This window comes from Lathyrus oleraceus, chromosome 6 (genome assembly GCF_024323335.1).
Source record: "Lathyrus oleraceus cultivar Zhongwan6 chromosome 6, CAAS_Psat_ZW6_1.0, whole genome shotgun sequence".
NCBI lineage: Eukaryota > Viridiplantae > Streptophyta > Magnoliopsida > Fabales > Fabaceae > Lathyrus > Lathyrus oleraceus.
In genome coordinates, this window is record NC_066584.1 from 139,551,732 (window position 1) to 139,623,820 (window position 72,089).

General features: G+C 36.9%; 3 protein-coding genes and 1 non-coding gene across 4 annotated transcripts; 1 reads left to right on the forward strand and 3 right to left on the reverse strand.

Moving 5' to 3' along the window:
• Positions 1 to 5,222: 5,222 nt before the first annotated feature.
• On the forward strand, positions 5,223 to 5,329 carry LOC127098797 (small nucleolar RNA R71). Its single transcript, XR_007793492.1, has one exon. It is a non-coding gene; the product is annotated as a small nucleolar RNA R71 (small nucleolar RNA).
• Positions 5,330 to 10,928: 5,599 nt separating this feature from the next.
• On the reverse strand, positions 10,929 to 19,850 carry LOC127094430 (uncharacterized). Its single transcript, XM_051033266.1, has 8 exons — positions 19,808 to 19,850; positions 19,137 to 19,357; positions 19,012 to 19,071; positions 13,330 to 13,896; positions 13,188 to 13,197; positions 12,271 to 12,442; positions 11,471 to 11,534; positions 10,929 to 10,979 (listed from the first exon to the last, which is right to left on the reverse strand). Exons 1-8 carry the CDS (start codon positions 19,848 to 19,850, stop codon positions 10,929 to 10,931), a joined length of 1,188 nt encoding a protein of 395 aa, XP_050889223.1.
• Positions 19,851 to 21,219: 1,369 nt separating this feature from the next.
• Positions 21,220 to 21,849, reverse strand: LOC127094431 (uncharacterized). The gene has a single exon (XM_051033268.1). It carries the CDS (start codon positions 21,847 to 21,849, stop codon positions 21,220 to 21,222), a length of 630 nt encoding a protein of 209 aa, XP_050889225.1.
• Positions 21,850 to 54,191: 32,342 nt separating this feature from the next.
• On the reverse strand, positions 54,192 to 56,167 carry LOC127094432 (uncharacterized). The gene is made up of 2 exons (XM_051033269.1): positions 54,778 to 56,167; positions 54,192 to 54,505 (listed from the first exon to the last, which is right to left on the reverse strand). The coding sequence occupies exons 1-2, from the start codon at positions 56,165 to 56,167 to the stop codon at positions 54,192 to 54,194; spliced, it is 1,704 nt and encodes a 567-aa protein (XP_050889226.1).
• Between the last annotated feature and the right edge of the window lie 15,922 nt (positions 56,168 to 72,089).

Sequence of the window (72,089 nt, forward strand, 5' to 3'; positions counted from 1 at the left end):
CATAGGGCGCTGGTAGAGAACTATGTAACGCTCCCTCTAGGCGTCATCTCTGAAAACCACGTGCATGTCATTAAAGTTCTGCATCCTGCAAAGGTTAGGGAAAAGGATCCTGAAAACACAAACATCGCAAATGATATTAGTCCTGACGAGAATATGATTAAAAATAAAATAAAGTAAATAAATGCAGAAAAAAGTAAAATAAGATAAGAAAACCGTGGGTTCCTCCCAAGTAGCGCTTGTTTAACGTCGTTAGCTTGACGATCGGGACTTATACATTTGTCGTAGGAATTGGTGGATCTATCAGAGTGTGGCTGGAGTAGTCTGTTTTAATGTCTCCTCCTTCATAGAGCTTCAGTCTTTGCCCATTTACAATGAATGGACTACAGGTTTCGTTCTTGATTTCTACAGCTCCAGATCTCAAAATCTTAGATACTTTAAAAGGGCCAGTCCATCTTGAACGCAACTTCCCAGGGAAAAGTCGTAACCTAGAATTGAACAGGAGAACATGGTCGCCTATATTGAAATCTTTTTTCACAAGTCTTTTGTCATGCCAAGCTTTGGTTCTCTCTTTGCATATTATGGCATTCTCGTAGGCAGATTGCCCGAGTTCTTCCAGTTTGTGGATGTCGAGGATATGTTTTTCACCAGCGGTCAGGTAATCCAAATTCAAAGTCTTAATGGCCCAATAGGCCTTATGCTCTAATTCAAAAGGTAAATGACAGGATTTTCCATAGACTAGTTGGTAGGGAGTTAATCCTATAGGGGTTTTTGAAAGTGGTTATGTAGGCCCATAATGCTTCTTGGAGCTTCTGAGACCAGTCTTTTCTAGATATAGAAACAGTTTTTTCTAGAATTTGTTTTATCTCCCTATTGGATACTTCTACTTGGCCACTAGTCTGTGGGTGGTATGGTGTTGCTATTCTATGCCTAACTCCATATTTGCTTAAAAGTTTATCAAATATTCTCGACATGAAGTGCGATCCTCCATCGCTTATGACTAAACGGGGTGTTCCAAATCTAGGGAATATATAGTTTTTAAATAACTTGATCACCACTCTAGTGTCGTTTGTGGGTGCAACTATAGCTTCAATCCACTTAGGCACGTAGTCCACAACTACTAAGATATACTTGTTTCCTAAGGATGATGGGAAAGGTCCCATGAAATCTATACCCCAAACGTCGAAGAGTTCTACTTCTTGAATGTTTCTTAGAGGCATTTCGTCACATCTTGAAATATTTCCCGTGCGTTGGCATCTATCACATTTGACAATGCAAGCATGGACATCGCGCCACATGGTAGGCCAGAACAGGCCAGCTTGAAGAATCTTGGCGTATGTCTTAGAGGTCCTCGCATGTCCACCATAGGGTGCACGACTTGAAATATTTCCCGCGCGTTGGCATCTATCACATTTGACAATGCAAGCATGGACATTGTGCCACATGATAGGCCAGAACAGGCCAGCTTGAAGAATCTTGGCATATGTCTTAGAGGTCCTCGCATGTCCACCATAGGGTGCAGAGTGACAATGCTCAATTATACTTTTACCTCCTCTTCTGGAACGCAACGGCGAAAAATGCCGTCTTTACCCCTTTTGAAAAGGAGCGGTTCGTCCCAATAAAAATTTCTCACATCGTTAAAGAACTTCTTCTTCCGGTGGTAGTCAAGATCAGGGGGTATGATATCAGCAGCTAGATAACTAACAAAGTCTGCATACCATGGCACGTTACTTACATCTAAGGATTTTTGGAAGTGTTCTGAGGGCCTAGGCTATCGTCTTAGATGGCTTCTAGTTTAGCTATCAGTCTATCATAGGCAAAATCATCATTTATGGGTACGAAGTCTGGTTTCAGGTGTTCTAGCCTAGAAAGGTGACCAGCTACTACATTTTCAGTGCCTTTTTTATCTCGGATATCTAAATCAAACTCTTGTAGTAACAGAATCCATCGGAGTAACCTGGGCTTGGCGTCTTGTTTACTTAATAGGTAACGAATGGCAGCATGATTAGTGTAAACTATAATTTTGGCTCCTACTAGATAAGATCTGAATTTGTCTATAGCAAAAATAACAGCTAGTAGTTCCTTTTCAGTTGTTGCGTAGTTAAGTTGGGCGGCGTCTAGGGTTCTACTGGTATGATAAACCACATGTAATTTTTTATCTTTATTTTGTCCTAGAACGGCTCCAACGGCATAATCACTAGCGTCACACATTATCTCAAAAGGTTCTGACCAATCAGGGGGTTGCATAATGGGTGCTGAAATCAACGCTTGCTTTAAAAGATTAAATATTTCATTACATTTTTCATCGAAAATGAAATCAGCATCTTTCCTTAAAAGGCCAGTTAAAGGTTTAGTTATTTTAGAGAAGTCTTTGATAAAATGCCGGTAGAACCCAGCATGTCCAAGGAAACTTCGGACTTCTCTGATAGTTTTGGATGGTTTTAGATTTTGTATGACTTCTATCTTAGCTCTATCTACCTCAATACCTTTTTCGGAAACTATATATCCTAAAACAATCCCTTCGGTAACCATGAAATGACACTTTTCTTAGTTTAGCACAAGGTTCACCTCCACACATTTCTCCAGGATTTTCTCAAGGTTAGCAAGACAACTTTGGAAATAAAATCCGCAAACCGAGAAATCATCCATGAATACTTCCATGATACTATCTAGATAATCTGCAAAGATTGACATCATGCAACGTTGGAAAGTAGTTGGGGCATTATAGAGTCCGAATGGCATTCGTCTGTAGGAAAAAGTTCCATAAGGGCATGTAAAGGTAGTTTTCTCTTGATCTTCGGGGTGGATAGGTATTTGGAAGAATCCAGAGTATCCATCTAGATAGCACAAGTAAGAGTGTCTGGCTAGACACTCCAACATCTGGTCTATAAATGGTAAAGGGAAATGATCCTTCCTGGTTGCTTTATTTAACTTTTTGTAGTCTATGCACATCCAACGTCCTCCTTCTATCCATTTTGCTACATGTTCACCTTTATCATTTTGCACTACTGTGATGCCTCCCTTTTTAGGTACTACATGCACAGGGCTCACCCACTTACTATCCGAGATCTGATAGATTATACCTTACTCAAGTAAGTTAAGAACTTCTCTTTTAACAACATCACTCATTATAGGATTTATTCTTCTCTGATATTCTCTAGAGGGCTTTGAATCTTCTTCGAGCAAAATCCGATGCATGCATACGGATGGGCTTATACCTTTCAGATAAGAGATATTATATCCTAAGGCTGAGGGATATCTTCGTAAAACATCTAAGAGTTGGTCTGTTTCCTCTTGGCTCAAGGTAGCACTGACTATAACTGGACGGTTCATCTCTTCATCAAGAAACTCGTATCTCAGGTTCTTAGGCAGTTCCTTAAATTCTAAGGTTGGTTTCTTAGGGCATGGCATAGGATCTGGGGTAAGGGATAAACATTCGTTAAGGTTATCATCGATGTAGGGCTTCCTAAAGTTATCATCTTCCAGTATGAAAGTTAATGGCAACTTAATTGTTTTTATGATTTCTTCTTGTTCTATTTCCCTAACGCATTCATCAATGATATCTATGGCATAACATGCATCTCCCATCATAGGTGCCATAAGAAATTTTGAAAGTATAAATTCTATCTTCTCGTCACCTACCTCAAAGGTCAACTTTCCTCTCTTGACATCTATTATGGCTCCTGTAGTTGATAAGAATGGTCTACCTAGAAGGATTGGTATATCATCATCCTCTTTAATGTCCATGACAACAAAATCAGTAGGGATAAATAAATGACCTATCCTAACAGGGACATCTTCTAATATGCCTATCGGATATTTAACAGATCTATCAGCTAATTGAAGTGACATCTTAGTAGGTTGTAATTCTCCTAAGTTTAACCTCTCACAAACTACTAAAGGTATTAAGCTCACACTAGCTACTAAGTCTAGAAAAGCTTTTTCGATGACATGACTTCCCAAAATACAAGGAATGGAGAAATTTCCAGGATCTTTATCTTTTTTGGCTAACTTATTCTCGGAAATAGAACTGCATTCCAAGGGCTTCGGATCGTCAAGTCTACGTTTATTGGTAAGGATGTCTTTGAGAAACTTTGCATAAGAAGGTATTTGGGTGATGGCTTTTGTGAAAGGGATTTCTACGTGAAGTTTTTCTATAACCTTAATGAATTTCTGATACTGGTTTTTGATCTGGGTCTATTTGAGTCTTTGTGGATATGGTATCAATGGTTTGTATGGCGGGGGTGGTACATAAGTTTTGTCTTTAGGTTCTTCTCCTTTTTCTTGACCTTCCTGTTTTTCAGATTCCTCTGGTTCCTTCACTTCGTCAGTGGGTTCGGTATATTCCTTAGAAGTTTTGGGTTCACTCAATATTAGGTTAAATGGCTCATCATAAGCGGTCCCACTTTGTAGGGTAACGACATTGGCTTGTCCTCTCGGATTCTGTTGAGGTTGTCCAGGGAACTGTCCTTCAGGTGCAGTCCGGGGGGCTTGGTTTAAGGCTACTTGAGAGATCTGGATTTCAAGCATCTTAGTGTGAGTAACTATTTGGTCAACCTTGGTTCCTAACTGGGTAATCAGTTCGTTAACGTGAATGTTCTGGTTCATGAACTCTTTGTTTTGTTGGGTTTGAGCAGTGATAAAATTTTCCACAATTTTCTCAAGGCTCGGTTTTGGTGGCACAGGTTGCATAGGTTGATTTGGTCTTGGGGCTTGGTAACCTGGTTGTCTCGGAGGTAAAGGTATTTTGGATAGGGTTATTGTTCTTATAGGATAAGTTCGGGTGATTCCTCCATCCAGGGTTGTAGGTATTAGAATATGGGTTCCCTTGGGCATAGTTCACTTGTTCAGAGTTGGTTTTGTTTAAGAGACTGCATTCTGCAGATTGGTGTCCTTTGGTTCCACATATCTCACAATCCGACGAAACTACAGCTGCAGTATTCGAGTTTATACACATATGCTCAACCTTGAGGGCCAACGCATCCATTTTAGTTTGCATCATGTCTATAGAGCTTAACTCATGTATTCCTCCTTGGTCTTCCTTCTTCTCAACTTTCGCTCGTTCAACTCCCCATGATTGATGGTTTTGAGCCATATCTTTAATGAGGGCACTAGCTTCAGGGTAAGGTTTGTTCATCAGTGCGCCGCCTGCACCAGCGTCGATGGTCATCTTAGTGTTATAGTGAAGTCCATTATAGAAGGTGTGAATGATTAACCAATTTTCTAAACCATGATGTGGGCATGCTCTTAATAGCTCTTTATATCTTTCCCAAGCTTCGAACAACGATTCTCCTTGATTCTGGGTAAATCTAGTTATTTGGGTTCGAAGAACGGCGGTCTTACTTGGGGGAAAGTATCTAGCAAGGAATACTTTTCTAAGGTTTTCCCAAGTTGTTATGGAATTGGGTGGAAGGGAATCTAACCATGATAGGGCTTTATCTCTGAGGGAGAAAGGGAATAATCTTAAACGGATCGCCTCAGGAGAAGCTCCATTGGTTTTAAAAGTGTCTGCTAATTGGAGAAATATTTTTAAATGTTGGTTTGGGTTCTCAGTAGCAAGACCTACAAATTGTCTCTGTTGCACTAGTTGCAACAGGGAAGGTTTAAGTTCGAAATTATTAGTTGGGATGGTTGGGTTTACTATACTAGAACTAGGTTTTTCATTGGATGGTTGGGCAAAATCCTTAAGAGGTCTTTGATTTTGATCTTCGGCCATAGCTATCCTAATTCTATGGAAAAATAAACCTGCGTGAGTGTAACATTCCGGTCCCGCCAGAGGATCTACTAAGCTTCCGATGCTACAGGTCCTTCGCATTGACCGTCAGGTAACAACCTAAGTCTAAAAGATATAACAACAGGGTATGAAATTTGACGAAATTGGTCCCCGGCAACGACGCCAAAAACTTGATGCGTGTTTTTCACAAGTATACGAACGTGTCAGAGTAATATAAAAGATTGTCGAATCCACAGAGACCAAATGTCAATCTATCATTATCTATTGTTACGGTGTTTATCTAAGGTAATCGAAATAGGGTTTTTAAGAGTGCACAATGAAAAATAAAGTATTAAATTAAATTCAATTGATAAAGATAGGTTCGAATGTAATTCACATAATCAATTAATAATCCAAGTACTTGCTAATAGAATTACTTATGGGCAGTTTTTCCTACTTTGAAAAGACCCAATTTAACAGGAACTGTCGCTTTCGCGTATTCAGAACCGAGTTGTACTCCCTAATCAAACCCTCTTATTGTCACTTATAAAAAGGTGGGCATTGCGTTAGAGTAGTAAACCTATTTTTAAGAAATATAGTGTCTTGACTAAGTTGAAAATTATTTTGACCTGGATTTCTTAACCAAAAGAGGTTCTCATGAACCAGACTTTAAACTTATAAACGCGTCCGAAAATAGTTTTAAAATCACTTTTCTTTTTAAGTTAAAAACTCCTGATGAACTAAACAAAGCGCTTTCGCTGTATTTGAAATAGTTAAAAATAACTAAGTTTAAACAGACGTTGGACAACTTTCGATCTTACCCAACGAAAATTAAGTGCGGGAAAACTCAAGTTGAAAGTCAAAATAGCCCTTAAGTGTTTCTACGAACAATAGTATGGATTATTGGTTTAATTACGATCCTTACATTCTAACCTTTATAGGTTTAGCTAAACATGGTAAAGTAAAAATGCATTTTAATTTTTATCATAAAAACGGATAAAAAAAGGTAATAAGTGTGAGTGCGAAAAGTAAATAAAAGTAGTGTGGTGCAAGAAATAAATAAAAGTAGTGCGGTGCAAGAAATAAAGGAAAGTAGTGCAGTGCGAGGAATGAACAAAGTAAAGTGCGAGTGCGGGAAAGTAAACAAAATAAAGGCAGTGCGGGAAAGTAAACAAAATAAAGACAGTGCGGGAAAATAAAGTAGATAAAGGCAGTGCGGGAAAATAAACAAAATAAAGGCAATGCGGGAAAATAAAGTAGACAAAGGTAAAGCAATAAAACTTGCTCCTATTGGAGGGTCGAATAAAGTGCGGAACATAAATGAAAATGGCGGCAGGATTAAACTTCCTTCCAAAGTGCTCCAGACTCGATTACAGACTCGATTACACAGTGTGGCAACACTCCGATGTGAAGCGATTACCACTTTTACACAATACTGATATATGCATAGTTGTAACTAAGTTTGGATGCCTAAACAAATGAAATCAAGGTTCTATTTTTAGGCAAGAAAAGAACATGAAGATTATAAGGATGCCCATAAGTTTGAAAATGGGCGGGAACCATTTTGTTCTTGTGGCGCCCGCCACAACATCATGGCGCCCGCCACAAGAGGAAATTTGTAGCCCCAAGTGGAGATCGCGGGGGACGTGACAGTTGAGGAGAAGTTGAAATTGGGGCACGTCATGGCTGGACCCATGGCGCCAGCCACAGTGGGAGCCACAAGTGTAAAATGGTGATTTTTTTGCTTTTTAGCTCATTTTCGCTCCTTTTCTCGATCGGGGCTCCGATTAGACTGGAAACCTGAAAACAAAGAAAAACATAGTAATAACATAACAAAATAACAATAAAACAACTAAAATGCATGCGAAATCGGAGTCGAAAATACGGTGAATTTCAGTGTCATCAAATTCCACTTCGAGCCAAATTTGCTAAAAAAACATTCTCTCCAACTTTGTTTCAAGGTCCAAGACCTAATTCATTGAGGAAGAGGTTCAATTTTGCCAATGGCCAAGCTGGTCCAACATGCCCACCATGCCCTAAAATCATGTCATGACCACTATTTTGACACATTTCCATTTACAAACCACAAACACTTTTGACCTGGTTCTTTTGTCATTAAATCAATATCATGGCAAGGAATAAATTTCCCAAAATTGAGACAAAATGCATGAGCCAATTTTATTTGGCCTTGGTTCAAACATGAGTGGTCATCCTGATGTGCAAGACAAACAAAGTCAAGACAGATTTTGCAATTCAATGCACCAAGTCCTCAAACTCTTCCCTTCTGATCCAAGTGGTCCACAAACACTTTGAAAATGGTATTGTGGTAGTATTTGAAGTCAACTTGAACATGGAAAACTCACAAATCAGAAAATTCGACCCCATGTGCAAATTTTGATTTTTCCCAAAATGGCAAAAATCAAATCCTATAGCAGACCATTTCATTGCCTTTGGTTGTTCCAAATCCATGCTAGGGACCAAACCCAACTTTTCTATGGTTCAAACAATCTCAGAATGTAGCCATTTCATTGTTCCCTGATCGTAAAAATAACAAGTGTACTATTTTGCCTTTTGTAGTAATAAAGGGGAACTTCCCCGAATGTTGATCTTAATGACTACGTGTTAATATCGAGTTCAAATAATTGTTCAATTAAACAAAAACTAGGTTGGAGTTTTAGATTCAAACTTATAAAAATAAGGGCAAATAAAATAAATAATACTGTAAAACAAGGGTTTCAAGGAAAAAGGAACATGCTAGGGAAGGTGTATAATTTGTCCTTGTAACAACTCTGAGTCACTATTGCATCAATAACTATCAATTAATTACTACAAGTTCTCAAGGATATTTTCTCTCAATGCCTTGGTGAGAAAACCTTTAAGCATTCAACCCTAATCTCTATGTCCATAGAAATTACCGGTGAAATTAAGCATTATTATATCAAGAATCATCTGGTTCATACAGGGTATTCCTAGTCCTAGGTGATATCTACTGCAGAGTAATCTTATGAAAACCTCATCAATGGAGATCAATCCTAATCGATAATCATACATCAATCTCAATTGTTCAGAAATAGAAAGCATTACACACATCAAAAGATTACGGTAACTATGCAAAATAATATTGTTATTGCAATCACAAACTCAAAGTCATTACATATATAAATTAGGGACACCCCCATAGCATTGGGGGTCTAGCTACTCATATTGTTCAAAACAAATTCAATATAAAAATTAGACATTACAAGTAATTGGATGACTTGGATCTTCAATTGCTTTCGCTCATGAAAATCTTCCGCTCTCTGAATTCCTTGATCTCTCCAATTCTCGACCGTATGACAATTCTTCATGCTCTATTCACTCCTGGCCAAAAAGTTCTCCAATTCCTCATAGAAAATCTTCTAAATAGTGAAAATCCCTTAGCATTGGTTGGAAATCCCTAGAATGCCATTTCTACTCAAGTCTTGAGAAAAAAACACAAAAGCTGGAATAATTAGTGCATGGGCCAACACGACCCGTGTCAGTTGACACAAGTGGCCATCTTGCACCATTGTTTGTCTGTTGCTCTTGTTTCTAGTTCAGGTTAGCTGACACGGCCCGTGTCAGTTAACACAGGTGACTGTGTCACACCCCTGGTTGTCATCTTCTCCTACTTCCATCTCAGGTAAGCTGACATGGCCCTTGTCAGCTGACACAGGTGGCCGTGTTGCTCCATTGTCTTGGCCATCATCCTGCTGCGACTCGTGTCAGGTGACACGGGTGGCCATGGAAAGCCTCCTGTAACTTGGCACTTTACTTCCTGAAATTCCATATTTATCTACTTTATTGCACTGGGTCATTTGGGTCTCCTACTTGGACCTAAAGAGAATCAAAACAGACAACCAAACCATAAAATCCCGAAAAGAAGAAATAAAACTCAAAAATGATAAAAACACGCAATTAACTTACCGAAATTAAAACTGACTCAAAAGGTAGCATAAGACGAACAAAGTACTCCATAATCCTTGGCTTCTTGTCGAATAAGTGATAAAAATACAGTAAAAATGGTGACCGATCACAATCTCAAACTTAGCTCATTTCTTGTCCTTAAGTAATGTTCTAAGCGACAGAGTGTGTCACCCTCAAAATAAATGAAAATTTCTTACCAGAATACTGCAGAGATCTTTCTCCACACGCCCTCACTCTTTCTTTCATAGTCCCTGCTTTCCATAATTGATTTTTCGCCGCACTTCCACATAGACTTACTGCTTCACCTGTCAACTTATTTCACACTCTCACCGATTCTCTCCGGGTTAAAGTGTTTACACTCAAATTTCAGAATATGCAATATCGACTCATATATTTGAATAGCTTTTCATTTCATATCACTTACACACAACACACACTTTTTTAGGCCTTTTTGGGTTGTAACATGGCTTGGGTTACAGTGGGGTAAAACACATACAAAAGGAAAAACAAATGGTTTTGGGTTCAGAGTTAATGTCATTATTCTTTTCACTGTGTTTATTCTAACATGTCATTTACATTTTTCTTTCTTTTTCAGTTTCGTTACTCAGTTCTTTTTTTGTCTTTGATTTTTCTTATACCCAACTGAGTGTTTCTCATTCGGTGAGTGTTTTCTTCGTTCCATCAAATTTCTCTTTTCTTTTGTTTCCTTTTTTTATGGTCATTTATCTTTTTAAAAAATCGCACTCACCTTCCTTTTAGTTTTTTATGGGGCTACCCCAAACTTAGAATTGAACACAGCTTAAAGAACATAACATTTTCTCTGAACAGGGTAAGGAAGTGTTTGGATCGCAGGTTACATTCATTTTGTGATATATACAAACAAAGGATATATGCTAAAATGGGGTTAACAAGGGATAATATTAAAGGGATGGCTAGAAAGTATCAGGGATTATAACTCAAACAAAGTGCCTCAATGTGTGTATACATGTAGCGATATTCCAAGAGAACTTATGCAAACTCAGAGTGATAAAGCTATACCTAAAATACCGCTCATGATGAAAAATGTGTTTGGATTTCATGCGCTCACCATGCTAGGTAAAGCTTGATAGAATCCAAAGTACCTCTAGTATGGTGCGGCTTCTTACTCAGGTCGGGATGCACATGGATCCTATGTTAGTTAAGCTTGAGATAGATGTGTCTGATCTTTTTCTTCAGCAGTATCATCTTTTGGGAGGATCATTCAATAACAAGCAACGGTAAATGGGTGATCATTTCATCCACTACCACCAATGGTCATCACCGAACTAACAACAACACCAAGAACCTGAAATACATGCAACAAATGACACCCAACAGTAGCAGACAAACCAATGTAAAATAGTAAACAAAAAGGTAAATAACAAAAAGAACATAAAAAAAAAAGCATAATTAAACCTCCCCCACGCATGAAGTAAACATTGGCCTCAATGTTTTAGAACAAAATAGAAGAGAGTGACTCACAGTGCCCTACTAAAGAGGCTGGGGCAGAAAGTGCAATATCAATTGTCGCATCATCATGTTCATCTCATACAAAATAGCCCCTTGCCAAGCCTGCTTTATTCCTTATCTCGATTGCTCGGTTCTAAGGTCATCGAGCTCAGTTTGTAGCCATGCCCACTGGTCTTAATTCATGGACGATGACCCGACACCCTGTTGGGTTGGATCTTGGTGAGGGGGTATAAACTGCTCCTGATGATGATCTTCTTCATTCATAGGTTCACCTGTAACCATATTGTCAACATCGTAGCCTTCCTATTCATTAGGGTTAACACTCACATATAACCAGTTAGCACAATCAACAATACTTACTCTGTCAGGATTAGGTAATTCAATGATAAACCTTTTATGGATCACCATAGAGTAATAATCACGAGAAGTAGAAATCATACCTTGTTGAATGAGAGTTAACATATCAATTTTGGTCTTACCTGCCACAGGGGTCTCCTCAAGCAAAACCGCATGATAACCAAAATGTTCAGCAATCTGGGTAATCATGCCCCCCAACAAATATACCACCGGAGTCTTCCTGGCCAACTCCCCCCAAATAGTCAGTTGCAAAGGCAACGACATTGATAGATTGATTCTATGCTATAGAGTTCATGAAAAATAACTCCCTTTGAGTTGCCATGCCTGTACTATCACCTCGTCCAAATAGAGTATATGCCAGACCTTTTTGGGCATAACAGAAATAAGGGTTTTCGATGCCCAAGGCCTTTTCACCTTTTGAGGTGTAAGAAGTCCTCTTTGTAATAGCAGTCCAAAAATCATGCGGAACAAACCCTTCAGGGACCACTCCAGGTCCTTAAAGTAGGAGTCGGAGAATACCAGCCAACTCCTCGACAGATAACACATGATCATTATAAAAAATACGGAATTTGAGAGTACCATAGTAGTACCTCGTAGTGTCAATCCACCTTTTCTCCAATTGGAACTCAATTGTACTTAAAAATTCAAGTGTGATGTGCTCATAAGTAGGCGCCTCGAGACACATGAATTCCAATATTCCCAACACATGAAACATCCGATCAATTTAAAATTTTGATCCTAAGTCATTAAGGGTTTGTTCACACATGTACCTTATGGGATTCAACTTACGCTTTCTATGAATGGAGTACTGTTGCTCTTGCTCCGGGTTATCGAAGATAATTTTATATGGGTTTGATGTATGACTACTCCTCTTTCGTGGCCTTGAAGTCTCAGCCATTTGTTGCTTACCTTGAACAATCCTCTTCGGGGGCATTTTTATACCTGCAAAAAAATTAAGAGAAATTCGAAAATGAAATTAAGAAAAACGGACACCGTGAATGTGATGAGGATGAAAAATGGTGAAGGTTTTGTGAATGGAGTTTTTGATTTGGGGTGGATAAGATAGTAAAGGTGGAAGCTTTTTGTGGAGGTTTTAGGTTTATGAGAGAGAGAGGTGGTGAAGAAGATGAGGTTTGTGAGAGATAATGATAGGAAATCAGATTTTGGAGTACGGTTAGTAGGTATAATGAATGGTGAATGGGTTTTAATGAGGGGTGGGGTCCACAAGAGAATCTTAAAAAATTTCAAATTTTCAAATCCACTGACCTAACACGGGCCGTGTCAAGTACCACAGTCGACTGTGCCAGGATTCTGTCACGCCCACTTTGATAGGTTTGCTTCAGTTCTCCTGACACGGGCCGTGTCAAGCACCACGACCGACCGTGTCAGGCAACTGTCATGTCCACCTTAACAGCTTTGCTTCAGTTATCCTGACACGAACCGTGTCAAGCACCACGACCGACTTTGTTAGGATCATGCAATTTCCATTTTGAAAGCATACTTCAGTGATCCTGACACGGGTCATGTCAAAGGCCACAGGTGGCTGGTTTATCTTCAAAAAAATAATTCCTCTCTCTTTTTTTCCAGATTTTGTCTTTCCTCCCGGTACAACTTCCTTCACGAATGCTTGTGCAAATTCCACATTTACTTGAGTGTCTTTGCCTTTTAAGCAAGGCATTGTGCATACCTGAACAAACCTAAAACACCAAACAAAAACAACGAAAATAATTATAAATAAAACGTGTGGGTTGCCTCCCACAAAGCGCTTCGTTTAACATCGCATGGCTCGACAGTCGTCCATCTTATTTGGTAAGACGAACATCATCTACCAGACCACTCTCTTGTCCTTGGTAGTACGGTTTTAATCGATGTCCATTCACCTTAAAAGTGTCCTCGTCTGCTGGACTTTCGAGCTCGATTGCTCCATGTAGGAATACTTTATGAATCACAAAAGGTCCAGACCATCTTGACCTCAGCTTTCCAAGAAACAACTTCAACCTGGAATTAAACAACAAAACCAATTGTCCCTCCCAAAATTCTTTCTTCTGAATTCTTTGGTCATTCCCTTTTTTTGTTTTCTCTTTGTATATTTTGGCATTTTTATAAGCCTGATTTCTAAACTCTTCTAACTCATGTGGTTGAAGAATCCGGGATTCACCAGCTTTTGAAAGATCATAGTTCAGGAATTTGGAGGCCCCAAATGCTTTGTGCTCTAGTTCGAGCGGTAAATTACATGCTTTACCGTAAACCAATTGATAAGGGGATATACCTATTGGGCTTTTGAATGTTGTTTTATACGCCCACAGTGCATCCTCCAACTTTATTGCCCAATCCTTTCGAGAAGCACTGATAGTCTTTTCCAGAATCTGCTTTATCTGCCTGTTAGATACTTCAACCTGTCCAGTCGTATGAGGATGATAAGGTGTGGCAATCTTGTGCTTCACTGTAAGACCCTAATTTTGACCCTAAGATCCCTCATGGCATCATATCATTGCTCATTGCATTGCCTCAAGGATCATAGCATGTGTGGCTCCTTAACCCTAGGGTTGGGACTTGTGTGAGTTGGTTTGAGACCACCAAGCATGCTTGAATTGTATATTATTGCTTTTCTTATTTTGTTTACTAATCAAAAGCAAAAAAATATGTCACTAACTTGTTTTGTTTTGAAGCTCAAGCAATCATGAGATCCCATGCTCCTAGGAGGCTGCTAAGCTCAATAAAATGGCTAGATGAAGATGAGAAAAAGCATGACAATGGTCCACAAAGTTCCTAATCATCATATATGTCTCCCAAGTATCTCAATTTTTCAATTTGATCAAGATAAACCAAAGGGCTTGAGGATTGTTTCCCAAGGAAACCCTAATTCATTTATGCATCAACTTGTGCCTTGCTCATGAAGCAACCTCAACCTATGATCAAATTCAGTCAAGGTAAGTTCTTTCATTCACTATTTTATGCATTTATGAGCCTATTTGAGTATCCTCAATCATTCATTCATCAAGATTTGAATTTTGGCTTTGAGAAGTTGACCAGTCAAGTCATCTGACTAATTTGAGATCCACTGAGACCTAACTTTTGATGTGTTTGTCAAATGAAGATGACCCCAAGAGAATAAATGTTCTTAAGAACCATATGAACAACTTTCATGTTCATCAAAAATCCATTTTAAACTTGTAAGGTCATCATTCATTTCAAAACATTATAGGTCATTTTGACTGAAACCCTAATTTTGGGTCAACTTCCCAAAGACCTAACTTCCTCATTTTTTATGATTTTGATGTGAGACAAATTGAATTGGAAATATTAAAATGTCAACTTCAATTTTTATGTTGGACAAAATTTCATAATCCTAAAAGAAACACATGTGATAATACAAAACATTATAGGTCACTTTGGACCAAAATCATTGAATCTTGAAAAAGTCCAACTTCAAGTGCCCATAACTTTCTCATAAAAACTCCAAATGATGCAAAATTTAAGTCCAAATAGATCATATTGAAAATATCTACAACTTTTATGTTAGAGGTTTTTCCATTTGAGGCTTTCATCATTGAAACAGAAGGGCTTGAAGTTGGTCACTTTTGGCAAATTTTTCAAAGACATGTTTTGTACATCAAACTTCATGGCCAGTTTTCACAAATTTCCAAACTCCAAATGGATTTTTGGCCAACATAGATTTTCTTCCTTATGTCAAGACCTTTCCAACCATTACTCACATGCTTATGTTTGGATTTTCTATATGTGACTTTCGAAGAGGGGAACATTTGTGACCAATTATGAAATTCACATTGAATCTTCATGCACAAGCAAACACAAGGAAAATTGCACGTCCATTTCCATTTGGTATGATATCAACTTGCATTTCCAATTGATTTTGGGCCTCACATGCTCCTGTACAGGCCCATGCATGGAGGACCCAATGATCATGCACACAAGTTCTTCACCTTAATGCTTGGATCTCAGCTATAAATAAGAGCCTTGCCTCATTCAAATTTCAACCTCAAGGCAACCTGAAACTCTACAGAAGTGAAAACCCAGCCATTACCAAAGGAATTCTGATTTTTCTTTTCTCAATTCAAGCTTGAATTTCAACAAAATCAGTTGATCTTCAAGACTTATTCCTTAGCCTTGCATTCATACCACATCTCAAGAGCAAATTGGAAGCAAAAGATTGAGTGGATCGTGCTGCACAAAGCTGCTCTTCGAAGGTAGATGTTCAAACTGTTTTGATCTACATCTCATCATACAATGTAAATTGCTTGTGTTCATTTGGTTTTCTGAAGTCCTCGTGCAAGAGGCAAGCCAGTGGTGGCTTTGATTTCATGTTTTAGAACATTTCAATTTGAACACCTTGAAATTCAAGTTGAGATTTCTCATTATATAGAGATCTTGAGGATAATCCAAGGTTATAGGGGTGATGTACATTACCCCAGCTTCATTTTGGTATAAGGCACGTGCATTTTGGTTGAGGTTTAAAAACCTGTAATTGGTGGTCGGAATCAGTTGGTCCACCGGAGAAGACGGTGGTTTCCACCACCGTCCCCACCACCGTCCCCACGTGGAATCACCTGGCTCCTTGGATTTGGCTCATATGATCTAATCTTGGCCTTTGATTCACATGACTTATTTTAATTCAGTTTGCTTCGCGCTTGACTCTTGCCTACCATGGAAGCGCACCTCTGAGCCATTGGATTTGTCCATGTCAATTAATGAAGTGGGTCATGCGCTTCCTGATTTTTCATATTTTTCTAATTTCTGTTTTATTTTCTTTTATTCCATTCATTTTCAAAAATTCATAACTATTTATTTGGAATCACAAAAATATGAGACCAATTGCAAAAAATTTCTTGAAAAATCTAGTTTCATAATCTGATTTTAATCATTTTTGTGATTCCATTTAATATTTTTTGTGAATTATTTTGTTTTAAATAGTTTTTAATTCATTTTTAATACTTTTTGATATCCAAAAATTCAAAAAAAAAAAAATTCTTAACACATATGGATCATGATAAGTCTATGAAAAATATTCTCATCAATTTCTTAATTGATTTGAGATTTATTTGAGATTTTAGTTCATTTGTGTTATTTTTCTTTGTTTTTAATTGTTTTAAAATAGTTTCTGTTTTCAAAAAATGTTGAGAAAATTTGTCAAACCTTGCTTGACCATGTTAGACTTATGATAATTCAATTGGACTTATCCAAGTTGATTTGAATTGAATTTGAAGTTTGACCTTATTTTGTTCATTTTATTTTATGCATTTATTTTAATTTCAAAAAATATGTTTGACTTTGTTGACCTCTAATCTTCATTTCTCTTCTGTTTACCATTGGTTGATGTTGATTTCATTCACATTTAATCATTGTGTTCTGTTTATGTCATTTGAATTCTCATTTTGTTCATTTCATCTTCATCTCTTTTCTCCTTCTTTTTCTTTTGGCCAATGAGTTAATGATTTGTGGTTAGTCTTGACATATGAGAGGCTTAACCTTCTTTGATCCAAATCAAACTCAACTTGATCAAAGATCAAGTGAGTTGCTTTGTGTCCAAGATAGGTTGCTTCTCGGTCAAGCAAAAAACCTAAAATCCATATAAGGCCTTCCTTCTTTTCTTTTGGCATGGCAAGTTGTAGGAGCTTGGCTTACTAGTCATGATCCCTAACTTGTGTTTGTTTGCCTATAATTTTATTGACCGGCCTCAGATAGGTGTGACTACTACATTAGTCCACTTACGATTGCTTAACATAGCGCTAAATTGTCTTATGACACACTCACATTAACTACTAATTACTAACTTTAATTCAAGCATTTAATTCTTGCAATTTACTTTCTTGCTCATTTATTCATATTGCCTTTTAGCTTTTCTCACTTGAGCTCATACTTTATGTTTATGCCATTTTCCTTTTGCTCATTTGAGCATATTATTGTATATAAATATATTGTTGCTTTGTGTTTGTTTTATGATTGTTTGTGTGAACCCAATGCAAAAAGGAGAAAGGACTTAGAATTAGGACCTTACCTATGCTTAAAGGAGTTCAAGAGGAACTAGGCATCATGCCTTTAGAGTGCTAAATTGATTGAAGAGTAACTAGGCCTCATGCCTTTAGAATGCTAAATCTTGAAAGTTGACTTCAAAGGACCCCTATTCTAAACTCATTCTTTGTCCATTTCGCTTATTGTGATGTGAACCTTTTGATTGTTTGTTCTTGTGTGATAGGGATTCCAAACTTGAGATAGTAAGAATGACCATTGTCATGAATAGACAAGTTAAGAGAAACAAGCCAAATGGAGATCCTATGAGCTTGATTGAATATTTGTTTGATTGCTTGAGTTATTTGCTAAGTCCAAAGGAAAGGAGCATCTTGAATCATCTTTATGATCTCAAGAAAAGGAACTCCAAGGGTTTTATCTCTTCTCTTATCTTTGCATGTTTAGGACTAGCCCTTCTCTTCTTCTCTCCACTCTAACCCAAGCCAAACTCATTTTGTGCAAACATTGACATTGTTTTCAAATTAGAAACCTAGGCCTTATGCCTTTGATTTATCAAACTTTTTTCATTAATACTCCTTGTGAATGAATCTTAAGTCATCTTTGACCTCACTTTGTGAATACTTCTAATTAGTAAATACAACTCACTTCAAGTGATTTTTGTGGTTCCAATGGCCACCTTTGTTAAAACCTTTTTTCATAAAACATTAGTCATTAGGTTTGAGTTATCATAGTGGTTGATGTAAACCTCACCTTATCCTTAGTGATTGGACTATAAGTCTTCCATACTTATTATAGGGTGGATCCCTCACTAGTATGTTGAAGCTCTCCTCACATGGTGGATTGTTGGTTTAGGTTAAGTTTTCTCCCTTTGATAACAAACGACCTTAAGGCTTTTGACCAAATCAATTCACCAATCTTTTTTGAGATTTTTACCCCAAACTACGAGGTTTTGATCCTACCTTTGTGATGGTACGTAGGCAATCGGTTTATCCATTCAAACAACAAAATTGTAAATATGTATATTCTTTTCTCATCTCCCCAATATTGTTTGCACAAATGTTTTCACAAATACCAACCTACAATACATCTTTGCAAAAAGGGCTCCCTTAGAGTATTAAGGATGTTTTGGGTGCTTAAAACCTTCCCATTGCATAACCAACCCCCTTACCCAGATCTCTGATATTTTTATTAGTTTTTGATTTGACATATAATCAACAGTGACCAAAATGAAATGCTTTACAAACAAAGGTGGAATGGGTCCCATGAAGTCTATTCCCCATACATCAAACAACTCTACCTCCAACATGGCATTCTGAGGCATCTGATTTCTCTTCAAAATATTACCCATCCTCTGACATCTGTCACATTACTTCAATATGCTTTGAGCACCCTTGAATAGTGTAGGGCAATACAACCTATACTGGAGGACTTTTGTTGCTGTTCTATCACCACTAAAGTGTCCTCCATATTATGAGTCATAACATGCTTTGAGGATGTCCCTTTGTTCTTCCTCCAGAACATACCTTCGAATTAACCCGTCTATTACCTTTTTGTACAAGAACGGATCGTCCCATAAGTAAAACCTACAATCATGCAAAAACTTTTTATTTTTCTTAGAATCGAAATCGTCAGGTATTATTCCACATACTAAATAATTCGCATAGTCTGTGAACCATGGAACACCTGTAACGGCTAGGATTTGTTCTTCGATGAACTCATCCTTGATTGGGTGTGTCTCCTCTATTTCTTCTATCAGGGAAATCCAGAATAAGTGATCGGCAACAATATTTTCACAATCTTTTTTGTCTCTGATTTCCAGATCAAACTCTTGCAGAAGTAGAATCCATCTCAGCAACCTTGGTTTAGATTCTGGTTTAGCAAAAAGATATTTCAAAGCAGCATGGTCAATATAAACAATTACCTTTGATCCTAACAGGTAAGACCTGAATTTGTCAAAAGCATATACAACCGCAAGCAACTCTTTTTGAGTGGTTGCATAATTCATTTGGGTAGGATTCAAGATGTGACTTGCATAATAAATCACATGCAAGAGCTTTTCCTTTCTTTGTCCTAGCACTGCCCCTACTACAGTATCACTTGCATCACACATGATCTCAAAAGAGAGAGACCAATTAGGGGCAATCACTAAAGGAGAAGACACCAACTCCCTCTTCAAGATTTCAAAAGCTTCACTGCACTTTTTGTCAAAAAGAAAAGGTGTTTCTTTCAAGAGAAAGCTCATTAACAGTTTGGGGATCTTAGAAAAGTCTCTGATGAACCTGGGGTAAAAATCCGCACGTACCAAGAAGCTTCTTATACCTTTTTCATTCATGAGTGGTGGTAAATTAGCTACCTCCTCCATTTTTGCTTTGTCTACTTCTATGCCTTTATTGTAAGTTTGTGTTCCAACACTATGCCCTCACGTACCATAAAATGGAACTTCTCCCAATTTATGATCAAATTTGTTTTCTAGCATATTTATAGCATAAGAGACAAGTTAGTCAAACATTTATCAAAAGAAGAACCGAAAACAGAAAAGTCATCCATAAACACTTCCATATGTTTTTCAAGCATGTCATCGAATATGGATGTCATACACCTCTAAAATGTGGCAGGTGCATTGCACAACCCAAATGGAATTCTCCTCTATGTAAAATACCATAAGGACATGTGAAAGCAGCCTTCTCTTGATCTTCAAGGGCCACTACAATCTGATTGTACCCCGAGTATCAGTCAAGGAAACAATAGTAATCATGACTGGCCAGCCTTTCCAACATTTGATCAATGAATGGCAAAGGGAAGTTGTCCTTTCTTGTTGCAATATTCAACCTTCTTTAATCAATGCACTCTCCAACCTGTAACAGTTCTTGTTGGGATCAACTCATTTTTCTCATTTTTGATCATAATAGTTCCCCCCTTTTTAGGTACCACATGCACTGGACTAACCTATGAGCTATCAGATATAGGGTAAATCAGCCTCGCATCCAACAACTTTACCACCTCTTTGCGAACCACTTCTTTCATAGATGGATTAACTCTTCGTTGTGGTTGAACCACCGGCTTATGATCATCTTCCATCAAAATCTTGTGCATGCAAACTGCCGGGCTAATACCTTTCAAATCCCCAATCGCCCATCCCATAACACTCTTGTACTTATTGAGTACTTGGATGAGTTCTTCTACTTGAAAACTTTTTAAATCGAAATTGATAATGGCAGAGCACTTCTTGTCAGCATCAAGAAACACATACTTCAGATTCTCGGGTAGTTGTTTCAATTCTGCCCCCTTTTTAGGCTCTTGGTTATTTTATAATGATTGGGTTGGTCTTAAATCTTCCTACCGATGTGTTTTAGATTTAGTCCTCGAAAGTTGTGCTTCCATCATGGCTAGCACTTCTGACTCTCTCTCATCTTCATTACTTTCAAAAATTGACAAGCTCAAAACATGTTCTAAAGGTAACTGAGGTGTTTTCATTTCAATTCCTTGAGAAATCACTTGATATATTACCTCTACAGTGTGACTCATGCCCACATCATCTTTGTATTGCATAGTATTCCAAACATCAATTTTCAATTCTCCATCGTAGACTTTGAGGGTCATTGTTCCTTCCTCTATGTCTATCATACACCGTTCTGTTTCTAAAAATGGTCTGCCCAACATGAGAGGGATTTCCTAATCTTCCGACATCTCAAGAATGAAAAAGTCAACCGGAAACACAAATTTATTTATCTTTACCAGAACATCCTCCACAATTCAATAAGGTCGCATATCCTAGTGTCTTGAACGGTGCCAAGGCCCAATGTTTTATAAATGGACAACAACATCAAACTCACACTAGCTCCCAAATCAATCAGAGCCTTCTTGAATTTTCTATCATCGATAGTGCAAGTAATAGTAACAGAACCCCTGTCTTTCTTTTTCACAGGAATTTTCATCCCTTTGAGAATAGCACTGCAAGTGTCAGTGAGGATTATTGGGTCTACATTTGTGGAGTGCTTTTTGGAGATGATTTCTTTCATGAATTTGGCATATATTAGCATTTTCTCCAGAGCTTCAGAAAATGGAACGTTTATCTTAAGTTTCTTAAACATCTCTAAAAGCTTCTCAAAATTCTTCCCATGTTGGCATTTCTTCTTTTGTCTCGGAGGATAAGGAAGTTTAATGATTGGCTTGATAGCTTTTTCCTTCACCTTTATAGGCATTATCATAACATCATCCTCTGTTTTCATCGGTTCTTTGATTTCTAACTCGACTTCCAACAACCTATCTTCTTCTACAATGTTTTCTTCTAGTTTCTCAGTAGACTTACCACTTCTGGTCACAACAACATTAACATTATTATGCTCACGAGGATTTGTCATTGTACCACTAGGCAAGGTACCTGGAGCTTGATAATTTGAGGCCAATTGTTGTGCTATCTGACCCATCTGAAGTTCAAATTTTTTTATAGAGGCGGTGGTGTTTTTCTGATTGTTTCTAGTCTCTTCTTGGAACGGAATATTATGAGTGCCCATTTTTTCAATGGAAATCTCCCAGTCTTATTTCTTTGAAGCTTGTTGTTTCTGCTGTTGTTGATATTGACCTTGACCCTGTTGTGGAACATTCCCTCTCTGATATTTCTAGGAGAAGTTTGGATGATTCTTCCAACCTGGATTGTAAGTGTTGGATTAGGGATTATTCTGCTTCAAAAATTTTATCTCTTCAATTTGTTAAGGGGTTGCAAAGCAATACCGGTGTGGTGAGGTCCATTACAAATTTCACAAGTGATGGTCTGAGCAGGTTGAACTTGAGCTACCTGTTGAGTACCTATATTCATAGCTTTCAACTTCTTTTCCACTTCAGCAGCTATTGTATCTTCCAACCGGATTTCATTAGTTTCTAACTTCAGATCAATAACTCCCTCAGGTTTGCTCGTACACCTATCATACAACTCCAGATGCTCATTTGCAGTTATCGCTGCAATGATCTTTTTAATACCGGTGGTTGTTGAGAAATTGGTTAAGCCACTGGCTGTTGTATCAATCAACTGTTTTGTGTTAATTTTGAGACCATTGACAAACATTTGCATTTGTTCAGTCTGATCCATATTATGAGTTGTGCAAGCTACCAGGAACCTTTTGAATCTATTGTAGGCATCTCCCAAAGACTCACCCTCCTTCTATTTGAAGTTCAGGATTTCATACCTTTTTCTCATAAATACCGATGCTGGAAAATACTCATTTAAGAAAGTTGTTTCCATCTCTTTCCGTGATGTAATACTTCCGGATGGGAGAGAATATAACCATTCTTCCACCTCTTTAGCTAAAGTGAACTGGAACATTCTTAACTTCTTTGCTTCATCAGTATAACCATCAATTTTCAAAGTGGTACTCATGGTCAGAAATCTCTACAAGTGCTTGTTTGCATTTTTATTCACCTTTCCGGTGAAAGGTTTTCTTTCAAGTTGATTGATTGTGCTAGGATGTAGTTGAAAATTAGTCACATTCACCGGTTGGTTGACAATTATTAATCTACCACCCAATGCATTTGCACCTCCATAATCACCAAGGAGTCTTTTCGAAGGTGGAGGTGGAATTGGAGGAACTTCAGCCATAGTTTTTCTTTTTGAATCTGAATCTGAGTGATTAGAGGGAATTTCTTCTTTGGAATTTAGTCTAGCGTGTCTGAGTCTTTGGTGAAGGGTGCTCTCGATTTCTACGTCAAAAAGAAATTCAGCCGAGGGATCTCCTCGCATAAACAAATTAGACAGATTAGTGAATGAAATTATATAAATGACAGAAAAATAATTTTATTGCAGAGCAACAAAATTTAAACTGAACTAAAATCAAACTCTATATTTTGTCAGTCCCCGACAATGGTGCCAAAAACTTGATCGGAAAAATAGCAAGTGTACTATTTTTCCTTTTGTAGTAATAAAGGGGAACTTGCCCGAATTTCGATATCAAGGACTACATGTTAATATCGAGTTCAAATAATTGTTCAATTAAACAAAAAATAGTGTTCGGGTTTTAGATTCAAACTTATAAAAATAAGAGCAAATAAAATAAATAATACTATAAAACAAGGGTTTCAGGGAAAAACGAACATGCCAGGGAAGGTGTATAATTTGTCCCTGTAACAACTCTGAGTCACTATTGCATCAACAAATATCAATTAATTACTACCAGTTCTCAAGGGTATTTTCTCTCAATGCCTTGGTGAGAAAACCTTTAATCATTCAACCCTAATCTTTATGTTCATAAAAAATTATCGGTGAAATTAAGCCTTATTATATCAAGAATCATCTGGTTCATACAGGTTATCCCTAGTCTGAGGTGATATCTACTGCAGAGTAATCTTATGAAAACCTCATCAATGGAGATCAAGTCTAATCGATAATCTGACATCAATCTCAATTGTTCAAAAAGAGAAAGGATTACACACATCAAAAGATTACGGTAATTATGAAAAATAATATTGTTATTGCAATCGCAAACTCAAACTCATTACATATATAAATTAGGGACACCCCCTAGCATTAGGGGGTTTAGCTACTCATATTGTTCAAAACAGATTCAAGATAAAAATTAGACATTACAAGTAATTGGATGACTTGGATCTTCAATTGCTTCCGCTCATGAAAATCTTCCGCTCTCCGAATTCCTTGATCTCTCTGATTCTCGATCGTATGATAATTCTTCATGCTCTATTCACTCCTGGCCAAAAAGTCCTCCAATTCCTTGTAGAAACTCCTCTAAATAGTGAAAATCCCTTAGCATTGATTGGAAATCCCCAAAATTCCCTTTCTGCTAAAGTCTTGAGAAAAAAACACAAAAGTTGAAATAATTAGCGCATGGGCCAACACAGCCCATGTCAACTGACACGGGTGGCCGTGTTGCGCCACTATTTATATCTGCTCTTGTTTCCAACTCAGGTACGCTAACACGGGTGGCCATGTCACGCCTCTGGTTGTCATCTTTTCTTGCTTCCATCTCAGGTAGGCTGACATGGCTCGTGTCAGCTGATATAGGTGGCCCTATTGCTCCATTATCTTGGCCATCATCCTGTGACGACCCATGTCAGGTGAAACGGGTGGCCGTGGCAGGCCTCATATAACTTGGCATTTTCCATCCCGAAACTCCATATTTCTCTACTTTCTTACACTTAGTCATTTGGGTTTCCTACTTGGACCTGGAGAGAATCAAAACAGACAACCGAAGCATGAAATCCCGAAAACACGAAATAAAACTCAAAAATGATAAAACACCCAATTAACTTTAAAAAAATTAAAACTGACTCGAAAGGTAGCATAATACGAACAAAGTACTCCAAAGTCCTTGGCTTCTTGTCGAATAAGTGATGAAAATACAATAAAAATAGTGAGCGATCATTCCCCAAGTCAACACCAAGCATGCTTCAAGTCACATGCAAATCTAAAGCAAACCTCCACAATCTCCCTCCAAAACCATCCACACACCTTCCTTATAAATAGGTGAAGGTATTCCCCTTCAGAACCACGCTGAAAAAAGCCTCAAACTTATTCTAAACATCTGTGTTGAACCTCCATTAACAGAGTATTATGTTTTCATTTCCACAACCCTTCAACCCCACACAATTATCCATAAACCTTCACCAAACATCATTCAAGCTTTCCAAACATCTAACTCCCTTTTCCCAAGTCTCACCTAAGTTGAGCCATACCATCCGAAAACTTCCCTGAGCTACTTATGATATGGTAGATTTCTCCACCCCCATCATCCAAACAAGTTTCAATTTCCCTCAAAATCACTCACTGATCATTTCCCCTAAACTTGTAGCTTTGATTGTCCCTTATTCACCATTTAATTTTTAAATTAGGTAAAGTCACTCTTTTTGGTTCGTGAGAAAGAACTCCACACTCAGAGCCAATCAATGGCTCATGAGTGTGAAGGATAGTTTGTTTATGTTTATGCATTGAGATTCCATGAAAAAATCCGGTTGATTTTGCTTATTTCCAGCTTTTGATTTTCAAAAATCTCGAGGTTGAAGACAACCCCGAGTCGTTACCTCGCGCGAATTTCAAGTTCAAACAAAAGCCATGTCGTGTCCTGATTAGGCCTTCGGCGCGCGCATTTCATGTTTTCACTTGTTTCATTATTTATTCATTCCGGTCTGTTTCATAACACAACTGGGCCTTTGGCCTAGTGGATGAAGGGGTTAATCCCCCCTGGCCCCAAGGTCAGGGGTTCAACCCCCAGCGTGTGCATCCTGTTCATTTTATTTTATCTTTGTTGAATTTTATTTATTTATTTTCCCTATTTATTTCCATTTTGATTTTATTTTTTAACCCTTTTATTTTTATTATTGTGCAAATATGTTGAACATAAACCCCCTTTATTTTTGTGTCTAGAATTTATTGGTGACTTGTTTTATTTCATTTAAATTATTTTTGATGGACTTTTGAGTTCTTGAACTTATGGACTCATGAAATCTATTTAATTCATGACATGTTTGGGTTAGGGTTGATTAAAACCTTCCATGCTTCAAACCTACGATTGGATGATCAAGTGTTCATCCATGGTACTTTGAAGCATGGATAGGTTTCCCCTACTTCAAATAACTTGGTCATTTGACTTGTGGATGAAGTGTTATTTTGTTAACTTAGATTCATTTGATACATTGTTGTTTCATGTGGTTTATACTAACTCACTAACACCTTATACTCTTTTGTATACATTAACCCCTTACTAACTTGTTAATATTTTGACTTGTCCGTATAACTTGTTAACTTAATCAATCATTAATCTTTCAACTTCGGGTTTTATAGTCTTCCTTTTGTCAATCTATTGACAGATGGACTTGAGGCTGAATAACTTTCTTTGTTACAAATCTATGGTAAGATTATACATTGATCATCTCCCATACTTTGCATCAATGATAAGTCATCCCTTGATGGGCCATATTTTGAATCTATTGACCTAAGGATAGATAATCCTCAAATGTTGGTCCATTTGTTCATAATACCAAGATAACTTGACTTTACTAAATTTTGGTCATAACTAACATTTTGCTATTGTCATTGTTATTATCCATTGTTATTTACTTTTATGTCATTTACATTCAAGTACTCATCATTATCATTATCATTGTATAAACTTCATCGTGCATGTTTATTATCTTGTTTTTACTTTATTGTTATCATACTCATAAAATCAACAAAAACATGATAAAATTATAAGACTAAAAAAATATTTCATTGAACTTAATCAACTTGGACTTAGAGGATCCCATTTAGGACCATTGCTTGGAGGCTTTTCCATTACTTTCTTGTGACACTTTGTTTCAAACACTTGGGTTTCATTTTAACTTACATTCCGGTTGTAAGAATGGCATCATGGCACCACCTTAGGGGGACATGTTTGTAAGACCATAATCCTTTGTTTAGCATATGTCACTTTTCAACACACAAGACTTTCTCTTGGGCTACCTTGCAATGAGACCCTTTATTTTCCTTGTTGCTTACTTCGCATTCATGTTGAATAACCAAATTTTCTTAATCAAATAAACAAACCCTTGATTCAACGTCAAGTGGATTTTTCCTAATCAAACTTAAAACACTTAATAACTACGATTAGTATTGCGCGCCATGAGCCTTAAGTGGTGGAGAATGAGTGAGAATAGAGCATTCCTACCCTCACTCTGATTATTTTGGAGGCAAGACGATTGGCTTGTTATCTAGAATGTTCACCTCCTCCCTTAGACTTTAGTGCAATCTAATCACAAAATCTTTTCATAAACCCTTGTTTAAGGTAAAATAAACACAACCCATCAAACCTAATTTTGGTGCCTTAGGGTACCCATCCCGAAAACCCTTTTCTCAAAGGTAAAATCAACCAACACACAAACATTTTCTACTCCAAACTATGGAGCTCTGATTCCTCAACCTTGAATAAGTGATACGTAGGCACAAGTGCCATAATCCTTGGCGAGCACCATAATAATAAAAACAAAAACTCCTCTCTTTCACACATTCTTTCTTTTGAAAATAAAATAATAACGAGATAAATCCCCATGTATGTAAACAACCCAAATGGTTCCCATGGAATATCATGAACGTGAGGGGTGATAATATCTTCCCCTTGCGTAGCCGACTCCTGAACCCTAATCTCGGTTGCAAGACCGACTCTTTATCCTTTTCTAGTGCTTCCCGTGCGCTTATCTTTTGAGGGTTTTATCTACTATTCCCCTTGCCTCTTTGATAGAGGCACACAAATAAAATTTGGCGGCGACTCTTATGATATTGCCTTCTCCCATATATGGAGGCAGTTCCTTTTTTCAGTTTGCTCGCTATCGAAACCCCCATGGCGACAAACCCCAAATAACCACCCAAAAACCTTCACCAACCTCCACTTGAACTTTCCAAGGCCCTAACTTGTCCACCCTGAGCCTCATTTGAGCTGAGCTCTGTCATCAGAATGCCTATCTGAGTTTGATTCTGATCAGGTAGTTTCACTCACCCCCATCTCTTAAACAAGTTACTAATCACCTCGAAATGTTCTTTTGATCATTAACCCTAAGCTTTCAGCTGCGATTGTTCCATTTCCAACATTTAATTTTTAAACTAGGTTAAGTTTGTTCATCTGGTTCTTAGAGAAATACTCCACACTCGGAGTCAATCAATGGCTCATGAGTGTGGAGGATGATTTGTTTTCATGTTTGATTTTTGAATGTTGGAAGGTTGAAGACGACTGTTTGCGTGTTTTTTCAAATTCAAAAATATTTGATGTCGTGTCCTGATTGGTTGGCCAACACACGCTTTCCTTTTTATTTCTATTTATTTTTTTATTATGTTCAAGGCATTTACTTTCACCACTGAGCGCTTGGCCCAGTAGGAGAGGGGGTTAATCCCCATATGATCCCAAGGTCAGGGGTTCAACCACCAGCGTATGCAAATGTTTGTTTCATTTTTCGTTTCACTTGTATTTTAATTATTTTCACCCTATTTTATTTCCAACTTTGAATTATTTTTTACCCCCATTTATTTTATCATTCTGAAAATATTTAAACATGGATCCCCATTATTTTTGTCTCTAGAATTTATTAGTGCCTTGTTTCAAATCATTTGAATATTTTTTTATGGGCTTATGAAGTCTTGAATCCATGGGCTAATGAGATCTACTTTAGTCATGATATTTGTTGGTTTAGGGTTGATTGAACCTCCCATACTTCAAACCTACTAATGGATGATCAAGTGTTCATCCATGTTACTTTGAAGGACAAATAGGTTGCCCTTATTCTAACCAACTTGGGTAATTTTGCTTGTGGATGAAGCCTTACTTGTACATATGCTAACTTGTAATTTCATCTAATCAATTATCATTTCTTTTGATTATAATAAACCACTAACCTCTTATACTTACTTGTTTATATCATACACTAACTCTTATTATCTTGTTAATAGTATACCTTGATCTTATAACTTGCTGAACTTAATAACTTAATCAATCATTAAGCTTTCAATCTTGAGTTTTGCATAGTTTTCCTTTTGTCAATCTATTGATAGATGGACTTGAGGTTATATAACTTTTATTGGTACAAATCTATGGTAAGTTGATCCCCTGATAATCTTCCATACTTTGCATCAGTGATAAGTTATCCTCTGATGCACCATATTTTGAATCTATTGACCTAAGGGTAGATAATCCTTATATGTAGTTACATTGTTCATAATACCAACTTAACCTAACTTTACTAACTTTGACTACCACTAGGATTTTTTTATTGTTATTGTCATTGTTATTTTTTATTTACTTTTATGTCATTTACATTCAAGTACTTGTCATCATCATCATTGTATAAACTTCATCATGCATGTTTATTATTTGTCTTTACTTTATTGTTATCATACATTTAAAAATAACAAAAACATGATAAAAATTATAAGGCCAAAAATAAATCACTCCACTTAATCAACTTGGACTTAGAGGATCTTATCTTAGGACCTTTTCTTGGAGGCTTTTTCCTTATCTCTGTGATACTTGGTTCAACTTTGGGTTTCATCTGTACCTACATTCCGGTTGTAAGAGTGGCATCATGGAACCACCTTAGGGGGGCATGTTTGTAAGACCATTATCCTTTGTTTAGCTTAGGTCATTTTCTACACACACAAGATTTTCTCTTGGGCTATCTTACAATGAGAGCCTTTACTTTTTTTGCTGGTTACTTTGCATACATGTTACATTACCCAATTTCATAATCAAATAAATAAATCATTGATCCAACGTCAAGTGGCATTTTCATAATCAAATTCAAAATACTTAAAAACTACGATTAGTATTGTACTCCACGAGCCTTAAGTGGTGGAGAATGAGTAAGAATTGAGCATTCTTACCCTTACTCTGATTATTTTGGACGCAAGACCCTTGGCTTGTTGTCTAGAATATTCACCTCCGTCCATAGACTTTACTGCAATCTAATCATAAATTCTTTTTCATAAACCCTTATTCAAGGTAAAAATAATTCAACCCATCAAACCCTTAATTTTTGTGCCTTAGGGCACCCCTCGGAAAACCATTTTCTCAAAGGTAAAATCAACCAACACACAAACATTTTCTACTTTGAACTACGGAACTCTGATTCCTCATACTTGATGAGTGATACATAGGCATAAGGGCCATAATCCTTGGAGAGCACAATAAAACAAAAATTCCTAGAGTCCAATCATTTCTTTTATACTTACACCCCTTTTGAAAATAAAACAATAAATGTGATAAATACCTGCATATGTAAACAACCCAAATGGTTCCCATGGAGTACCATGGATGTGAGGAATGCTAATACCTTCCTCTTGTGTAACCAACTTTCGAACCCAAACCTCGGTTGCGAGACCAATTCCTTATTCTCTTTCTGCTCTTCCCGCGCGCGTCTCTTTTCTGAGGGTTTTATCGATAATTTCCCCCCACCTCTCCGATAGAGGCATATAGATAAAATTCGGTTTCGACTCTTCTATCTTGTCATTCTCTCTCTTCAAAGGAAAGACATTTCTTTTAGTCCCTATTTCGTTATCTGAGCGGTAGCGACACTGGCTAACCAAGAACCTAGGATATTTATATCAGCTTATCTCCAACCTTAACAAGCTTTTAACACCGGGCTAAGCTTGAACCAAATGAAGTCTTTTGAATGGGTTGAGCCTTCAAACCGAATTGGGGACTTAGTAACTAAATCCCTAAAACCAATATTTTAACGAGTTTAGATTTTAACCCAAATAAACAATCCCTAAATGAATGAATTATTCAACCAAAACGACATTCTTGAAAGCGCTACGTCTATACTTTAGTGAGGAAAAGTAAAATAAATATTTATATAGAGAGAATGATAATTGATGAATGAAATCTCACATTTATGGATATGAAAATATATGGGTATGGACCTCTATTTATAGTATAGAGGTTGGTACAAAAGGGAAATATTTTATGGCCAAAATTAATGAGTCAATCAATTGGCATTATGCAACAATCGATTGGCTAACCTAAAATTAATCGATTATAAAAATTTAAAAGGAAAGAGAAGATATAAAACCATTTCCCATTTTTAAGATGTTTACCTAATTGTGTACGGCATATTTTAGCACCATCATAATGGATTAGGTAAAACTCCTAATCTATTGGCAAGAACAAAAATTTGGCCATAGACTTTTCGACAACTCCCAACTCATATGGCATGACTTCAAGCAATTTTTATAAGTATTTTAGTGGAAAAAATCTAGATTAAAATCTTTTATATGTGTGTGTGTGTGTGTGTGTGTGATTAGCCATATAACTCTACGATAAAGACTTTATGCTTTTACAATGTTATTCACTCTAGCGTATTAGGGGGAGCTTTTACATACATCAAGTTTTGTCAAATGATTCAATATTTTAAATGATTCATTGAGCCTTACTTTGAGATAAGACTTGATTTATATTCAATTTTATGCCATTTTCAAATAATCCAACTTAATAAGCCTTATTGATCTGGTTGTATCCTTAAGCGCTTTATGCTTGGCTTTGGTTGTTATAATCAAAGACTAGTTAACATCATAAAAAAAACATAGTCATCTCTAAGAAAGCTTCATTAACAAATAACCTTCAAAACATGGTTCTGTAAGAACAAAGTTGGTTCTACAATATATCTCTAAGATTTTGATGATAACAAAGGATGAAACAAAATGGTACTCTAACGAGATTTTTTCATAGTATGCAGGACTCTGATCAAACATCGGATAGAAAATTACATCAGATAGAAATATTCAATTATCAGATGCTACTCAGAAAGAATGTGTCCAGAAGACTCTGATTCTGATCAATGCAGATACCCAGTGTAACATAAAGAAATCAGACTCTGATAAAAGAACACTGAATCCAGACTCTGAATCTGAAGAAGTCTAGAGCATTGAGAAACTCTGATACAGTTAGACATACTTATCCTCTGAAGGCAAACTCTGATCTATCAAGACTCTGATGTAGACTCACCAGCTCAGAATGTGTAACCGAAAAGAAATATGTATTTGGAAAGAAACTATTTCAAGAAGGAAATAATGAGGCTCTCAAAACTCTTTTAGAAAGAAACAAGGAGAGTAATGACATTAAACATTCTTCAATGACCAAGTTCCTGTCATCACTCCAACGGTCCTTCACAACGACTATATAAAGGACGGAATACTTCACAAGAGAACACACCTGAGACACACAAGAAATCTCATTCATCCTCTCTCATTTTTTCACGAGTTGCTGATCTTACGTGAAAAGCTATTATTCTTATAATTCTGTAATATTTGCTTTTTGTTAGAAGAACTTTACATTACAATTTATACTCTTGCTTGAACTACTTCCTCAAGTGACTTTGCGCAGTCTGAATACTTGAGAGGGCTGAGAGATTATTCTCTTAAATGTTTGGTTGTGTAATCTTTCAAGATTAGTGGATTAAGTCCTTTTTGAAGGCGAAATCACCTTGGCCGGGTGGACTGAAGTAGCTTTGAATTTCAAGCGAACCAGTATAAAATTCTGTGTCATTTCCTTTTTATTCTGTGTGTGTCTGATTTCTAAAAAAGTTTTTATTTCCAAAACAATTCAAACCCCCTTTCTTGTTTTTTCTCAACCTTCAGGTTCCACATTGTTCCCCTATTTGATGATGACAACACATCTCTAAGGTAGGTGGTAAAAGAAATAACAAATAAATATTTAAAGTGATTAAACTCCCCGCAATTAAATAGAGAGTATACTCTACTCCCTATGAGATTATACTTCTCCCTTTTTGTTGAATTCAAATAGATGGGTAAAAATGCATGGAGAAAATTTAAATATGCAAACATAGGAAAATAATTATTCAGGAAACGAAAACATAACTCTTTTAATAACTAAAAATGCTTGAAATTCAAAGTACAAAAGGAAACATGCAAAATTGAAATATTGCAGAAAGCAGAAAAGAACACACTTAGACACCTAGGTGATACTACTCTATATCAAAATCATTATCGAAGAACAGGTCTCTTGGTTGTTGTGTTTGGTCTGGAATAAAGTGTTGGGTTATGACGTCGAACTTGTCATTGGACATATTTATTTTCCCAAATATGACCTTGAGTAATTCTTTGGTTCATGGTTGTTTAGGAATAAAGTAGTCAAGATCGTCTCTCTCTATGAGTAGTTCTTAATCATTGTTTTTCTCTTATTCTCATTTGAAGTAGGTTTTTCAATCTCTTTTCCATTGATGATCTCAAATCTCATTGTTGCTAAAACTAATTTCCCTATTTTTCTTATATGTTATTTATACTCTTCATCTTCAAAGTTGAATTAGGTGCATTTCAGAATCTTTGTGATCACATTACCATATGGCTGACATACTCTTTCTTTCTCGCTTTCCATGATGTAATTGATTACTTGTTTTGTCTAGTTCTCCTTGATTTTGTTCTCTATTGACCATACAACTTCAACATCAAATTGAGTTATGATCCCAAAGTCGGAGTTTCTTGGAAAAAGTATACGATTGGTTGTGTGATTAATCATATGAGTATTAGGGAGAATGTAACCAGCAATGAATAGGTTTGGTATTGAGGATGATGGATTCCCCATTAGAGGGGATGCAACCAACTTAAGATTGAAGTTGAATCCTTGGTCTACATCATTATTTTTTTGTTAAAATCATTTCTGGTGGATGGACGCATTTTAGGATCCTTTCATCTAAAGATGGATCTTATTCCCATCACCTTATACCCATTTGAAAAATGGAGAGGTACCTATATATACTAGATCCATCCTTTTTTAATATCTTCAACCCAATAACTTGTCAATATTCCAACCATCTTCATTAACGCAATCATTCACCGTCATCTCACAACAACACACATGGCCATCTTCTTCCATATTCATTCTTCAATAACACCTATTTTTCAAAACAACACAAATCACAATCTTCTTCCATATACATTCCTTTAACAAGCATCATCTTCATCAACCTTCCTTTAACAACACGAGCATTCTTCTTCCACCATTTTCAATACACATCATCACATCTTCATTAACAACACACACCATTTTTATTCAACCATGCAACACAACGTCACCTCCACCTTCTTCAACTTCAACAACAAAAACGTGGTTTTAAATGCGGTTGCGGTAATGGATAAGATTGTGGTTGTGACTACTGCAGTTGTGACTATTGTGCTTGTGGCGATGCGGATTGTAGTAGTTGCAGCAAAAATTTATATTTTATGAACTTCAAATATTAGACTTTATTATTTATTTTATGTTTCACATGTCTTCAATTTTCTTTAAAAATTTTCATATATATATATTATATATATATATATATATATATATATATATATATATATATATATAATATATATATATATAGATATATATATATATATATATATATATATATATATATATATATATATATATATATATATATATATATATATATATATATATATATATATATATATATATATATATATATATATATTATATATATATATATATATATATATATATATATATATATATATATATATATATAATCTTTTATAACATATCTTAAATCTATGATATAAATAGGAAGGAAGATAGACCAAGTAATTTTTGCAAGCATTACATAATTTCGTGTGGCCTTAAGCAGTTCGATACGGGTTGATGTGGCCGTTATGGTGTTATGATGGACCTTTGTAGCGTTATGATGCAGTTTTTATTGTAATTTGTGATCACAATGTAATTGTGGCCTGATGCAGATGCAGACACTACCGCAACCGTAATATTATGGCTACATCACGTGATGTGGTCCGCAATTTAAAGCCATGAACACAACAACCTCTTCTTCTTCACCACCTTCATCAACAACACAACACCATAACCATAAAAAAACACCGGCATAACCATTTTATTCACCACACAACATATATTCATAACAACATTTGTTCACTTGACTTCATCCTTTTTCAAACACCATAACAAAAACTCCAAGAATCCAACAACAAAATAAAGAAGAAAGAAGAAGAAGAAGCTATGATTTTGTGTAAGTTTGGTTATGCTTTTGTTTTAGAAATAAAAAGTTGTTTCTATGTTTTGGAAAAGTGAAAATGTGTAACATGAAAAGCAGAATGAGGTGTCGCATATCGAAAAATACGATTCCTCGCGATGGTCGCAGAAAAATTATGTTCGAACAGAGTCGCCACCGAACTTTATTTATCCCAATGAAGGAATAGGAAAATATCGATAAAACCTTTAGGAAATAGAATAATGATCGTCGCAACCATATTCGGGTTCGGGAGTTGATTACGCAATGGGAAGGTATTAGCACCTTTCACGTCCGTTGTACTCAACAGGAACCTTTTAGTTCTGATTTGAGATTGAATGTTAGTTAATGTTGTTTGTTATATTTGGGTTATAAATATATTGAAAATAGAAATTGATGGGAACCTCAGAAAGGGAAAAGGGGAAGTTTTTTATTAGTGTGCTCGCGAAGATACAACAATCTCCTGTCTACGTATCCTTATGGTGTAATAAGGAAATCAGAGAATTCGTAGTTCGGGGAGCTACGGTTGGTTGGTGTTTTTTATGAACATTTGTGTAGATCACGTTCTAAAAGCTAAACGCTAGCTTGTCTACTCTCGGTGGAGGCTTAAGAACTAGTTTGTTGTGCGCATTAGAAAGGATTAACAGTGCTCTTTCTGAAAAGAGTTTTGATCACACGAGGGTGACAAGTTGGATTAATATGTTTGATGTTTTGTTTGATTGGTTTTGATCGCACGAGGGCAAGAAAAGATAGATTTGATGTGTTGAGATATTTTTGGTTGGATGACGATTACTCGGATAGTTGAGTAAGACAACTCGTATCCTAACAGTCGGGAAAGGGAACAGAAGACTCTAGACCACTTTATTTTTCATCTTTAATTATCACTACGCCAAAAACTGGAATAGACAGCGCACCTTAGAGGGCGCTTTATTACAAAAGCGCACTCTAAAGTGAAGAGAAAAAATAAGGAGCGAACAACTGGAATAGACAGCGCACTTTAGAGGGCGCTTTTGTAACAAAGCGCCCTCTAAAGTGAAGCGAAAAAATAATGAGGAAATGGAGGGACACCAATAGAGGGCGCGTTTATGAAAGCGCCCTCTAAGGGTACCCTTAGAGGGCGCTTTTAAAAAAGCGCTCTCTAAGTCCATGTACATTTCCAGTTTATAAGGCGCTTTTGGAAAGCCTTAGAGAGCGCTTTTAGAAGCGCCCTCTTAGGCCCCCTTTAGAGGGCGCTTTTTTTACACAAGCGCCCTCTAAGGTCCCCTTTAGTAAACATTAAAATTATAACATATACTGCATGTCTCTTTATTTTCCCTCGCTATATGCTATTTCGTTTACGTAACTGGGTTTTCTCTTTACTGCGATTACTCTCTACTGCGATTACTCTCGTCCTCCGTTCGTTCTCCCTCCCTCACCGTCGTCGTCGCCGTCGCCTTTTTCTGCTGCTGCGTTCACGTTCACTGAGTTATCTGCGTCCACCGTCGCTGTTCACTTTCTTCTCCATCGTTACCGTCACCTTGAAGTATGCGGAGATTATTTCAGCCGAAGAATGGGATAACTTTGTTGCCAAACGAAGAAACGAAAAATTCCATGTAATGTCTATTAATTATGGTATTATACAATTGTTAAGTTACTTGGTTCTGATATGCCTTAAACTTTTTTATCCAGGGAGTAAGCGACAAAAATCGGAAAAGGGCATCAAAACCCGCGTATCCGTACAAAAAAGGGCGTACGGGATATGCACGGTTACAACAAAGAATTGTGAGTATATTCAAATGCTATGAGCTTATACATTGTCACAATATGTTATAATTGATGATCTTATAATCTGATTCAATATGTAGCTAGCCGAGGAGAAAAGTGACGCAACATCTCTTCCGGAGCACGTATTGTGGAAGGCTGCTCGGGTTGGGAAGGATGGGGTTGTCGTTGAAGCGGTTCAAAATGTTTATGACGAATGTGTAAGTATATATAACATTATTTCTTTAATTATATCGAAAATTTTGTTAGATATATAATTCATTTTTAATCTCCTCTAATAATATTTCAGGAGACTTTATCCCAAACCTTACCTTCAACCGAGGTCCAGGATTGTAGGAGCCTACTTAGTCAAGTACTAAATGTTCCTGAGTATTCCGGTCGTGTGAGGGGTAAGGGTTTTGGTGTGACTCCGTCGTCATTTTATAAAAAACCAAAAACAAAAAATCCTACCAACAAAGAGGTGATGGAGACCTTGGCAGAGTTAAGGGCACAAGTACTCGAACTGCAAAAGGAGAATGCAAGGTATAAAGAGGAAAGGCGTGGTTCCGAGGCAAAAGATACTAGTGACCGAGCTAGTATCAATTGTCAACCGAAATTTCCCGAGGTAATTATATATGTTATTATGAAATTAAAATAGCACTTTTTTACTTGACACATATACACGTTAACAATAACATATTTATTATTGGTTTAGGGCATTACACCTTGTCAGCTGTATCTATCGTCACCAACTTATCGCATAGTTGGCAAGGGAAAAGTGCACAACACTTCGGGTGAATTACTTCACCATAATCCCCTCCCGGTGGGATATATGAAAGTTTTGGTTGACCTTGTATTAGATACGGACGCGCTTCTACCATTACCTGACGTTGTTTCAGAGACAACGTTGATGCGAGATGCAGTCGGATCCTTTGTTGGATGGCCGTCAGATCTAATTTTCCCAGATGCCGAGGTATATATGTTCTAAATGATTATGAATATTTAGTATTCACATTTCAATTCATCTACAATTATGATATTTAATCAATCCTTATTACATGGTAATGTTAGACTCCTACAAGACCCACACATAAAGCTGGTAAAGGGATTTCAAGACGCATCGAGTCGGTTGCATCTCAAAAAGAAGTACAAATATATATACCCATTGAATTATATACGCAACGATTCTGTTGCATCACAAAAAGTCATGATTTAATTTATATGAATTTTTAGGTTCCCGATCGAATGTTGAAAAAAGCTGGTAAGGATATTCCAACGAAGTCCGGGACAAAAACAAATCCTAAATCTCAAAAAGAGGTACAAATATATATACCCATTGAATTATATACACAACGATTATGTTGCATCACAAAAAGTCATGATTTAATTTATATGAATTTTTAGGTTCCCGGTCGAATGTTGAAAAAAGCTGGTAAGGATATTCCAACGAAGTCCGGGACAAAAACAAATCCTAAATCTCAAAAGAGGTACAAATATATATACCCATTGAATTATATACACAACGATTTTGTTGCATCACAAAAAGTCATGATTTAATTTATATTTTTAGGTTCCCGGTCAAATGTTGGACAAAGTTACTAAGGAAATTCCAACGACGTCCGGGACAAAATCTCAAATTATGATGCGTCTTGAGAAAATGGTGGAAGAGTCAGATATTATGCACAGCGCCATCCGTAGTGTAGATATGGATGAAGGTGTTTTCGAAATTGCTCATTCCGAATTAATTGCAAAGGAGGACATGCAACAACTTTTTGAACACGAAGAATTGGGCATCGCTGTCATTCATACATACATATGGTACTCCGATCAATCTATTATTTACTTAGTTGAACAATTTATTTACACATTTCAATGAGTAGTCTAATGTTTATTATGTTTCTATTTAAGGTATATGTATGACACATTGATGCGGGGAACTGAATTGTGTAACCGATTCAATTTTATTGCTGCTTCCCGTATCAACACAACGTTTATAACGAAAAATCCAACATCCATAATGAATGAACTAGTCGATAGATTCATGGTGGCCGGCGATAATACTACACCCAGTTTGTATTTTTTACTGTTTAATTCTGGCAACGGGTTAGATTTTCTTTCTAATAATTTCATTCTAATCTATGTATATCTTTTACGTAGAAAATTTTCATGCATCTAAATTTTTGTTTTATTTTACAATGGTCACTGGGTGTTGGTTGCTATGGATCTTTCGAGACTAATGGTGTATTATCTCGATTCGTTACCGGGTAATTGGAGTAAATATCCGAGTATGAAGAAGACGGTTGACGCGTAAGTGAAATTCCCCTAAATATTCGTGTGTATTTGTATATTTAATTATGTCTGTCAGATTGATCTCAATATACGTTTTTATTTTGTTAGGGAAATACTAAAATTTAGATCGAAAAAGAATTATCGTAATAGGAAGGACATTACCTGGGTCAGAGTTCAGGTATATATTAAGTTTCTTATTTTTGCTTATAATAGTGTTTGTAAGAAATTAACTATATATATATATATATATATATATATATATATATATATATATATATATATATATATATATATATATATATATATATATATATTCTTTGTTTTTCTGTGTAGTGTCCTCAACAAAACAATTCGATCGATTGCGGATTTTTTGTATTGAGATTTATGAGAGATATCATTGCGTTGAATCGTATAGACATCCCAAAAATGGTATGGAATAATAACTTAGGGTTTATTTAATATTATCGGATATTTCATCTAATTTGTTACTAAATCATGAATATGTTTTATTCTCTTAATTGTAGTACTTTGACGAATACAAATCTTACTCAAGAGCTCATTTGGATGAAATGAAGGATGAATTGTGTCAATTCATTATTGATCATAGAATCATATAGGTTGTAGTTGTTGTACATATATGTATGGAATATTGTTGTACATGCATGAATATCAATATATTAATGTTGTATATATGGAGGATTAATGTTGTATATAAATGGATTCATGTTGTATATATCAATGGATTAATGGTGTATAACATTGGATTAAAGGATGAAATCAATATGAATTTTACACTTTTGCAGCATGCGAACAGGTTCCCAATTAAATACCCACTGTTTTTCAAACAAATTTTTTTAAAATAACTAACACTTTAGAGGGCGCTTTCTGTAGGAAGCGCCCTCTAAACACTTTACATTGACAACTTTAGAGGGCGCTTTGTCCAGAAAGCGCCCTCTAAGGTGGCCCTTTATGGACCACTCCAGAGGGCGCTTTTTTCTGAAAGCGCACTATAATGTGGCCCTTAAAGGGCCACTTTAGAGAGTGCTTTCTCCAGGAAAACAAAGCGCTGTCTTTACCTATGCCAGCGCCACTTTAGAGGGCGCTTAAAAGCGCTGTTATAGGCCAAAATAAGCGCCCTCTTTTCCCTTATTTGGCGTGGTGTATAGGAAATATTTGATAATAGTTAAGGTGTTTTGGAAGGATGACGAATACTCGGATAATCGAGTAAGATAACTCGTATCCTAATAATCGAGAAAGGGAATAGAAGACTCTAAACCGCCCTTTGTTTCATCTGAGTATTTATGAAAGTAAGGTTGTATATGGTTGACGTATTTTTATAATGAACGACAAGTACTTGAATGACTGAGTAAAACAACTCATATCCAAGCATTTAAGGAGAGGAATCGAAGGCTCAAGACCATCTCAATTTTCCTATAATTTATTATGAAAGTGATTTGATTAAGTTGTATGTTTGCGGAGAAATGACAATTGTTCGACTGACCGAGTAAGAGAAATCTTATTCGACCAATTGAGGAGTGAAGTTGAAAACTCAAAGTCAACTCCTTTTTCATTTAGCTTACTGTGAAAATATTTCGATTTAATCGGGGTTTGGAGGTTTGTAGAGGAACGATAACTATTTGACTAAACAAGTAAGAGAACTTGTACTCGAATAGTCGAGGAGAAAAATTGAAGACTCAAAGTCATCTCCTTTTTTATTCCTTAATGTAAAAGAATTTGATTTATTTGCGATTAGGGGGATTAGAAATGACGGTTGTTCGATTAATCGAGTACAAGAGTTCGTGTTTAAATAATCGAGGAGAGGAGTTGAAAACTCAAAACCATTACCTATTTTATTCTTAAGTGAAATAATATTTAATTGTGATTAGGTATTTTTAATTCTTAATAAAGAATACTCGACGTTGGATCGAGGTTTGAAATTTGTATTTTTGTGAATGAATTGAATTTATTTAGTGAATAGTTCATCTAATTGATTAATAAAAACCGAATAGGTCTCATTGTAAGAAGGCCCAAGAGTAAGCCATGTGAGGTTGATGGCGATGCTTTTACAAGCGATCGACTTACAAAGGTGTTTTGAAAATGGGCTCGACTTTGAATCGAGAAATATGTGATTTACTTTTGAAATTGGTTTGAATGACTTTAAATCGGTGAAATCGACATAATCTTCCCACAATTATAACATGTCATCCATATGCACTTGAGAATCGGTATAAATAATTAAACACAAAATGATCATGCACATACACTCCACACACAAAAAAACAATTATCTAAATTATAAGTGACATTAATAATAATATAATTAATTAAGTAAATATTTAGTAGATTATTTTGATTAAATAATAAGTGATTAAAAAAATGATGATATAACCAAATAATTGCATATTTACCATTAAATATTAATAATAATAATAATAACAATATAATTCCATATTTACTATTAAGTATTAATAATATATATATATATATATATATATATATATATATATATATATATATATATATAACTTTGAAAGAAAGTAAATAAAATAAAATATTGTTTTTTTGTTTCGTAGCCATAAAATTCTAGTATATATTTTTTATATGTATATAAATAAAAGAAAATGGGCCAAGCAAGAGAAGAGCCCAACTCTGGGCGCTGCTGGAAATAGAACAGGGGGTTTGAATAGAGAAAAGGTTTTTGGGCCCAAACTAAATTGGCCCAAAACGAAACTATCAAGGCCTTGAACGGCCTGGTCAAACGTTGACCTCGTGGAGATGTTTGGGCCATATGATGGGGAGACTTTGACTCAGTCAGCGAATCAAGAGGTAGGGGTGTGAGGGTGCACCATGATATGGTGGAGGGATCCACATAGGATCCCCTGGTTGACTCAGGAGTCAACCAACATATGGCGCCTCTGGGAGAAGCCACATGGCGCCCATGCAGCAACCCCCATCACCAAATAAAAAAAAATCTGAGAGAGAGTTTCATTCTCTCATTCTCGTTCTCTCTCTTCACTAAAGAGCAGAGTTGCTCTGCAACTCTCTCTTCCCAATTCCGTCGCAAACCCCGACCAAACCTGCCGAAAAAGACGGTGGCAGCCGGCCAACCACGGCGGCGCCGCCTTCTTCTCTGGTGATGTCAACCCCAAACCCAAAAAAAAACAAATACAAGCCCTACCTATTTTTCGCTCCTCTATCCAAATCCGACCTTGGTTTCTCAAGAATCCTTCTTAAATGGTCGGATCGAGTCCCTCCTTCAAAACATAAACCTAAACCTAATCTAAGCTCTCTCTCTTTCTCTCTTGCGGCCAACAAACCCTAAATCGTCCTCCCAACGAAGCTAACCTAAACACTAACCACAAGCAGTTGAAAACTCAAACCCTAAATCTAAAATTAGACCTTCTATGGTTATGCTTTGAAGAAATTAGCATGGGAGTTTCTACCAATGTGGAAGGGCAAAGATGATGGTGCAAAGATTGAACGAGAATAGAAGATTTACTCAATTGAAGTCAAACGTCGGCGACGTCTCCCCATCGTGCTTCAGATAAGTCGCTTCTTCTTCTTCTTCTTTTCGTCTTCCTTTATTTTTGTTTTGAATGTTGTTGTTGCTTGGTTTGAATGTTAGGGTTTTGGTTTAACAGAAAAATATTTGACTATTTTTTTCTTTGATTCTCAAACAGACGTGTATTTTGTTGTGTTGATGTTTAAAATTTTTGATAATTTCTTCTTGGATTTTCCAGAACGTCCTCACTGTTAATTTTGGTTGTTGTTATATATACTGTGAATTTTGGATTTGAGATAACTTGTTGGATTATCTCTTTTCCAGAAATTATGGAATGATTATTCTATGGATTTAAGGTTGTTTGATTTGGATAATAAAACGTGTTCTTGGGCGTTCATCTTGATTCATCGTGCAAAATATTAAATTGTTTATTCTGTCAATTATTTTTCAGTTTTTTATAAGTGCTTATTTGATAAGCTCTTTTGACCTTTGAATTGGTTTTGCAGGTTAAGTGAAGTGATGTTGATTTGAAAAGGGGGGCGGTGCTACAACTTCAACAGGCTTTGGAAAAAGTTTTTGAAGAGTTACTTCAAACTGCTGTATTTTACAGCTTATTCAATTTTTTTCAAATTTATTTAGATGCAACAGAACTTTTGGATTGCATAAGAATTTAGGGACTGTTTGTAATACGTAGAAATTCAATTTGAAACTTCTTATTTTGGATAGTTATGTAACTATTTTAGATTATTTGGAATTTGGAATTAATTATGTAACTTTGGATTATTATGAATTTCTTGGACTATTTGGAATTTTAGAATATGCATCTAATTATGCAATTAAACACTTTAAACCATGCCTTAACAATTTAATTGTGTTAATCAAAAGAAAGCTTAAACTATATCTCAAACTGAAAATGGATTGGGCCAAAATGCAATTTAATGAATTTTCAACTCGGTCAACTTTAGCACTTTAATATTAACCCAAATAAAATGTGCCAAAAGGCTTAAAATAAAACATGTCACAAAAAATATTGCAATTTTAAACTTTGATCGTAAAAACCAATCAAATACTCATACATGTGGTATCTTGATCTAAACCGACATACTCATACTTAGAAAAGATGCAAGTTTAGTTTAAGTTTTTTTTTTATGAATGGTTTAGAGATTTGGCATATGTATTTGAGATGTGCAAATAGGTTTAATGATAAGTGATCATAAAAAATATCCATGACTCTTAATACTTACTAATAATCAAATGGATTTTGGATTAGTAATGTAAAAATATTCAAACCACACTTTGCAATATTAATCATGGACATGCCTATGTGAATGGGCCTTTTGGAACAAAGAGATCTCATGGATAAACCAAAATGGGCCTTGTTAACCAAAAATGCACACACCATCCCATGCTTCAGTAAAAGACAAATGCAACAGATATCTTCTTAAGGATCTTAATAGATGAAAATGTCATTGAAGACTTGATGTCACCAAGGGCTGAGAAACCCCAGACAAAATTGGGGTATGACAGTTGCCCCTATTTAGTTACCTCGAACCGGAAAGTAAGAATGATAGCAGCCTTCGTGTATTCGCGGTGGGAGATAATTAAATACCAAAAGACCCATATTTTGTCCTAAGAAATGCAAGGAAGAAAATACAGGAAGAAAATGCAGTGAGAAATGGTAAAAGAGATTATCCTACAGTAAAATGGAACAGTCAAAACTTTCCGGGAGTCGTCAGAATAATATCTTGGACATCATAATCGAGATATATGGAATGGCATCCCTAGCTAAATCTCAAGACTTTCCAGGATGCTAGAATAATATAAAGAAAATATGGCATGAGACTCTTCATTTTGATGAAGCAACATCTTAAATAGTAAAAGTGAGATTCTTTGTATCAAGTCGAAACAACATCTTATACGATAGAATTAAGATATTCTGGCAAAGGGAAAAATACCTTAATTGAATCTAAGACTCTCCGAGGATATTAGAGCAGTATCTCTAAAAAGAATCTGAAATGAGACTCTTCATATTGATGAAGCAGCATCTCAAACAGTAAAAATGAGATTCTCTGTATCGAGTCGAAGCAGCATCTTATATGATAAAATTAAGATATTCCAGCAAGGGAAAAATACCTTAACCGAATCTAAGACTCTCCGAGGATATTAGAGCAGTATCTCTAAAAGAATCTGAAATGAGACTCTTCATATTGATGAAGCAACATCTCAAACAGTAAAAGTGAGATTCTCTATATCGAGTCGAAACAGCATCTTATATGATAGAATTAAGATATTCTAACGAGGGAAAAATACCTTAACCGAATCTAAGACTCTCCGAGGATATTAGAGCAATATCTCTAAAAGAAAATTTGAAATGAGACTCTTCATATTGATGAAGCAGCATCTCAAACAGTAAAAATGAGATTCTCTGTATCGAGTCGAAGTGGCATCTTATATGATAGAATTAAGATATTCTGGCAAGGGAAAAATACCTTAATTGAATCTAAGACTCTCCGAGGATATTGGAGCAGTATCTCTAAAAGAATCTGAAATGAGACTCTTCATATTGATGAAGCAGCATCTCAAATAGTAAAAGTGAGATTCTCTGTATCGAGTCGAAACAGCATCTTATATGATAGAATTAAGATATTCCAGCAAGGGAAAAATACCTTAACTGAATCTGAGACTCTCCGAGGATATTAGAGCAGTATCTCTAAAAGAATCTGAAATGAGACTCTTCATATTGATGAAGCAGCATCTCAAACAGTAAAAGTGAGATTCTCTGTATCGAGTCGAAGCAGCATCTTATATGATAGAATTAAGATATTCCAGCAAGGGAAAAATACCTTAACCGAATCTAATACTCTCCGAGGATATTAGAGCAGTATCTCTAAAAGATTCTGAAATGAGACTCTTCATATTGATGAAGCAGCATCTCAAACAGTAAAAGTGAGATTCGCTGTATCGAGTCGAAACAACATCTTATATGATAGAATTAAGATATTCCAGCAAGGGAAAAATACCTTAATTTAATCTAAGACTCTCCGAGGATATAAGAGCAGTATCTCAAACAGATAAATGAGATTCTTCAGATAAATGAAGCAGTATCTCAAACAGATAAATGAGATTCTTCAGATAAATGAAGCAGTATCTCAAACAGATAAATGAGATTCTTCAGATAAATGAAGCAGTATCTCGAATATTTGTCTGTTAGGGGAATTTTTTGAAAATACTCCTTTTGAGGGAGATTCACTAGAAATGCTCTGCAGGGGAAAAAGCTCATAAGATACTTTTTAGGGTAACCTCTGCTTGGGGAGCAATGATTGTAAAGAAAAATGCTGGGAATATCATTATTAATCATAAAGTTTGAAAAATGATTCGCTAAGAAATAATCCCACGAGCATATGCAGGGTAATAACTTCATTTGGAAATGAGGAATATCCTAGATATACATGAATGACCTTGGATCCTGATATTTTTTATATTTGATTTTTGTATGATGTCACACTTTAGGTGGGAACACTACGTATGGGATGATGTATGGGATGTATGCAAGTATGCAATTGTTGGGGATATTTGGTTGTGCATGTGGGAATACGAAAGGTTTTTTTTTTGTTTTTTTTGTTGTTGTTGAAATTCCCGTTTGGTGGGGAGTGTTATGCATGCGTATGTTGATGATTGGTATGACTGTGTTTTTTTTAATTTTCTATTTAGTAGGAAAACTATTTATGAAGGAATTATATGATGCATGTTAGAATACAAATGAATAGTCGGATATGCCCCGGTTAAGACATTTTGCTTTGGGGTATGATGCCAATAGTGTGGATTTTTGTTATTGGGGTGATCAATGAAGATCAGGCTTTGATGCCCCGCTAGGTGATTTTGGGAATATATTTGGATTGCTCCAAGTTATTGAAGGGTTCAGACTTCTCAACACGCGATACTCCATCCATGATTTATCAATGTTTTTGCTGGAAATGCAACGGAGCCTTGCCCCGATTTAGCTATACCATGAGTACATTTATGAGAGGTGTCAATTAGTAGTTGAAAGGAACATAACTATCTGCAAACAGTCCTACACCTTTATGAAAAACAAGAATAAACCCGGAGACTAAAGGATTCGTCCGCTTACTGTTTCAAAAGCAATTTTACCACTTTATTCAAACATGTGTTTTATTTTCTCCAATAGTTTTAAAAGTGATGTTTATCAAAAATAAAGGGTGCTTTGCAAACAAACAGATAAAATACAAAAAATGATCTAGGCACACTTTTGTTGAGAAAATTTCTCTTTTATTGATTTGACCCTTAAATGGGTGATTGTACATAAAGATGCAATTCCTTAATGAGGTAATTGTTGTGCATAGAAACAAAATGGCAATGAAAATTGAGTTCTTATTAAGTTTCCACACTGCAATGATCTTTATGTCTTTGATAGTCCGAGCACTTTGCTTTTGAAAAGTGAGATAGATTGATTCTTTGTCTTCGAGGATGCGTCAGATGTCTGTAAGTATAGCTTTTTGCCTTGGAATTAATCCCTAACTTTTGTCTGGATCGCCCTTTCGGGTTTTCGATCCACCGAGATACCCTTTTTTTGCCTGAATCGCCCTTTCGGGTTTTCAACTCAGTGGGTCAATTCTTTTATTTTTATCCCTAATTTTTGCCTGGATAACCCTTTTGGGTTTTCGATCCACCGGGATAGCCATTTTTGCCTAAATCTCCCTTTCAGGTTTTCGATTTAGCGGCTTTTATTATTCCACTTTTTTAGGCAAAATACTTTTTAACAGCATCAGTGTTGGTGGGAAGTGGCAACTCATCACCATCCATAGTTGCTAGAATTAGAGCACGGCTCTAACCACCACAAATGGACCTTCATAATTTGTCCAGTTTTCCTCTGGAGTCTTTGTGAATAGGCAAGATTTTCTTCAGCACTAAATCTCCCTCTTGAAACACCCTGGGACGAACTTTCTTGTCGAATGCCTTTTTAAGACGCCTCTGATAGAGTTGACCGTGACCTAACGCTTTCAAGCGTTTCTCCTCAATAAGGTTGAGCTCGTCGTACCTTGATTGAACCCATTCTGCCTCGTCTAGCTTAGCCTCCATCAAGACTCTCATCGAGGGGATTTCTACCTCTATAGGGAGAACTGCTTCCATTTGATGCTTGTCAGGATAAATCTGGATCTACTTCCATTAAGAAACGGGCGACTACGTGCTTAAGACGCGACTTCCACCCATTTGGTAAAGTAATATATGGCCACCAAGATAAATCTGTGTCCATTTGATGCTTTGGGTTTTATCATTCCAATCATGTCGATGCCCCACATAGAGAAAGGCCAAGGTGACGCTATGACATTCAACGGGGTAGGCGGTACATGTATTTTGTACGCATAGATTTGGAATTTGTGGCATGCTCTGGTGTAATGGTAACAGTCGGCCTCCATCGTCAACCAGTAGTAACCTGCCCTTAGGATTTTCTTTGCCATGGCATGCCCATTGGCATGCGTACCGGTAGACCCTCCGTGTATGTCCCTCATAAGCTGATCTGCTTCGTGTTTGTCCACACACCTCAACAAAACCATATCATAGTTTTGCTTGTACAATACCTCTCCATTCAAGAGGAGTTTTGATGCCAACCTCCGGAGGGTCCTTTTGTCAAGGATGGAAGCCTCTGCTGGATATTCCCGCTTCTCCAGATACTGTTTGATATCAAAGAACCAGGGTTTACCATCTGGCTCTTCCGCTGTCGTCAGGCAATGAGCAGGTTCGTCAAAACGCCTAATTTCAATGTGAGGCCGATGGTTGGGCCATATTAATTTGTACATGGAAGCCAAAGTTGCTAAAGCATCTACCATCTGATTCTCTTCTCGAGGAATATGAGAGAAAGTGATTTCGTCGAACTTTGGGAGTAGCTTCAGCATGTAATCCCAATATGGAATTAGTTTAGCATGTCTTGTTTCCCAATCTCCTCTAATCTAATGTATGACTAGAGCTGAGTCCCCGAATACTTCTAGTATCTTGATCTTCAACTTAATAGCTTCTTCCAACCCTAGTATGCAAGCTTCATACTCGGCCATGTTGTTTGTGCAGGGAAAACAAAGCTTTGCGGTGAACGGTAGATGGAAATTCTTTGGGGACATCAGTACTGCCCCAATTCCATAGCCTATTGCATTTGAGGCGCCATCAAACATGAGAGTCCAGCCTGTATTTAGCTCAGGGCTTTCCTCTAGTTCGGAGTCTTCAACATCTTTAACAGCCATGATGTTCTCATTTGGGAAGTTGAACTTCAAAGATTGGTAATCCTCCAGTGGTTGGTGAGCCAGATGATCTGCTAATATGCTTCCTTTGATCGCCTTTTACGCAACATATTGGATATCGTATTCTGACAACAACATCTGCCATCGGGAAATTCTACCAGTGAGAGCTGGTTTCTCGAATATGTACTTGATGGGATCCATTTTAGATACCAACCAAGTCGTGTGAGTTAGCATGTACTGCCTGAGACGCTTAGCGGCCCATGCGAGTGCACAATAAGTCTTCTCGAGTAATGAATATGTAGTCTCACAATCATTAAATTTCTTGCTCAGATAATAGTTGGCATACTCTTTTCTACCAGTCTCATCTTGTTATCCCAATACACAACCCATGGACTCGTCGAGCACGGTTAGATACATGATGAGAGGTCTCCCTTTTGCAGGGGGCATCAGAATCGGTGGCTCTTGCAAGTATTATTTGATTTTGTCGAAGGCTATTTGGAAGTCATCGTTCCATTCCACGCCTTGATTCTTCCTCAGAAGCTTGAATATTGGTTTACATGTTGCAGTAAGGTGAGAGATAAACCTGGCGATGTAATTTAGTCTCCCCAAAAAACCACGAACCTCCTTTACAGTCTTCGGTGCAGGCATGTTCTGAATGGCTCGGACCTTGTCAGGATCTATTTCAATTCCTTTTTGGCTTACAATAAAGCCTAAAAGCTTCCCAGATCGAACCCCAAATGTGCATTTATTAGGATTAAGTCTCAACCTAAACTTCCTCAAACGAGCAAATAGTTTCCCCAGGTTGCTGATATGTTCTTCTTCTGTTTGGGATTTGGCAATCATGTCATCGACATACACCTCAATCTCTTCATGAATCATGTCGTGAAAGAGAGTCACCATGGCACGTTGATATGTTGCCCCAGCGTTCTTTAATCCAAACGGCATTACTTTGTAAAAAAAGGTGCCCTAAGGGGTAATGAACGTGGTCTTCTCCATATCCTCGGGATCCATTTTAATTTGGTTGTATCCAGAGAAACCATCCATGAAGGAAAACACGGAGAACTGAGTTGTGTTATCCACCAATACATCAATGTGAGGTAATGGGAAACCATCTTTGGGACCGGCTCTGTTTAAGTCTCGGTAGTCTACACACATGCAGACTTTTCCATCTTTCTTTGGTACTGGTACGATGTTGGCAACCCATTGTGGGTACTTAGCAACTTCTAGGAAATCAGCGTCAAACTTTTTTCTCACTTCTTCTCTGATCTTGAGAGCCATATCTGGTCGAGTCCTTCTTAGCTTTTGTTTGACCGCAGGGCATTCTTCTTTAAGGGGAAGCTTTTGGGTCACGATATCAGTGTCTAATCCGGGCATGTCTTGGTATGACCAAGCAAACACGTCGTCATATTCGTGGAGGAGCTCTATCAACCTTTTCTTCACTATATCTTAAAGCGCGACGCCTACCCCCACTTCTCTCTTATCTTCTTTTGTTCCCAGATTGATAACTTCAACGTCTTCTTGGTGTGGTTGAATGACCTTCTCTTCTTGTCTGAGTAATCTGGCCAACTCTTCAGGGAGTTCACAATCTTCCCCCATTTCGTCTTCATCTTGGTATATTGGACAATCAAAGTCATATTGGACCGTAGCAGTGTCGTTATCAATGGTCTCGGTGGTGTTTCTGCATGTTATGATTTATGCAGTTTATTTAGAAAGTGCGTGTATAAAAATTGATGCCATTTTTGTGATAATGAAAAATGAATGGAAAGGAACAAAAATTTGGATGTAAAACGTCATTTCATTAATGATAAAAGCTCTTGAAAAAAAGATAAAGGAGGCCCTACAACACGCCACTGTGCCTTGGGCAGAGCACAAGGTTTCGTCTAAAATAATAAAATTACTTTTGAAATATTTGGGGAACTTCCACAGCCTTCCAGTTTGTTAGTTCTTCATTAGGTGCGGCCTGACACATCCAGCTAGACACCCTCTCTTCGCGGTCTTCTTCACTGATCATCACCACCTGCTTGCCAAAGATGTGGCCAGCGTTGGTGAACATTTTCTCTACAGAAGGAATCTTCTCTTTTTCAGGTTGGTTACCGGCTTTGTTTGATGACGGGTCATACCCTAGGCCAAACTTGTCTCGTTTCTCTTTCACTTCCTCCATTTTGCCCCAGTCTTGAGCATTTTCACTTTCCATAACAACCTTAGCTCCTTGCCACGAGGCCATGGATGGTCCAGATTTCGTGGTCTCCAGTGTCTGTTGGATGGCCATCATATTTACCACTTCCAAGGATTGGAATGGTGTCTCAGTGATCTCGCCATCCACCTCGATATATCAGAAAGATGTCAAGTGGCTAACCAAGATATCTTCCTCTCCTCCAATCACAATCATCTTGTCATTTGTAATGAATTTCAGCTTTTGATGCAGAGTGGAGGTGACAGCGCCTGTGGAGTGAATCCAGGGTCTCCCAAGTAGGCAACTATAACCGGGATGTATGTCCATGACCTGGAACGTGATATTGAAAATAGTTGGACCTATCTTGGTTGGTAAGTCAACCTCTTCTATTACTTCTCGCCTTGAGCCATCAAATGCCTTTACGATTAGGGTGCTGGGTTTCATACTTATCCCTTCTAATGGCAGCTTTATCAAAGTTGTCTTCGGCATGACATTCAGTGAGGAACATGTGTCCACTAATACCCTTGATAGTATAGTGTCTATGCATTTCAAGGAGATATGTAGAGCTTTGTTATGGTTCTTTCCCTCGATTGGCAATTCATCATCATTAAAACCCAAGAAATTCCCAGTGGTCACATAAGCTATCACATCATCAAACTGTTCTATTGTTATATCCTTCGTGATATGTGCGACGCTCAATACTTTTAACAATGAATTCCTGTGTGCTTCTGAGTTGAGTAGTAGAGATAACATGGATATTTTGGAAGGTGTTGGATTTAGCTGGTCCACCACCTTATAATCGCTCTTCTTGATTATCCTCAGAAATTCCTCAGCCTCTTCACGAGTGACCGCAACTTTAGGGGACATGTGCATGTCTTGCATTTCTTGATTAGGGGTGGGGATCTGGAAAGCAACTTCCTTCCCTTTAGTCTTTGCAGAAATATCAGCAGTTCTCGGTGCGAACACTCGGCCACTACGCGTCATTCCTGCTGGCCCCACAATTAAAGTGACATTTGGTTCATTGATCATCAAAGGTTGATCTTCCTGCCCCTGCTTAAAAGCTCTAGGCTGATATATCCACGGGACTGCCTTCTCATCTTTGTACGCGAACGGTACTGGAAACTCGATCACCAATGGGCTTATAGGTATTTCTACTTTAACCTCATCGTAAGGGATGTCCACCACGGCTATCTCTTCCTGGCGCTTTCTCTTTACACGACAATTTATCTGTAACTCGCCTCGATCCAGCATTTGTTGTATAAAATTCCTCAACTCTTCATTGTTCTCTTCAGTAACTAGCTCCTCAGGGATTAGACCACTCTTCAGCAATTGTGCTCTTATCCTGGTGATAGGGGTTTGAATCTCTTCAACCTTACGGATCAATTTGCCTTGATCATTCTCCTCAATGGCACTGACGGAAACATCCTTGTGTGTTGGCATAGGATTGGTGTTCACGTTTGGGCGTCTCAGAGTGAAAGAGATGGCCTTAGCTTCGATCAAGTCTTGTACCCGATTTTGAAATGCAAAACAATTCTCCAAGGTATGACCAGGTGCTCCCATGTGAAACTCACAATGGGCATTAGTGTCGTATCCGGGTGGATATGGAAAAACAACTGGTTTTAACTCTCTTAACGTTAGAAGGCCTTCCTTTCGCAGATACATGAATATCTGACTATAAGGTACTGGTAGGGGATCAAGTTGCCTTCTTGGAGGTCTTGGCTTGAATTATCTTGGTGGCGCGGTATTTTGCTGATGATGATGTTGCTGATGTTGTGGTTGATACATTTGTTGTTGTTGTATTGGCTGTTGGTAAGGTATAGGTACCACGACAGTGACTTGACCATATGAAGCCTGTTGTTTCCCTTTATAGTTCCTGGATATGGAGTTCGTTTCACCTTCCCTTTTCTTAGGGAATCCTCCAGAATACTTCTTTGGTGTGCTAGGGGCTTCCATAGCTCCTGGAATCTTTCCATCCCTTAACCCATTCTCTATGCGATCTCCAATTGTGACTAGATATGCGAAGTCAGATGCTGCACTGCTCATTAATCGATCAAAGAATGGGTCTTTCAAGGTGTCTACAAATATTCCGGTCATTTCCTTTTCAGACAATGGTGGCTCTACCTGAGCAGCCAACTCCCTCCATCGCTGGGCATATTCTTTAAATGACTCACTTTCTTTCATAGCCATCCCTTGCAACTGCATTCGGTCGGGTTCCATATCCAAATTATATTTGTACTGACGGAGAAATGCGTTAGCCAAATCCTCCCAGCTTTGAATCCGCCCCTGCTCTAAACTCATGTACCATCTCAGAGATGCTCCACTCAAACTGTCTTGGAAACAGTACACAAGTAGTTTGTCGTTTTCGGTATGAGCATCCATTTTCCTGAAGTACATTACCAGGTGACTTCTTGGACAAGTTTGTCCTTTGTATTTCTCGAAATCAGGAGTTTTAAATTTAGCTGGGATGACTAAATTTGATACCAAATGCATGTTCATGGCAGAGGCACCAAAGATATTATTCCCTTCTATGGCTTTGATCTTCTTTTCCAAGGTACGGAGCCTATTTGCAGTAGGATCTGAAAGTATCTTAGGCTTCGATTGATCAGGCATATAGAAAGCATCATACTGGTCATCTCCAATTTCGGATCCATGATGAGTAGACATATCAGAAGGTTCTGCATGATCCCCATATCCTTTGCCTCCTACCGGTATCTGAACCAATCTCTTCTTGGTCGTAACCCTCGTCTTGGGGGTTCAGACCTGGTGTGCTATCATTCCTTTTTTCCCTAGCTTCTTCCTCCTCAATCCTCTCTCTTTGAGCGATTGCGAGCATTGTCTCCAACAGCTGATCCATCTTCTCTTGGATCGTATTGATGTCTGTCCTCATGGTAATCTGGTTAGCCTCAACTTGCTCTAATGCCATCTTGTATTTGCTTCGCGTCTCGTGTCGGTGTTGATTAGTCAGTGTGGCTGGATAAAGGGTAAAAAGGTTGGGTAAGTTTTTTTGAATTTTTATGAAGCGTGATGCATAATGAAGATGCGAATGTCATACGTATTTTATTTTCAAGGAATCATTCGAGTCTCATTAGTTGTTAGTAGTTCGAAGAAACAAGAAATACATAGAATAGCAATAATGGAGTAATTTTTAAATGTCATTCATTCAAGTACATAACATAGGGGTCCAAAAAGGGCCATAGTTCAAAAACACATTTGTCAAAGGAACAAAATATAAGACATAAGAAAATTAAACTGCTGACTTTCTGGCCTGAAGCTCTTCTAGTTCCTCCTTGAATCTCTTCAGCAACCTTTTACAGAGTAGAATGAAACTGATTATGGCTGGAGGAGTGCTATCTTCCCTCAATTCTTCGACTGCGTCTCTTAACTTCCATGGTAATTCTTTAGCCGCCCAATTACAGAACCCCACTAGCCCATCGAGTTTTGCACGAAACTTATCCCTATCTCCTTGTAGGAAGTCTATGGTCTTCTTAAAGGATTCATAATCTTCAATCACATAGTCTCGCTCTTTCAACCATATGGAGTTGTCTTGGCGTAATGATTCTAGTTGGTTTTCCAATAGCTGACAGACTCTCTTGCATCTCTTACTTCTTGACACTTCTCCTCCCATATCATGGGTGAAACCCTAGAAGCTTCAGTGGCTATATTCTTGAGTCAGCGCTCCTGATCTACTTCAGCCTTTGCATGACGAACAAAATTGGTGAGTTCTTTTATCTGAGCCCCAAGTGTATCCCTTATCGTCTTGTTTTCCTTCGTGGCTAGATGCCACCAACGCTCATTGTCTTGACATTCTTTCTGAGCTTGTCGTAGTTGACCCTTAAGAGTATCTAAACAATGATCAACTTGTTCTAATCCCACTTTGATATTTTTTCTCTTATGCTCCTCTTTTTTGAACTTCTCCACATGTGCCTGAAGTTGTGCCTCTTTTCTCTCAAGCTCCCATTTCATGGTGTTTTTCTCATTGATGGTTTGTTGGAGTTTTATCTGCAACTCTTCATTCTCTTTTTCTAACTTGGCCATGGTGGTCTTAAGTTCCTCCACTTCTTCAATAGGGACATGGGTGAGCTTAGGTTCAGGAAGAGGTACAGGTGCTCGAATGACGAATGGCATTTTGATCATCTCCACCCTTTCCTTTACCCACTGAAAATATGGTTCTTTTGTAATCCCATTTTCTCTCCCTAAATCAGCTTTCCCTTTTTGATTGACATTCTTCCAAGCTTCTTTGATTCGTTGGAATAAGCTAGGATTCTCAATCCCAAAGTCAAGTAATAAAAAAGCTTCCAAAGACTTTTCCTCTGAAGGGCCTTCCATTGGGTAGTCAAGTTGTCTGAGTGATAGAACTGGATTAGCACTCACACATCCTTGAGTTGCAATAAGCGGTAGATTTGGGAAATCTCCACAACTGAATATGATGTCCACGTTGATGTATTCTTTGGAGTACCAAAATACATCCTCATATCGGAGTGATCCCAATCTCTGAGGCCAACTAACATTTGTTTGTTCAACCCAAGCACCTGTCTTTGGAAGATGTTCTAGAAACCACTGATATAATAAAGGAGCACAACAAGCAATCAATCCCTTCTTCTTAGTATACCTATGACTTATGTAATAGTATACATTGGCTAACAAAGTGGGTACTGGGTTCCTAGTAAGGAAAACACAAATGGCAGTCATATCTACGAAACCATCCATATTTGGGAACAGGACGATGCCATAGATGGCCAATGCAATAGCAGAGTAACAAGCATCCCAATTTTCTGCTTTCAATAGGGTATGAGCTCTTTCCAAGAGAAAAATTAGTGAAAATCCTTTGGTATTCCCTTTGGTCTCTAAGTTAGCCTCTTCTTCCTTTTCATCCATGTGAAGCGCACTAGCAATGACCTCAAGGGGCAAAGATTCATCTATCCCTTCAAATAGTGGCTTGTTCTTCATAGGAATCCTAACAAGACGCTTGAATTCTTCCAACGTTGTTGCTAGCTGGAAGTCTTGGAATGTGAAGCATCTTAAACGTAGGTCATAGAATTGGGCCAAAGTGATTAAAGCTGTATAGTCCACTTGTTGATTGAGGATGCTGAGCAGATTGCCATAATTCTTCCCAAAGTTGATTCTGTATACCGGGTGCATCTGAGAGACCAAGTCATGTAAGCTCTTTAGATCAGGATCCTTGAACTTGAAAGAGTAAATGTTTCTTTTTCTTGATTCCATGTTTCCTGAATTCCTGCAACTCATGATACTCAGACTCCTTGGAAATAAAATAATATGAATGTTATGCTATGAATGATATTATGTGTGCCACATGCAGGTTAATATATAGGTCGTGAGAGCGGGTATCATTGGTTACTAAACAAACCCTTTTGGGAGGATGCTAAAGGTAAAAGGTTCCCAAAGTCATCAATCACTATTTAGGAAAGTTATTGTCATGAAGAAAACTCATCCACCAATAACATCCCCAAACTGAGTCTTGTTTGGGTGAGGCCTTCGTACGGTCCCAAAGAGGAAGACTCCTAGTGGGTCCATACTACACAACTCTTGAGTCCAAGGTTCTAATAAGGTTCTCAGAGTCATAGATCGAGGTTGGGAATACCACTGTAAGTTAGTAATACGCCCAAGGGATCTCATCTGATTGGGGCTTTCATATTAACCCAATAAGTCTGGGAACTTTAGGGTAGGTACTACATAACCACCAGATATAATGGGTTAAAAGGTCCCTAGAGTCATTGATCCAACTTGAGAATACTATCGTCGTGACGAAAACTCGTCGGGCAATAATATTTCGAGAGAATCTCCTCTAGGCGGGGTCTTCGTATCTTCCCAACAAGGAATACTCCTTGTGGGCGCCCACTATGCAACCACCAACTTAATCTTATGGTTTTTCTCAGACTCGGGTGGAGAGCCAATCTCACAAAGTATCACCAACCAGAGAACCCCAAATAAGACATAGTCAATAAATCACAATATAATAATTATGACAGAATAATAATAGCAGGAAAAAAACAACAGACAAACAAACAAGATTAACACATAATATAGAAACTGAACTAAATTAGGCTTCACTCTCTTTTACTTGGATCTAGTCCCCAGCAGAGTCGCCATCTGTCGCATCTCGAAAAATACGATTCCTCGCGATGGTCGCGGAAAAAATTATGTTCGAACAGAGTCGCCACCGAACTTTATTTATCCCAATGAAGGAATAGGAAAATATCGATAAAACCTTTAGGAAATAGAATAATGGTCGTCGCAACCATATTCGGGTTCGGGAGTTGATTACGCAAGGGGAAGGTATTAGCACCCCTCACGTTCGGTGTACTAAAGGGGAACCTTTTAGTTCTGATTTGAGATTGAATGTTAGTTAATGTTGTTTTTTATCTTTGGGTTATAAATATATTGAAAATAGAAATTGATGGGAACCTCGGAAAGGGAAAAGGGGAGGTTTTTTATTAGTGTGCTCGCGAAGATACAACAATCTCCTTCCTACGTATCCTTATGGTGTAATAAGGAAATCAGAGCATTCGTAGTTCGGGGAAGTACGGTTGGTTGGTGTTTTTTATGAACAACTATGTAGATTGCGTTCTAAAGGCTAAATGTTGGCTTGTCTACTCTCGGCGGAAGCTTAAGTACTAGTTTGTTGTGCGCATTAGAAATGATTAACAAAGTTCTTTCTGAAAAGATTTTTGATCACACGAGGGTGACAAGTTGGATTAATATGTTTGACGTTTTGTTTGATTGGTTTTGATCGCACGAGGGCAAGAAAAGATAGATTTGATGTGCTGAGATATATTTGGTTGGATGACGATTACTCGGATAGTTGAGTAAGACAACTCGTATCCAAACAGTCGGGAAAGGGAATAGAAGACTATAGACCACTTTCTTTTTCATCTTTAATTATAGGAAAGATTTGATAATAGTTAAGGTGTTTTGGAAGGATGACGAATACTCGGATAATCGAGTAAGACAACTTGTATCCGAATAATCGAGAAAGGGAATAGAAGACTCTAAACCGCTCTCTGTTTCATCTGAGTATTTATGAAAATAAGGTTGTATATGGTTGACGTATTTTTATAATGAACGACAAGTACTTGAATGACTGAGTAAAACAACTCATATCCAAGCATTTAAGGAGAGGAATCGAAGGCTCAAGACCATCTCCCTTTTCGTATAATTTGTTATGAAAGTGATTTGATTAAGTTGTATGTTTGCGGAGAAATGACAATTGTTCGACTGACCGAGTAAGAGAAATCGTATTCGACCAATTGAGGAGTGAAGTTGAAAACTCAAAGTTAACTCCTTTTTCATTTAGCTTACTGTGAAAATATTTTGATTTAATAGGGGTTTGGAGGCTTGTAGAGGAACGATAACTATTTGACTAAACAAGTAAGAGAACTTGTACTCGAATAGTCGAGGAGAAAAATTGAAGACTCAAAGTCATTTTCTTTTTTGTATTCCTTAATGTAAAAGAATTTGATTTATTTGCGCTTAGGTGGATTAGAAATGACGGTTGTTCGATTAATCGAGTATAAGAGTTCGTGTTTAAATAATCGAGGAGAGGAGTTGAAAACTCAAAACCATTACCTCTTTTATTCTTAAGTGAAATAGTATTTGATTGTGATTAGGTATTTTTAATTCTTAATAAAGAATACTCGACGTTGGATCGAGGTTTTAAATTTGTATTTTTGTGAATAAATTGAATTTATTTAGTGAATAGTTCATCTAATCGATTAATAAAAACCGAATAGGTCTCATTGTAAGAAGGCCCAAGAGTAAGCCATGTGAGGTTGATGGCGATGCTTTTACAAGCGATCGACTTACAAAGGTGTTTTGAAAATGGGCTCGACTTTGAATCGAGAAATATGTGATTTATTTTTGAAATTGGTTTGAATGACTTTAAATCGGTGAAATCGACATAATTTTCCCACAATTATAACATGTCATCCATATGCACTTGAGACTAGGTATAAATTAATAAACACAAAATAATCATGCACATACACTCCACACAAAAAAAACAATTATCTAAATTATAAGTGACATTAATAATAATATAATTAATTAATTAATTATTTAGTAGATTATTTTGATTAAATAATAAGTGATTAAGAAATGATGATATAACCAAATAATTGCATATTTACCATTAAATATTAATAATAATAATAATAACAATATAATTGCATATTTACTATTAAGTATTATTATTAATAATAATAATAATAATAATATATAATTATAACTTTGAAAGAAAGTAAATAAAATAAAATATTATTGTTTTGTTTGGTAGATATAAAATTCCAGTACATATTTTTTATATGTATATAAATAAAAGAAAATAAGTGAATAAATTAAAAAAATAAAAGAAAATGGGCCAAGCAAGAGAAGAGCCCAACTCTGGGCACTGTTGGAAATAGAACAGGGGGTTTGAATAGAGAAAAGGTCTTTGGGCCCAAACTAAATTGGCCCAAAACGAAACTATCAAGGCCCTGAATGGTCTGGTCAAACGTTGACCTCGTGGAGATGTCTGGTCCATATGATGGGGAGACTTTGACTCAGTCAGCGAATTAAGAGGTAGGGGTGTGAGGATGCACCATGATATGGTGGGGGGATCCACACAGGATCCCCTGGTTGACTCAGGAGGCAACCAACATGTGGCGCCTCTTGGAGAAGCCACATGGCGCCCATGCAGCAACCCCCATCACCAAATAAAAACAAAAAATCTGAGAGAGAGATTCATTCTCTCATTCTCGTTCTCTCTCTTCCCACTTTCGTCGCCAACCCCGGCCAAACCTGCCGGAGAAGACGATGGCGACCGGCCAACCACGGCGGCGCCGTCTTCTTCTCTGGCGACGTGAACCCCAAACCCAAAAAAAAACAAATACAAACCCTGCCTATTTTTCGCTCCTCTATCCAAATCCGACCTTGGTTTCTCAAGAATCCTTCTTAAATGGCCGGATCGAGTCCCTCCTTCAAAACCTAAACCTAAACCTAATCTAAGCTCTCTCTCTCTCGCGCGACCAACAAACCCTAAATCGTCCTCCCAACGAAGCTAACCTAAACACTAACCACAAGCAGTTGAAAACTCAAACCCTAAATCTAAAATTAGACCTTCTATGGTTATGCTTTGAAGAAATTAACATGGGAGTTTTTACCAATGTGGAAGGGCGAAGATGATGGTGCAAAGATTGAACGAGAATAGAAGATTTACTCGTTTGAAGTCAAACGCCGGCGACGTCTCCCCAATGTGCTTCAGATAAGTCGCTTCTTCTTCTTCTTCTTCTCTTCGTCTTCCTTTATTTTTGTTTTGAATGTTGTTGTTGCTTGGTTTTAATGTTAGGGTTTTGGTTTAACATAAAAACATTTGATTGTTTTCTTCTTTGATTCTCAAACAGACATGTATTTTGTTGTTTTAATGTTTAAAAAAATTGATAATTTCTTCTTGGATTTTCCAGAACGTCCTCACTTTTAATTTTGGTTGTTGTTATATATACTGTGAATTTTGGTTTTGAGATAACTTGTTGGATTATCTCTTTTCCAGAAATTATGGAATGATTATTCTATGGATTTAAGGTTGTTTGATTTGGATAATGAAACGTGTTCTTGGGCGTTCATCTTGATTCATAATGCAAAATATTAATCTGTTTATTCTGTCAATTATTTTTCAGTTTTTTATAAGTGCTTATTTGATAAGCTCTTTTGACCTTTGAATTGGTTTTGCAGGTTAAGTGAAGTGATGTTGATTTGAAAAGGGGGGTGACGCTGCAACTTCAACATGCTTTGGAAAAAGTTTTTGAAAAGTTACTTCAAACTGCTGTATTTTACAGCTTATTCAATTTTTTTCAAATTTATTTAGATGTAACAGAACTTTTGGATTGTATAAGAATTTAGGGACTGTTTGTAATACGTAGAAATTCAATCTGAAACTTCTTTTTTTGGATAGTTATGTAACTATTTTGGATTATTTGGAATTTGGAATTAATTATGTAACTTTGGATTATTATGAATTTCTTTGACTATTTGGAATTTTGGACTATGCCTCTAATTATGTAATTAAACACTTTAAACCTTGCCTTAACAATTTAATTATGTTAATCAAAAGAAAGCTTAAACTATATCTCAAACTGAAAATGGATTGAGCCAAAATGCAATTTAATGGATTCAACTCGGTCAACTTTAGCACATTAATATTAACCAAAATAAAATGTGCCAAAAGGCCTAAAATAAAACATGTCACAAAAAATATTGCAATTTTAAACTTTGATCATAAAAACCAATCAAATACTCATACGTGTGGTATCTTGTCTAAACCGACATACTCATACTTAGAAAAGATGCAAGTTTAGGTTAAGTTTTTTTTAAGAATGGTTTAGAGATTTGGCATATGTATTTGAGATGTGCAAATAGGTTTAATGATAAGTGATCATAAAAAATATCCATGACTCTTAATACTTACTAATAATCAAATGGATTTTGGATTAGTAATGTAAAAAGATTCAAACCACACTTTGCAATATTAATCATGGACATGTCTATGTGAATGGGCCTTTTGAGACAAAGAGATCTCATGGATAAACCAAAATGGGCCTTGTTAACCAAAAATGCACACACCATCACATGCTTCAGTAAAAGACAAATGCAACAGATATCTTCTTAAGGATCTCAACAGATGAAAATGTCATTGAACACTTGATGTCACCAAGGGTTGAGAAACCCCTGACAAAATTGGGGTATGACATGAGGCATTTAAAATTTGTCTTTTTTACATTGTTTTGTTTTTTTCTTCATAAACCTAGGGTTTGAAGTGACCATTTGGATTGTTGGGCCTATAATATATCATTTTAATTTTACACCCCATTATTTTATTTATTTGTTTCTCTATTCATTTTCATTTTTATTTTTTATTTGTTGTATTTTTAGTTTGAGCTTTTGGTTCAACACATATATCATGTCTTACTATCTTATGTTTACACCTCTATATATTTTGTTGTGTTGTCATTTTTATGTATGGGCTTTGAAACCAATAGTATGAATAATGATTAAATAGTATGAAAAATATTGTTACAACAGAATCATGGGGCGAGCTTAGTATTAGAATGAATATATGAGTGATGTTAGCATGAATGACATAAATAATAAGTGTTTTTTACTTTTCCTAAAATAAACATTTTTTTCAAGTGACAATTCTTCGAGTTTACTCAATATTTTCAACATTCTTGTGCTTATTGTTAGTACCTTAAGATTGGCATTAATTTTGTAAAACAAATAATGTAATCACCTCTGTTGTTTTAATATGTTGGGTTGAAGAAGTTCAACATCTGGACCAACATGTCATGGAAGATGTCACGACATTGGGACTGTGACATCTCACATGTGTATAAAACTGAATCAGTTAATTCTGGTTTGGTTTGTGATTAATTAGGAGATCTTGAAGATTCAATCAGAAGATTTGGTGAATATATTTGGTGAATATACAGTTCCCAAATATGGAGATCTTTTAGGAAATAAAAGATTGAAGACCTTGATTGTAGCAGAAGAATTTTGCCAGCTCTGTAACAGCAAAGGAAAGATTTGCTGCGATTTCTGAAGGCCCAAATCCAGTTGGGTGGTTAGGTTATAAATAACATATTGTAACCTAGGTTCTGTAAGCCTCAAACAATGTAAAAATTAGGGGTGTGTGAGAGGTAAACCTCCCAACCTATGGGAAGGTTACCAGGTGTTTCTCAGTGCTTGAAAGCATGAAATTATTTGTAACTCAAAGCCTGTAGGCAAGAGTCGTTATGTTCTTGAACGAAGCTATGAAGCATGTTCAAGTTGTCTAAGCATTACATGGTACTTGTAATGATAGGAATGGAAACTGGAGGTTTCTATCTAGGAGTGCCTAGGTATAAATTGCATTGGGTAGGGATTAAGTGAGGAGTTGTAAACGGGGGAGTTTAACTCTAAATTAATACTGCTAATAGTGGATCTTCTTCCTGGCTTGGTATGCCCCCAAAGTAGGTAATGTTGTACCGAACTGGGTTAACAATTACTGGTGTTTTTACCTTCTGCACACTTTATTTTGTCTGTTATAACTCAGTCTGTTTCTAGTCTGTTTATGAAGAGAATAACAGACCTGACACATAGCCTGTAGTCTGAATGCAAAACAGAATGTTATGACATTCATCAGTGACTGCTGATACTGATAGACTGGTTGGTCTGTTACAGTTCACCCATCTGTAATATTGGTACAGGTGATGTGCAAATCAATGTTGAGACATCATGCTGATAACAGGGCAGGATAAATAAACATAAGGGCTATATTTGATCTCTACTATGTCTTTGCCCTAGATGGATAAAAACTGGATGTTCTTCTTTCCATGGTGGTATATTAGCAGATGTCTTGACATCTGTGACTGAGTGTGTATGAGTATTGGGTTTTAATGTTTATAACTGTCTTGCTGTATTAGTAACAATGTTGGATCAGATGTCATGACTTCGTGTAGAACATCTGAACTCTGACTATACCAGAATTTCAATTGGTATCAGAGCAGGCATCCTGTTCTGTTTCTGGATGAGATCCATGGGTGATACTTTCTGGTATCTTGCAAGGAGTTATGCCAGTACTGTTGTTGGAACCTGTGGAAGGTTCTGTGATTTCCCTGAATGGTCCCTTGAAGTAGGTGGATGGACTATTCATGACAGGAAATGTGTGTGCCTGTCTCTGGAGGTTGGCAATTGGCCTTTGTGTGGAACAGCTGTGCTAGTATTGAAACATATTCAAACTTGGTATGTTCTTGGAGGCTGATCTGGTGAAGTGCGTGGTCATAGGTTGAGTTGTATTATGATTTCCGCTGCATAATACCTGGCTAAACTCAAACTCTGATGAAGGTTCCCCTCATGTGGATGAAAGGCTGCTGTATTCAAGATTTCATCATAATCTACTGAAGATGTTAAAGATACTTAAGTCTCCTCAAGTCCACTCATCATGACGTTCTCACTTCAGGATGGTAAGAATCACCTGATCACTGATTCTTTTACTCTCTTGGGTAGTGTATATGAAGACCTTAAAGATTTTCAAGGAGGGTTTGTTCCAAGGAGGTGGAACTAATGTTCTATGTAATGTTAGAACATGTTGTTCAACAAGTATGCAGCTACTGGTTGAAGAGCAAATGTGTTTAGGTGTCAAACAAAGGGACACTTTTATTTGGAACCTACTCCTGACCTGGAAGAGGAGACATTTGTGTGTGCTAAGTTGACAAAGGTAGGGTCAACTATGTGTGTGCTCAAGAAGGTCACTTTTAGAAGTCTGATCTCTAGAAGTGGAGCTGGTTGAGATGTGACATTGTGAAATTTCCTGCTGGTTGTCTTATTCCTGTAGATTGATCAGGGTTGGATAGTTGTTCCCCGAAGTACTATGTTGTGTGGAAAGACAAGTCCCCTGGACGTTAGAAGTCAATAATGGGGTAACCTGATTGCTATTTCACTTAAGAGGATTGGGACCATGAATCTTGTTATTCAAACACGACACTCAGAAGTGACAGTTCTTTCAAGGAGTGAGAATATGAAGATTCAGAGGTTGGTTGAGGTAGTATGCTCTGGCAATGCACATCTACTATTGACTGGTGTTGTTTTCTTTCACTATTACTGATGTTGAGACATGTCTGTACAATGCATGGATATTGGTGTGGAGTTTCCATGATTGTTAATTTGAGGGGGAGTTTTGGTTAACCTCCTCACGTTCGGTCAGCCTAGGGTCTGGTTGGCTGTTGACCTGTGTCACATGGGTTCTGGTGGTTGTGTGATACATTTGCAAGGAAGAATTCATCTCTCTCATTCCTAAGGGTGAATTTAATCTGGGAAGATTTTCAAAACTGTTGAGGTGCTTGCAAGCAGAAGATGTTGACACTAGAAGAGTATTTTCAAAGTAGTCTTATGGTGGAAGTATCTGAAAGGAATATTGGGAAAGGATTTAAGATTAATGTCTACTTGTGCCAAGTACAAGTATTTAATTGATTATCCTTGGAGCTCAAGATAAATGATGTTTTTAAAAGATGTTGGAACATCTCATTTTCAAGATCCTGTGCAGAATCACAGGAAGGATAGTACATTGGTTTATGATCTATCACTTTGGTGGCAGCAAAAGCATATGATCTCTGAAAAGGTTTCCTAGCAAGAAACATGTTCAACCTTGGTGTGTACAAGAAGAAGAAAACATCATAGTCCTGATGGTGGTTACTTGGATCAGTTTACTTCTGATCTAGGTAAGAAAGTGCATTAGCTAATGCACACTATGGAGTCAAGAACAAGTGGCAGCAGTCTTGACATCATGGAAACAACTTTGCTTTAGGAAGTGGAATCCTTGGTATAGCTGAAGGGATAGTTTCTAGCTAGTCCTTCTGAAGACTCATGCATCAGAGTGTCTGATGTCTTTGGAGAAGAAGCAGGGATTCATCAAGGTGTGAGCTTGGATGACTTAACTGCAAACCTGCAGGATGGAGGATGTTTACTCAAACTTGGTTCCACAATCAAGTCTATGAGAACATTGAACTCTTGTTCTGTGAAGGGAGGAAGTTCTTTCAAGTGGAAGAAGAAGAAGCTGAATTCAACAGCTAGATGTCAAAACACAAGGTTATGACATTTGGTTCAACATCAGAATCTTAGTTGGTGAAGTGGCACATCAACTTGAGATAGAAGGGTCTACAGGGTTGTAGATTGGATACTTCAAAAAGGTCGTTCTCGTTGCAGTTCTTTGGAGTTGCTAGATAGAAAGGATGTTACATGTTCATGTCTTAGAAAATCTAAATTGTGTTTAACATGTAGCTTGAAGTTCAAGTCTCACTTGGAAGGTCAGAATATCTTTGGGAGAAGTCTGATAAATGCGGAGAGGTCAAAAAATTGGCATTTGACTTTTTCATATGAGAATTCATGAAGGAGGTAATCAACCAGTGGCATTTGGTCTATCTCAGAAGTGAGTTCGAAGAATCAAGATAATCTACATATGGCAACTGATTATTCTTGAGGATGGTCTGAGACAAGTTACTTTTGAGCAGAAAAGTAGTAAGTTGAACACAAAAGGAGGTGTTTTCTAGTCATCTCTTGGAGCTTGTGGCTGGAGTTAAAGAACATGCGCAAGCAGGATTGTTTCAGAATGCCACATACAATGACAAGGCTTCTGATATTGATTGTACCTGCTGGAGCTTATATGGAAGACTATCTCTTGTAATGGGATGAGAGTGTATATGTCCCAATTTGTGTCTGGATCAAGCTTGTGATTCAATGATATCTGAAGAATATCAGATGGTGGTATGTTGTTTTCTGTTCTGGTTAGAAGAGAGATTGTCACAGGGTGTGGATGTGTTTAGCCAAGAAGGTTGAACAGGGAGTGTGCTCTTGAAGACATGAAGATGCGTCTTATGTTTTCCATTCATCAAGCTGTCTGGGTTCTCTTTGAATCAGGAAGTATATGAAGGTCCAACTTTGGGGTGTTGGATATGTTCATCTCCAAGTTTCAAGAGGAGAGTTGGTTGTTCATGACAGGGGGAGTTTTGTCTTTGTACTGCAAGTAATCATCAAGCTTGTGGTCTATGGGTTCTCAGATAACAAGGTATGGCACCGTGTTAGTTAGTGAGATGATGGGGCGTGTGTCAAGGCTGAGTGAGCAGAAGAATGTCTGACCGGATGTCATGACATTGCCTTGGACAATATTGTTATTTCCTTCTGAAACTTCAGTCATAAGGAAATATGGATGTGGTGCACAGGTGCTGATGTTATAGTAGATGTCAGTGTAACATTCTGGCTGGTACAGGTGCTGGAGTTACAGTAGCTGTTTTTGGTGAATGCACAGATTTAGGGGGAGAAGAAGTACCCTTGTTCACTTTGCATTTGTGTGTCTTACTAGTTGCATCCATAACTAGTAATTCTGTTGATTGTTGCACAAATTTAGGGGGAGGAGAAGTACCCTTGTGCATGTGTGTATTACTAGTAGCCATAGCTAGTAATTGGTTTTTTGCTTCTGCTGCTGATTAAACTACAGTTATGTGGTTTAAACTGTTGATAGTTTGTCCTGGGAAAATAAAGGACAGAGTGTTCACAAGATGTCATATGTGATGTCTTAACATAAGATATCCTATGTACCTGCTGGAAGTTATATAAGGAAATGTGGATGTGTGGTGCCAGATGTCAAGCTACCATTGGAGGTAAGAAGTGGCATTAGAAAATGGTGATAAGGAGGATATATGAAGAACACAGACAAAAGAAGTATCAAATGTTAAGACATAGCTTGTAACGTGTCTGACAGCATTTATGGAATAATCTTGGAACTGCTGTTTCTGGAAAAAGTCAAGAGCTGTAAAAGGTATTCAAAGATTATTTGGGATATTGGTGGTGACTCTCTGACTGATTCTCAGCAAATATTTATGGATCTTGACCAAGCATTTACTCCTACTGTTAATTCCTAAGCATAGTCTGGCCTATTTAAAGGATGTTTTAGCACTCCTCTTCTCACAAGAGCGACATTTCATTCCCACTAAACAATGGGGTTTGTCAGGATCTGGGCATACTGTTCCTGGATCTGGTTTTGTGAGGGTGTCATTTATAAATGTTTAGCTAAAAAGGGGGAGAGAAACATTGTCCTGAGGATGGACCAGAAGCAAGCAATATCTGGAAGCAAGGAGAAGATGGGTTTAGACACAAAAGTCACTAACTGGGTATATCAGTTGTGTCTTGTGATCTGAGTTAAGAAGACAATTGTGTCTTGTGATCTGAGTTACATTACATATTCTTCAAGAAGCCCTCCTGTTGAGGGGAAGGGTTGTGATACAGTTGTGTCTTGTACAGCTTCTTCCTCATGTACACCAACAGTGGTTGTGGCATTGGGGCTGTCAATGACAAAGAGGAAGTGCAGACCCATATTGGGTTATTTGTTTTAGCTAAAATTTGCCAAAGGGGGAGATTGTTAGTACCTTAAGATTGGCATTAATTTTGTAAAACAAATAATGTAATCACCTCTGTTGTTTTAATATGTTGGGTTGAAGAAGTTCAACATCTGGACCAACATTTCATGGAAGATGTCACGACATCGGGACTGTGACATCTCACATGTGTATAAAACTGAATCAGTTAATTCTGGTTTGGTTTGTGATTAATTAGGAGATCTGGTGAATATCCTAACTCCTGTGTGGAGATCTTGAAGATTCAATCAGAAGATTTGGTGAATATATTTGGTGAATATACAGTTCCCAAATATGGAGATCTTTTAGGAAATAAAAGATTGAAGACCTTGATTGTAGTAGAAGAATTCTGCCAGCTCTGTAACAGCAAAGGAAAGATTTGCTGCGATTTGTGAAGGCCTAGATCCAGTTGGGTGGTTAGGTTATAAATAGCAGATTGTAACCTAGGTTTTGTAAGCCTCAAACAATGTAAAAATTAGGGGTGTGTGTGAGAGGTAAACCTCCCAACCTGTGGGAAGGTTACCAGGTGTTTCTCAGTGCTTGAAAGCATGAGATTATTTGTAACTCAAAGCTTGTAGGCAAGAGTTGTTATGTTCGTGAACGAAGCTATGAAGCATGTTCAAGTTGTCTAAGCATTACATGGTACTTGTAATGATAGGAATGGAAACTGGAGGTTTCTATCTAGGAGTGCCTAGGTATAGATTGCATTGGGTAGGGATTAAGTGAGGAGTTGTAAACGGGGGAGTTTAACTCTAAATTAATACTGCTAATAGTGGATCTTCTTCCTGGCTTGGTATGCCCCCAGAGTAGGTAATGTTGTACCAAACTGGGTTAACAATTACTGGTGTTTTTACCTTCTGCACACTTTATTTTGTCTGTTATAACTCAGTCTGTTTCTAGTTTGTTTATGAAGAGAATAACAGACCTAACACATAGCCTGCAGTCTGAATGCAAAACAGAATGTTATGACATTCATCAGTGACTGCGGATACTGATAGACTGGTTGGTCTGTTACAGTTCACCCATCTGTAATGTTGGGACAGGTGCTGTGCAAATCAATGTTGAGACATCATGCTGATAACAGGGCAGGATAAATAAACATAAGGGCTATATTTGATCTCTACTGTGTCTTTGCCCTAGATGGATAAAAACTGGATGTTCTACTTTCCATGGTGGTATATTAGCAGATGTCTTGACATCTGTGACTGAGTGTGTATGAGTACTAGGTTTTAATGTTTATAACTGTCTTGCTGTATTAGTAACAATGTTGCATCAGATGTCATGACTTCGTGTAGAACATCTGAACTCTGACTATACCAGAATTTCACTTATCTTAAACTAAAACCCTGCACTTCTGTATTATTTGCCATGTTTCATACCCATTGGATATTTTTTGGGGACACCCGTGGTTTGGTTATCTTCGTGTCAATTTTTCCTATTTTTTAACCTTTGTCACATCCTTTTGATAATTTTCATTGTCACTTTGTTAATGTATCCCTTCATGTTGAAGCTTCACAATAGTTGATGTAAAATCTCTGAAGACCTTGTAAATTGTGTTTTAACTCATTTTGGTCTAATGACCATTTTAGGGAGAACATGAATAACCTGTGTTTTGGCCCTAAAAGATTAAAAGATGGGGATTATGAATATTTCTAAAAAATAAAAGACAACACATATTCTTTGATTAGGCGAGTTCCATTAAGTCTTATAGATTTCTTTGCTCTTTTCTCCACCATAAAAGACGATAATTTTGCCACTTTAGGCATCTACTAGTTGTTATTTTATATTGTATCATATTTTCTTTTTCTCTTATTGCCTCAACTTTTACTATTTTGCAGGTGACATGGCGGGTGGAAATTTTATAAAGAGGATCATGGAGGAAAAAGATGGTTCCTTGAGCACTCGTTTGATGATACTACAATCCACTTCGTCAAACCTTGAATCTAATAAGGTGGGAAACATGTTAGATAGAAACAAATGTGGATGGGGTTCTCCACCACCCAATTAGGATATGACCATGTTGATCTTGTCTATTGAAGAATGTCTTTTTCAATGAGAAGGTGACTTGTGTTTCTACCTTCGGTTGTGACTCTTCTTCTTCTTGACCCATCGATGATTCAAACTTTGATTTTAGAAGTTGACTCCAACTAGGTGGTTGACTTAGGTCCCTTATGTGGTTAATCTTCACTCCTTGAATGTATTCCTACCATGGCCAAGTTAATTGCTCTAACATGATATTCCCTTGTGTCGTATGTTTCTCGAACACTAAGGGGGGATCGACTCATCGAAAAGTTGAAGCAGGCCAGACTGGAGGCTAAGAACATTGTTGATAATATTTTTTAAGCTCAAGGAGTATTGGATAAGGCCCATTGAAGATTGAGATAGAAGGATGTGCATCTAAAGGGTATCTTATTTGGGAGTTTTAAGGGGAAGGGAGGGGATGTCTTTTAAAAAAAGGGAACGATTGAGTGGAAAGAAATGAAGGATTTTGGTTCGAAGGGTTTTGGAGGATTTGTTTTTATGTCAAATTACACCAGAGATCCTTTAATTTGGGGGAACTCAAAATTTGTATTGAATGAAGGTTTTGGAGGGTTTGCATAAATTTTTCTAATATATTTTATGTTGTTATAGTATTCTGAAAATTAAAAATATATTTTATGTTGTTATAATATTCTGAAAATTAAAAATAATCATTCAGAAAAGGAAAAACATCACTCTTTTATTAATTCAAAATGCTTGGAATTCAAACTACAAAAGGAAAATACAAAATTAAAATATTGCGGAAAGCGGGAATGAACACACTTAGACACCTAGGTGATACTACTCTATATCAAAATCATCATTGAAGAATAAGTCTCTTGGTTGTTGTGTTTGATCTAGAATAAAGTGTCGGATTATGACATCGAACTTGTCATTGATCATATTTATTTTCCCAAATATGACCTTGAGTAAGTCTTTGGTTCATGGTAGTTTAGGAATAAAGTAGTCAATATCGTCTATATCTATGAGTAGTTATTAAACATTGTTTTTTCTCTTCTTCTCATTTGAAGTAGGTTTTTCAGTCACTTTTCCATTGATGATCTCAAATCTCATTGTTGCTAAAATTGATTTCCCTATTTTTCTTATATCTTCTTTATACTTTTCATCTTCAAAGTTGAATTTGGTGTGTTTCAGAATTTTTATGATCACATTACCATATGGTTGACATACTCTTTCTTTCTCGCTTTCCATGATGTACTCGATTACTTGTTTTGTCTAGTTCACCTTGATTTTTTTCTCTATTGATCGTACAACTTCAACATCAAATTGAATTTTGAGACCAAAGTTGGCGTTTCTTGGAAAAGGTATATGATTGGTTGCATGATTAATCATATAAGTATTAGGGAGAATGTAACCAACAATGAATAGGTTTGGTATTGAGGGGGATGAATTCTCCATTAGAGGGGATGCAACCAACTTGAGATTGAAGTTAAATCCTTGGCCTACATCATTATTTTTCTGTTAAAACCATTTATGGTGGATGGACGCATTTTAGGACCCTTTCTTCCAAAGATGGATCTTATTCCCATCACCTATTTGAAAAATGGAGAGGTACCTATATGTACTAGATCCATCTGTTTTTATCATTGTCTTCTCTCAACTTCTTGACTATATAACTTTGGTATTGTAGGCTTGTGTTTACTCCTCACATGGATAGTCCCACCTTGATCAAGACTATTCCAGGTTAGTCCGCTCTTGACTCTTGGTATCTTTGCTAATATGACATGTTTGTCGTACCTCAATTTTTTCCGGGTAACAAAATTATTTTTAGAAAAAATGTGGTTATTATGCTTTTTTATTGCAATTTCTAATTCAATTTCTTTAAATCAAAGTTAATTTACCCTTTAATTTTTAATCATCAATATTTTTATTATTATATTAATTTTACTTTTAAAATTTTAAAAAATGCAAATATATATATATATATATATATATATATATATATATATATATATATATATATATATATATATATATATATATATATATATATATATATATATATATATATATATATATATATATATATATATATATATGAGACGTATACTATGAGAAAGGTAATTTAATGTGAGAACATGATAATGAATTTGTACCATTATATTCAAAATAAATTGGTGAGAGGGGAGAGAATTTTGATTTTTAGAAATACAAAGTTTTTATTTAAGTCA

Bases quoted from the DNA above. Each gene is read 5' to 3' on its own strand.
- LOC127094430 (XM_051033266.1), bottom strand. From the start codon at position 19,850: ATGGAGGAGGTAGCTAATTTACCACCACTCATGAATGAAAAAG. The intron at 19,358-19,807 runs GTATAAGAAGCT...TTGCTAAACCAG, and splicing joins ACCACTCATGAATGAAAAAG to AATCTAAACCAAGGTTGCTG. The intron at 13,897-19,011 runs GTATGTTCTGGA...ACGACTGGACAG, and splicing joins ATAGACGGGTTAATTCGAAG to GTTGAAGTATCTAACAGGCA.
- LOC127094431 (XM_051033268.1), bottom strand. From the start codon at position 21,849: ATGACAAATCCTCGTGAGCATAATAATGTTAATGTTGTTGTGACCAGA.
- LOC127094432 (XM_051033269.1), bottom strand. From the start codon at position 56,167: ATGGAATCAAGAAAAAGAAACATTTACTCTTTCAAGTTCAAGGATCCT. The intron at 54,506-54,777 runs GTCAACTACGAC...AAAACCAACTAG, and splicing joins TTGTTTAGATACTCTTAAGG to AATCATTACGCCAAGACAAC.